Source organism: Nothoprocta perdicaria, unplaced genomic scaffold, assembly GCF_003342845.1.
Source record: "Nothoprocta perdicaria isolate Ctin4 unplaced genomic scaffold, notPer1 scaffold_34, whole genome shotgun sequence".
In the NCBI taxonomy this organism is placed as follows: Eukaryota; Metazoa; Chordata; class Aves; order Tinamiformes; family Tinamidae; genus Nothoprocta; species Nothoprocta perdicaria.
The window spans coordinates 1,048,545-1,110,428 of record NW_020455577.1 but is presented as its reverse complement, the minus strand read 5'-3'; the positions used below and the strand labels follow the sequence as shown (position 1 = coordinate 1,110,428).

At 51.6% G+C, this 61,884-nt stretch overlaps 1 protein-coding gene across 1 annotated transcript; it reads right to left on the bottom strand.

Annotated features, from left to right (window-relative positions):
- Positions 1-6,411: 6,411 nt before the first annotated feature.
- Positions 6,412-45,051, bottom strand: PACS2 (phosphofurin acidic cluster sorting protein 2). The gene is made up of 23 exons (XM_026043795.1): positions 44,997-45,051; positions 41,091-41,180; positions 39,175-39,300; positions 37,073-37,235; positions 35,852-35,925; positions 34,789-34,845; positions 32,439-32,498; positions 30,934-31,091; positions 29,102-29,192; positions 28,102-28,179; positions 27,687-27,808; positions 26,742-26,877; positions 25,950-26,054; positions 25,178-25,284; positions 24,510-24,664; positions 22,021-22,131; positions 20,581-20,689; positions 13,857-13,899; positions 12,484-12,526; positions 12,023-12,158; positions 8,766-8,992; positions 7,664-7,777; positions 6,412-7,001 (listed from the first exon to the last, which is right to left on the bottom strand). The coding sequence occupies exons 1-23, from the start codon at positions 45,000-45,002 to the stop codon at positions 6,883-6,885; spliced, it is 2,430 nt and encodes an 809-aa protein (XP_025899580.1). The 5' UTR covers positions 45,003-45,051; the 3' UTR covers positions 6,412-6,882.
- Positions 45,052-61,884: the final 16,833 nt, after the last annotated feature.

Genomic DNA, 61,884 nt, shown 5'->3' with positions numbered 1-61,884 from the left:
AGGCCTGCGCGCCCGCGCGGCGCTGCTGCCCGCGGGCTGGCGGCCGCCCGCCGCCTGTATGTGTACACACAGACACACACCGACACAGCGTGTCCTCACAGCCCTGTAGTCCCACGCAGAGCCTGTCCTCACAGCCCCTCACACACACACACACACAGTGTCCTGACAGCCCTCCTCACACACAGACCCAGAAACACAGCCCGTCCTCACAGCCCTCCGCACACACACACAGCCTCTCTGCGCAGCCCTACAGACTCCCCCCACACACAGTGTGTCCTCACAGCCCTCCTCTTAGACAGTGTCCTCACAGCCTGTCCCCACAGCCCTCTTCACACACAGCCTCTCCTCACAACCCTCCTCACAGACACGCACACACACAGAGCCTGTCCTCACAGCCCTCCTCACACACACACACAGCGTGTGCTCACAGCCCTCACACACACACAGCCTGTCCTCACAGTCCTCCTCATGCACAGTGTCCTCACAGCCCTCACACACACACACAACCTGTCCTCACAGCCCTCCTTACACAGAGCGTGGCCTCACAGCCCTCCTCACACACAAACAACATCCTCTCCTCACAGACACATACACACAGCCTGGCCTCACAACGCTCCTCACGCGCACACACACACACAGTTTGTCCTCACACCGGAGTGTGTCCTCACAGCTGTCCTCATACACACCACAGTGTCCTCACAGCCCTCCTCACACACAAACAGCCTGTCCTTACGCACACACACACACACACACAGCCTGTCCTCACACACACACAGCCTGTCCTCACACACACACACAGCCTGTCCTCACACACACACACAGCCTGTCCTCACAGCCCTCCTCACACACACATACATCGCCTGTGCTCACAGCCCTCCTCATACACATGCTACCTCTCCTCACAGCTCTCCTCTTTGTTGCCTATTGTATTACACATACTGCCTGTACTTACACACGCTATCTGTAATCACAGCCTACACACATACCACATGCTCATAACTCCACTCACACACAGAGCACCTGTACTCACACACATAGCCCTACTTGGCCCACACAGCACCTGTACTTGCACACCCCACCTGTACCCACAACCATATTCCCTCCCACCCCACCCGAACCCATACATGGACACCAGGATAGTCATGGCTGTCCTCACACACCCACTCCCTCTGCTTGCACACACCCTACCTGTACTCACAACCCTAATGTCTCACACACAGCCCACCTGTACTCACATCCATACACTCACCTTGCCTTTACTCCAGCCCTCCTCTCCCACACCACCTGTAGTCACATACATGTTGCCTCTCTTCACACACACACACACACACACACACACACACACATCACCTGTCCTCATGGGCCTCCTCACACACACATACCACCTGAGAGGCCCCATCTGTCCCCACACCCCTCTTCCCAGCCTGCTGTACTCACACACACAGAGCCCTCCTTACACACAGAGCTATTCCCATGGGAGCTGAACGGGAGCAACTTGGCCTTTGGGGACACCACGGTACCTCGCACCAGCAGCCGCCCCAGCACCTGGTGTGAGGCCTGGTCCTCCCCGGGCTGCTCCTGCCACCACGCTGCAGAGTAGGAAACAACTTAGTAGGACAGAGAAAAATAACAAAATTATCCAGAATAAATTTTTACAAGTCACATCATGGGGCGCTTGGTAGCTGCACACAAAGAAGTGGCCGCTCACGTCGCATTGACTGCTCTTTGTAGGCGCTCAGCTGTTTTGTGAATGGCAGTGACAGGAACACGTCAGACCATCCCTGCTGTTCCACTTGCGTTGAGCAAGAGCCAGGGCACCACGGGGCGCCTTGCGCTAGAGGGAAGGAGCGGGGCTGGCTCCGGCCCCCGCGGCCTGCAGAGCCTGCTCCTGCCATGTGCCGCATCTCCCGCCACCAACAGCCCAAAGCCCTGGGTGCTGAGCACCTCCCGGAGCAAAGCCGGTGCCTCAAGAAGGGTTTTTGAGCAGGAAAAATCCACGGGAAGTGCCCCACCACTGCCTCTCCCCTTCCCTTAGCCACTACCCAGAGCCCAGTTGTGCTGACACCAGCACAGGCCACTTCCAGAACCACCCTGCTCCACAGCGAGGATGAACCAGGAGATAAAACCCAAGGGCAGAGGGAAGGGGAAAGATCTGTCAGTTTGAGCTGTGGGGGTGCAGCCAGCACCTGCCTGTGCCGCCCAGGCGGCCGGTGCTCCAGGCCCTGTGGGACAGGGACGGTGCCGCACGCGAGTCAGGACGAGCTTCCTGGGTGCAGCTGGGCCCTGGCTCCAGGGTTACACCAGGTCTGGGCAGGAAAAAAAAACACACACAAAACCCCACACACATTATCAAAATACAGCCTGGATTCACTCACCTCTCCCCTAGCTGCCCCAGTGCTCCTGGCTCTCCTGCTGCTCACGTCGCTGTCGCTATAGCAGGGAGCCCCTTCTCCTGCTACGCACTCTGCTCCTGCCTGGAGCCCCCCTATCCCTGCCCTGGGAGTCAAGCTGGGACCCAGGGGTGCCAGAGATGGCAGCAGTGCCCCTCATGCTCCCTCTTCGTGCCAGAACGGCCCCTGCAGAGAGACGACTCAAAGGTCAGGTATGTGCTTTCATGTCCAGTTTTATTAGTGTTGCATTAGTACCATAAAATAGTTGACGAGGTCGAGCACGTTGCAGTTTGTTCAAAAAAAAAAAAAAAAAGGCTATTTACATTTAATCTGTCTTCATAAAAAAAGAAAAAAAATAGAACCCAAACAATACAACAATGAAACAGATGGACAACTCAGGAATCTACAAAGTGGTAACATCCCTTCAAATGCCACGGTGCGGACAAGGCGCTTCCCCGCGCCTGGGCCACGCAGGCCACCGGCCCGCAGTGCCCTGCAGCCCCAGCAGCTGCCTCTGTGCCACCCGCCTTGCCCAAGGGGACTGGAAAAGGAATCCTTGCGAGCGCAGCGCGTCCCCTGCTCCTTCAGCTCGTCCCAAAGCACTCGAGCGGCCCCGTGAAAGCTGGCCCTGCCAGGAGCATCTCCCACAGCTTCTGGGGGAGCGCAGGGGAAGAGGCTCCACGAGACCTCCAGGAGATGCTGCTGTGTTTCTGGCCAAACGAGTGCAGTGCAATCACCATCTGAAATGGTCACCTCGCAGCTCTCTGCTGAGGCCAAGGCCTGCTGAGCTGAGCGGACAGAGGCAGCACATCCAGCCCAGTTTCTGGAATAAAACAGGACCCCCGTGCCACTGCCCTAACCCAAGCCTCACGCTCAAACACCTTTAATACATCCAAGGACAGTGGAGACCATGGGCTCTGCTTCACCCAGCCTGGGTTTTCCGCCTGAGCATCCGAGCCCCGATGCAGCACCCTGGCCCCTGGCTAGCAAGCACTCCCTGGGAGACGCGCGGGCGACGAGGGACCGGCAGAGCTGTCCTGGGCAAGCTGGGACTGAAACCGCGAGGAAGCGCCACACGGCCTTCCCCGCGTCCCAGGGTCAGCGCTGCTCGGCCAAGCACCACGACTACAGGCAAACGGGCCCGTCCCGGCGAACCTGCCGCCCGCTCCCGCCCTCGGAGCCGCGCGGGGTGAAGCCACAAGCACGTGCTGAGCAGCATGGCACAACGCAGCCCGGGAGGCCACGGACCTCCCCGGACGCGCTGGTAATCGAGAGAGCGGCCACGGGTATCGCTGAGATATAAATGGTGATGGCGTCACTGGATGGCAACTGCAGTGCCGGGCTAAAAAAAGCTGCCTGAGCTCCCGGTGCAGGCACCAGCGCGTGCGAGACTGACAGCCTCGGTGCCGCTCCAACGCCTGGGAAATCACACAAGGAGCAGGATGCGTCCGAGGCGCTGGGAAAGCCAGCGCTGCCCCTCCTGCTCTGTGCGCGAGGCGGGCGCCGCAGCATACCGGGGCACAGCCCCGTGCCCACGCTGCCAGAACCCCGCGCTCGCTTACACATTCACTGCTTCGGACGCCTGGTTCTCCTCCAGCCAGGGAGAGAAACAGCTGCAGGAAACAGCTCCGCACGGGACAGAGGAAGGAGAGCAGCACAACACACCCTGGGAGGGCAGCACCCCCAGACTCAGGGCAGTGCCGTGGGCCGGGCCCAGCCGACCCCGCAGGCAAGCAGGCAGCTCCAGAGCCGAGGGAGCTTCCCGCAGGAGGGAAACCCTTGGAGCTGCTGCTGCCAAGAGCTGCCCATCGAGTTCACATGTACCAAGTTAGAGCAAAAACGTAACCCAACATGAAACGCAACAAGAGGGAGTGTTTCTCTCGCACATACACACGTGTACACACATACAGAGCAGAGCAGGGCAACACATCTCAAGGGGCAGGACTCTGGCAATCCTGTACTAGCTACCGTTTTGTTTCTCTACAGTAGGTTGAAATACAAAGAGGAGCACAGTGACGGTTCCCCCCCTACCCTCCCACCCTTCCCCGTAAACAAAGTTATTGCAGGTTCAATAACAACATTCCAAGTTCAGCCCCACCGTGCAGCAAAGCCACACGCTGACATCCAGGGCCGCGGCGCTGCCCGCGGCTCCCGCTGCTGAAACCGAGCCCAAACGCTCCCCTGGAGTCAAAAAATATCACCACACACTGACTAATTTCCTTTAAAAAGCTTTTGGATGCCTCAGTGTAAAAACAAGGAGTGATGTGCTTGTACGTGGCCTCCCGCACTCCTGCTGCTAGGCGAGGCTACACCATCCCAGAGCATCAGTTGGGGTCAGCTTGAAACGCTCGGACCAGCGGCCGCGACCAGCTCCAGTGCAGAGGGAGCCTGTGCCCAGCCTCCCAAACACCTCCTCAGAAAGGGCTTCCTGGGAGCAGGCTGCAAAGCAACCGCTGCATCAGCTGCAATGACCCGAGCTGCAAAGGGGCAGCAGGAACCATCTCCTGCCTAACGCCCCTGTCCTCTGTGGCAGGGAAGCCACATGGAGCAGCTCCTTGTCCAAGGGAGCCGGGCCCCTCTGCCGAGCAGGACCCGCCACGCACGGCAAAGCGATTCTCCATCGCTGAGAGCCCACAGGTAACAACGAGGCAAGCAGGCGCTGGAACAGGCTCGGAAGCATCGCTGCCTCTTTGAGAGGGCCTTCCAGAAACTCTTGGGGAGCCCAGGCTGCCCATAAGGGGCCCACCTAGACCCTGAGTTCCTGGCCCTGCAAGGCTGGAGATCTGTTTTTCCTCATGGGAAACACACTCTGCACCCAAAACCCCTTCTGCCACCCCAACCACCAGCACCTCCCAGCAACGCCCTGGGAAGCCTGAAAAGGCAAAAGCCACCTCTGCAGCACACGGAGGCTGCCTGGAGCTGCGGGCTCCCACAACGACCCTTTCCGAGCGCCATTGCCTGGAGCTGGCAGCCCAAGTGTCACGTCCCAGGCAGCAGCGAGGTGCACAGGGTGACCACAAGCACAGCTGGACCCATGCCACTCTGAGCCTGGGAGAGACACCCAGATGTCTCACCTGGGATGTCCTGGTGCCCGATGCGGCCAGAGAACCCGTTCAGCTTCATCTCACGCCCAAGCTCCACCTCTCCCCTGCAGCTCGGGACCGAAACCACAGCAAAGCCTCAACCCACAGGCACTGCTCTCTCTGCCACGGCAAACACGCACATGCTGGGGGAAGGAGGCGACCAACCACGAAATGCCCATGGGAAGGAATATTCAGGAATGAGGAGGCAAGGACAGATTCCACGTGCAGACCAGACCTGCAGAGGCGGCGCGTTCCTGGTACCCCCTGCTTTCCTTACAGGTGCTCGTCCCCGGGTGACTGCAGAGGTCCTGGTGAAGCTACACGGGGACACGGCGGCAGGAGGCCACACAGCACTTACAGAAGGACGGTGGTGGCCCTGGAGCACGGACAGCCCTGTGGATGGACGGGCATGTGGCTGGACACACAGGGCACTGCGCTGCCTCTCAGCGCAGCCGCTATCCCAACAGTCTCACACACAACGGCTCCTCCTCCCGGGCTGCGCCTGCTTTTTTTGGCAACTATTTTCTTTTATGAAAGTGTTAAAAAAAAATCTGTAGCTATTAAAAAAATCCTCTCCCTTTAGAGGCTGGATGAGGTTTTATTGACAGGTAAATAACCGGTGCGAGTATGTAAATAGCAGCGACCCCACTGACGTGGCGCCCCTCCACAGCACGGGCGGCTGCGGGGACAGGGTGACTGGCTCCGTTTGGTCACTGTCACAGACCTGGGGCACTGGCGCTTCCTTACACCCAGGGTTTCTGAATTTCTCTTCCTGCCCAGCCTCCTCAGCACAAACACCTGCGTGGCTCCGTGGCAGCCTCGGGGACCCCCCAAAGGAGGATCTGCTCTCCTCACCTCCCAGCTGCACCACTGGGTGTGTTTCTCAAACCACACAGCTCATCTGCCCCCAGGCTCACGGATTCTTCCTGCTTTGGCAGCAGCAAGACAGACTGGCCATCTTTTCCCCCGGAACACGGAGATGGGGGGGCTAGACACCCTAACACACATGACCTTCCACAAAACCCATCCAAGCGGCTCCGTGGCTCCCCAGCCCACACACACCGATGAGGTCTCAGGTTAATAAGCAGTGCAGTTATTCAGCTATCTGCTCGCAAGTGGTAGGTGCTCTCGGGCAGGTTGCCTGCTCCTGCCCACTCCCCCACGACTTTATGTTGTCAGCACATCTATGTTTAAGACTTGTTTTTTTTGCCTTTGTTTAAAGGGGTTTCCTTCCCTTGTAGTAAACTGAAGAGTTAATAGAAAAAAGTAATTCAAAAGTAATCCAAGCACATCTGTAAGTAATTCTGCAGGAGAGAGGGCAGAGCGCCGCAGGTCGGAGTTGGCACGCAATTCCTGGCTCCTGGTGTGCAGTCTCCGGGACACACAGAGGGTCCTGCCGCCGAGCACGGCTAGAAGTTAGATTTGGAGTGTCCAAATATGCAGATGGGAAAGTGCTTGACATGAGAGGACCACTGTGCTGCCAGCTGGAAGAACTTGACGTCGTTCCACTCCACGCCATCGATCAGGACTGCAGGAAGGGAAAACAAAGAGGTGAGTCGGGAAGCGCCAAGCGGAGCCACTGGCTCGAAACCTGTTTGTGGGAAACCTCCCCGCAGCAGGGAGAGGGAGGCCAGGCCATACACTGTGCTCACCCCCCGGGCAGCTCTGCCTTACTGTCACTGCAACGAGCTGCGTGCACTGGGCTGCACGAGGGCTCGAGCGCCAGCCAAGATGAGGGAGAACAGCCCAGATTGTTATTCTAGCACCAGCCCTGCATCATGTCTGTTCCCTGACACTGGAGCTCCTCGCACTGCTGACTTCAGCTTCACCTGATCTGACCTCTCCAGTTTCCTAAAGACACTTCACCTTCTCCCCTGGGCAGCCTTACAGAGACAGGCTCGAGTCTCTCTTCGCTGGCACTTTTAGCTGAGATGCAGGGCGCTGATTCAGAGGAGTTCCCAGGACAAGCAGCACTCCCCAGCACCCAGACCCACGAAGCAATGCCCACACTACCTGCCAGAAGGACTATTCCAGCCCCTGCTAAGGATGTGAGGATGTACATGTCTATCCTTGCCCCAACTTCAGGAATACTCCCCTTATTTTGGCTCCAGGACACCGAGTCAGCCTGGGTGACAGCGTGAGCAGCTGAGCCTCACGCTGAAGCCCTGGGGACGCGAGCGCAGCACTCACCCCGCAACATGTTCTGCTGATGTTTGGCTGTGCAAATCAACCTGCTGATGCCTTCAATACACTGGCTCTTTGACTCGATCTCTTTGTCTTTAGTTTTCTTGGGCAGGAACATCACTGTAAGAAACCACATCAGCACACAATGAACGTGTCACCCACAGGAGCTGTAATGAGGCTCACTTGCATTTTTCCATTTAAATGCTGGTTTAAGTCAGATTTAAATTCTGATGCCTCAGAACTCATTCTAATCATTTCAACCTCTACAATTACTCCCATTCAATGGGAGCTTGATCACACAAGCTCTTCATGGCATCACCCATCCCCTGAACACCTGGGGCCTTGGTGCCGCTGCCCGAGGCATTCCCAGCTCACAGCCCAGCTCCCAAAGGGCACGTTTGGAGTAACTTCCTCGGGAAGAGAGTCGCCCGCGGAGCAGTGGCGGGTGCTGTGCTGCGCGGGGCAGCCGCACCACCTAGGGGGACTCCCACACACTGCACGGTGCATCCTGGCGCCTCCGGCTCGCTGTGCTGACAGGGACCGCTCCCGAGCTCAGGCTCTCAGCTTTACCCTAGGCAGGACCAGCACAGGGCTTTGTCTGGCTCCCACAGCGGCCCTCCAAGGCAAGGGCACCGTGTCGCACCCAGTGAAACGTCTCTGCCAGGGCTGCTGCCATGTGCTGCGACAGGACGGTGTGCGCACACGTCCTGCCTCCAGCTGCATCCCAGTGACCTCCACAGGAGAGAGCATGGAGCCCACAGGCTTCGGGGGCCGCCCTGAGCCTGTGCACGGGGGCTAGGCTCTCTCTTGATCTAAGCCCCAAAAAGCAGGGGCAGAGGGTTCACACAGAGCACAGGATGGCTGTCCAGAGCAGCGTACCTCCGGGGTGCTGTTTGGGGCAGGGCTGCCCACAAAGGACCTGGCACCACTCCCACGTCTGTTCTTTGGGGCCAGACCATTTCAGCTCTTTAAAAAGTGTGAAAACATCCCCTTTTCACAGCAGGGAGAGAGACCATCTTCTCAGGGCAGCCCTGGGGCAGCAGCACAGGGAGGGCAGCATTGCAGTCCTGGCTTCTGGCAAGAGCAGCAGTGCAACACCCCACCCTACCTTTCTTGTTCTTCTCTTTTGTCACGACTGTCATGGACATGGTTGGAGTGGTAGCGATCTCGCCACTGGCAGGTAACCTGCTGACCTGCAGGGACCGGAAAGTGCATTTCAGTGTGTTTTTGGTGGTGGAGGGGTCCTTCTTCTCCGGGTCTTTTTTTCTGTCCACAGGTGCAGCTGCGATCCAGTAATCCACTTGCAGGCCCATCAGCTCAGCACCAAGGCTCTGGCTAGAAAACAGAAGAGGGTCATTTCTGCTCGGCGCTCAGCAGCATTCCCAGGGGAGCAGCATTCCCAGCCGGTGGCACCTTTTCGGTGTCCCAGGTGGCCAGGGGACATGCACCTGAGGGGGCAGTCAGGCAGCAACATTTCCTGGTGCAAGCAGAGTCTCCAGGGCACAAGAAGCCAGTGCTCCGATGCAGCCTGGCTCCCGCCCCAGGTGGCACTGCCTGGGCTGCACAGTGCTGCAGCGAGCAGAGACGGGCTGACCTGCTGCTCAGCTTCAGGGACACGCAGCGGGGAAGGGACAGACCACTTCCTAAGGTGCTGCTGAGCTCAGTGACCCAGCAGGTGAAGGCTGCTAGCCTCCTGTGGCTCAGGTCACCTCCAGGCTTTGGGCAGGGAAGAGGCACATGGCAAACATTTGGCTTCAGCCTCCTGGGTACCGACGAGCCCAGTGACTCTGGCTGGGCACAGTGCTGCCCAGCCAGTGCCACGGGGGCCCTCAACATCAGGCACTTGCACCCAGTCTGACCATGTCCGTGTCCCATGTCCATCAGCTCCTCCTGCCCCCTTCCTGCCCAGGTGCTCTGCCACAGCGGACAGGACATCTCTTCTCCCCAGTTCCCTATAACTGGGGGAACTCCTGCATTGGGAACGTGCTCTGCGAGTCCTGTGGTGTTTGCCAAGTCACAGCGGATTTCGGGATGTGAGTTTCTACTGAAAACTCCCACTTGTCATGCAGCAATGGGCAGGCATCACAGAAACCACATGCCAGGGTCTTTCTCGAGCCAGAAAGGGGAAGAGGAGCAACTTGGGGAATTCCACCCGCTCCCCTTGCTTGCTCACTGCCTCTTACATCACTCGCCTACCAGTCTGTTGGCTGATCACTTTTAACTGTGTCCCTTGCCAGGGAAATGGCAATGGTTAACAGGTCTGAATCTGCGATCCTGAATGAAATACTCACCTGCCTCCCTGGTCTGGGCAATAAGTAACCCCTCAGCTCAGACTAGGGCAGTGTTTTGGTCCTCTCAGCAAATCTTTTCCTTTCTGCCGTTTATCAACTGCAGTCACACTGCAGAGCACAGCTGATCCTGGATTATCAAAGTTACATTTTTGTTTCCCAGGGCAATTTTAGAGGTGAGATCTTATAAAGGCATTATTTTGGAGAGGCAGCTTTGCATTTTAATGCTTCACTGCATCATGTTCCTCATTTCAGCTGTAAAGATGAAGCATCTTAATGTTCACCAGGACTAAGCAGGATTTTCTGTTCCCTTCCTGGCTGAATAATTGGCTTAATCTTCTAGTCTGGGTCCCTCCCTGGCCCCTGTGCTGTTATGCACAGATCCATGGAGATGGAATAGTGCCGAGCCTAAACGTCCTTGCTTCCTGATCATTTTATCACATAGCCTTAAGCTGAAAGGTAGGAAATTCCTACCTTTCTCTGAAAGGTAGGAAATTCCTACCTTTCTAGGGTGGAACTAGGGTGCCAACCCCAGAAGCACCACCTCCAAGGTTCACTTTGGATGGTTTACTCTTCTAGGGATGAACTCCAGGTCACCGCAGAGCCAGGCCTGGGCCCAGGCTCTCCTGCTGTCAAACCACAGCGAGACCAACACAGGGAATTGGGCCAGCCTAAGGGCCACGCAGTCCTGCCAGCAGCCGGGTACACGCTGACCTGGGACTTCCACATTTCCACTTCCTCTCTTCAGTGAGAACTTCCAAGCCATTTTCAGAAGTCAGGGGTTAAAGGGCCCCTTGGGGCTTTCTGGACTGGGCAGGAAAGGTCTCATGGAGGGAGACCAGCAGCCCCTCCAGACCTGCAGTCCCCAACAGGGACAGCAGCACTTCAGGAGAGCATTCAGAGTCACTGGATTAGGCATGTTAGAGGGACCATCCTGCCTCATCTTTTAGCATCCATTTGCAGACCTGTTGTCCATGAATTTGCCAGAAGCCTCCTTGACCCACTGATCCTGCTGCCACACAAGGTAGCAAGGGCAGACAAGCTCCTGACAAGCCTTCCTTGCTGGGTACCCTAGTCCCTTCCTTTCTCTCTCTCTCTCTCTCGCAATTACAGCCTGTTAGTTTCACTGGGCCCTGCTACCTCTTGCATTGCAAGTTTGGTAACAGCAGTTCAGCTTTCAGCAGACCCACCATCATTGTGTGTTTGCAAGCCTTGATAACCTTCCCTGTCTCCACCTCCCCTAACTGGGGTCGTCTCAGTCTTTTTAGTGACTCCTCTCAAGGTTGCTGCCTGTCCCTTTGACTGCCTTTGGCTGCCATCCTCTGCACCTTCTCTAACTTTACCTCATCCTTCTGGAGATGGAGACCAGAGCTACAGACAAGCTGCAGGGCAGCCGTGCAGATGTTTTATATAGCAACCAAGTGAGTCCTGGTCAGGACAACTCTTCACTGGCAGTTTTCTGGTAGTTGCTTCTATTTATCCCCATAGATTTCAGTTAAACTAGCTCAGCTTTCCCTACAGGTGCTGTCTTCTTGCTGTTCAGGTAACCTCTCAGGCATGTGCATGAAAGGAGACTGCCCCATTGCACAGTACCACCCTACAGCTATCAGCTCCTTATCACAGCAGCTCAGCCTGCCTCTTTCATGGCATTGCTCTATCTTTACACTCACTTGGACACATCTGTTCAGCCCTTAAAACCTTTATTATGATTAATTATGAGGGGCTAGATTAGCTGGGAAATGGGTGTTTAAGTGTCACCCAGGTACCCCAAATCAGTCAATACTTTCTCTGGCTACATGTATCTCCAGAGAAACCCAGTATCTAATGGGAGATACTGGAAGATGAACAACATAAACCTTCAAAACGGGTGGTCACAGTGGCTAATTAGACTATGTGAAACAAGGCTGGGGCCAGCACGCAGCTCCAGAGGCAATAAGTGGAAAGCAGAGGTGACAACTTCAAGCATTCACCATGAGGAAGGACGTAGATCTATGGGTTTTCTTGCAGAAAAGGTTTCCTCTCACCTGTGTATCAGACAAGACAGCCGAGGGGCTGAAGGAGACGCAGAGTGCTTTACCTTGAGGACGAGAAGCTGCCCGTGACAGATGGTGAGGAAGGTGGCGTGGGGGAGGCTTCTTTCACAGCAGGCGACACAGACGGCGGGGTAGAGGAGAGGACAGTGGAGCTAGAGGGAGCGGCGTCATCAGAGTCACCTTGAAAAGAAGGAGCCAAACTGTGGGTTTGTCACTGTCCAGCACGAGCCTCCGTGCCCACTTGCTGCTGTGCTCTGCACAGGCCTCTGCTGGCTGTGCTCACACTCACTGCCCAGGTGCCCTGGATGAGGGTGGGGAGCACTCAAAGAAGAAGACCAGCTGCTGGGAGTTACAACAGCAGAACTGTTCTAACTGTTCGCAGCACTGGGGGCTAACACAGGCCAACTCCACCTTAAGAAAACCCCCAAATCATCAGCAATGGGTAAATCTGTTGAGCCCAAGTAGCCAGGCTTGCACAAGCTGGGTGACAAAGCACATACAATACCTGATGTTGCGGAAGATTGTTCCACTATTCCAACCTTCACCACCTGGAAAGAGGGGAAAAACAGAACAGCTCTAGGAAAGAGCAGACCCACGAAGCTGAGGAACACCCACACCAAACCAAGCCAGCCCCACAACTACTGTCCTTGCAGTCAAAGAATAACACAAATGCATATTAAGAAGCGGAACCTTCCAAGAGCCACGCAGGCCTCGGCAGGGTCTGCCGGAGCCGCAGCAGCTCACAGCCCTTCCCTGACCTAAGCCAAGGCAGCGCAGACCCTAGAGCCCTGTCACAGACCTGCACTGCCCTGAGGAGCCCACAGCCAGCCCTGAGCTGCACCAGCTGCTCAGCCTGGCCCTGAAACCCAAAGCAACAGGGCAGGGAGGAGCAGCGAGAACATCTCTAACACTGCTTTGATGCACCTGCCAGTGACACAGATACTGCTTCCAACACACAAGTGCAGCCATTTGCAGGGGGCAGAATAGCTGGGCTTTGTCAGGAAGCCACAAAAGCAGCAAAACACAGGCTTGGACTGCAGTTTTCTAGTCTCCAGACACAGAAAGCATCCAGCAAAGAAGAAAAAGCTCCTGGCAAAGCCTGCGGGCATACACACGGATAAACCAGCACATGGATGTGTCACAATGATTCAGTCACATCACGACACATGTGAAAACACATTCTGGTGACCTACCACCAGCTGGCACATCCAGGATAACCATAAATATTACACCTGGAGAGCTAACACTAATTTGTGGAGCAGAGTATGCTATGCAGCACTTGACTAGCCAGTGAACACAAGCTTCCAGGAATAAACTACATCTAGAAAGATGTAGTGATCCTTAGGGACAGATAAAGCATGGCTCTTCTGTAAGAATAATCTGCTGGGGTACGTGGGAATCATTAGATTTCTACACTGCAGATGAAAAACCCCTCTTGGAGGTCCTTAAGAAATTTGTTTTATTATGTAGATATTAACCCTAGGTACATAATAAGAATAATAATAAAAACAAATTAACAAAAAGAGAGAAAGAGCTTCATAGTGACTTAATACATATTAGAACATATTAAGCAGTTACCATCTCAGACTCAAACATAACAGCAATATCAAAGATCTGCCTGGGGGGATGTACTATTCCTTCTCCACTAGTGGATGGGACAGTAAGAGGACTGGAGACTGTGATAAGCACAGAAGACTGACACTAACTCCTCCACATTTGCTACTGCAGTCAGGTAGGACAAGCTTTGGGAGCACACCACCCACCTGTGCATGGGGCCCAGCAGCAGCTACCCCTACCTTAGAGCTGCTAGTGCTCCCGCAAACCCAGGCAAGGGTGTTTGAACACTGGTTATTATAGCGTAGCCAGGATAACACTCACCCCAACAAAGGGAATGAACTTCTGCGACGACTCTTCATCAGGGCTGAAGGCAAAGAAAAGAGAGCCGTTAGCAGCTCGCTCCCACGCTGGCGCAATACTCGCTGTGCACGTTGCATTCAGGCATGCAGCAGGGAGGGACGGGATGCAAGCGCCAGTGCAAGGCCCCCGTGGCAGCAGGCGAGAGCCTGCACGGGCGGGCAGCAGCGCCCAGCTTCCTGCCCTCCCTCCCGCGGGACACACAGGAATGACCAGTCACCACGGACACGCACCCTCCTGCTGCGGGGAAAGGGATCCGGGCCAGCTCGACAAGGAGCTCCGGGCGCTGCTTACAGGAGCTCGCAGCGCTCTGCCCTCGCAGCCGCGCCGCCCTCGGAGCCGCGTGCCAGGCTGCACGGCCGGGCACTGCCCGGGACACGGGGCTCCTTGCCCAGCGCCGGCACGAGCACACACACACACACACACACACACACGGATACCCAGTGTGCCCAGCTGCTCACTCGGACACACCACACAGGTCAGGCACCCGAGTGGGAGCAAACTGGGAGATGAGGACAGCGGCTACAGAAGGACCAACAGCTAAACCCAACCGACCAAAACGCACGTCGTGTCCCTGAAACACCTGCAGGCAACACGATGCATGTTCGGAAAACAGGAAGGCAGCAGCCCTCCCAGCCCAGGGCTTGCCTGGGGAAGAGAGTGGACCAGCAACTGGGACCAGAGCAAAACCATGGAGCAGCTGGAAAGAGAATCAAGACAGACAAGATCCAAGGAAGGTGGCTCGGGAGACCTGCAGAACGGCTGCTCCCTCTGAGCGCTGCAGGGAAGACAACGGAGTGGCCGGTGCGAGAGTGCGGGCGCATCCTGGCGGAATTTCCTGCGCTTGGACAGGGAGAGCAGCTGCGCGGCCCAGGCCCGGAGCGCTTCTCAGGAGTCCAGGGCAGGAAACAGGTCGGGCGAAGACAAATTTTCATGCTTCTCTTTTTGTGCATCCCTCTGAGTACTGCAGAAGTCAGGAACAAAAGCCAGTGTTGCCCTCACGGGGAATTTTTCTGGCTGCAACACATGTGCCTCAGGAAAGCAGGTATTTCTGCACTGTCCCTGTCGCCCATCTGAAAGGCACCAGATGCACAAAGGTTGCCAACCACTGCGTGTCTACCATGGGCTGCAGTTTCCTCTCTTTCTGAGGAAAGAATGGCATAAAACTGCAGGAAATATGACTCAGCCAGAGCTCGCTCTTGGTTCAAAGCAGAGTTTTCTTTCACAAAATAGCCTCTCTGCTTGGTTGAGCTCTGCACCAGAGCCAGAGGCTTTGCGCTCCACATCCTATAGCCCTGTGTATTCATTCTCCCCTCACAAGGAAATGATCCAACAAGACCCCCAGTTCTGGGCTGGGAGCTAGGAAGTTCACATCCTTCCAGACACAGCTGCAGGCCCCTTGGCAAATAAGTTTCTCAAGAGCATGAGATTTCCAGCTTCTCTTTTGCAAAAGGAAAGGAGGAACCTACAGAGCTGTGGAGAGAAGCAGAGAGTAGATGTTCAGCTTGTCCTCTCCTCAGCCCCACTGGTTGTGGAGACGCAAGGACCAAGTCTTGCTGACCAAGGGAAGCACACTAGTAGCACACTTCATCCTCTGGGAGCTACTGGATGGTTTTGCTTCAAGTCCTCAAAAAACAGCCCATTTCGGTTCCCCTGGGTTGCCCAGGCTGTTGCTGAGGAGAGACAAGAGCTAATTGTGAAAGAAATCCTTAAGTCACAGCTTATCACAGCTTGCAGTGACACATGGGCTGTGTCTAAAGCAATCCTGGATTTCAGCTGTCTTGGCACACATTCTCTTGGGACCTTCCACACATACCTCGGACAAGGCAGCTTATCAGAAAAGCTCTTCTTTACGTAGACTGGAAGGAAAGATGAGATGCTGCCCGTGCTTGTTCTTCACCTCCTCTTTCATATTCTTCATCTTCAGGATTCCCAAGACATTCATACAGAATCCTCTCACCATGGTCAAGGCCACTTCTAGCCCTCCTACCACCACCCTACATGAAGAGGTCCCCTGTCCTGGCAAAGACAGGTCCCCAAGCCTCATCCCTCCAAGGCCAAGCAGGTTCCCAGGTGCATTGACACAGCAGGGTCTAACCCCCACAGTGACATCCAGCGAACTGGTTTTACTCACGGTGCTTCTGAAGGCCCTCATCATTCAACTGCAGTTTAAAGACCTGACCCTCACTTGTGGTTGTCAACGAGGTTATTGATACTTCCAGGGAAGATTCCAGACCTATGGATAAAGGCCTGAAAGAAAGTGTTCCTTTCTTGGTATGGAGTGTTTTCTGATCATTATTTCTGCCTAGGCAAAACCCAGCCACCTGGGATGAGTCCTCTGAGATGCCTCTTCCAAAGGCAGGAAGAAAAACTGAAAATGGCCCAAGATAAATACCCCAAATCAGAAATTAATTCAGGCTGAACAGAGACAGATTTAAACGCCTCAAGACTCCTAGAAATGAGAAGCAGCCACAACACCATGAATCACCTGCTAAATAAGGGGAAGGATCAGCACCTCTCCCTGCTAGGGAGAAGGACAAATTAGGGTGCAGAGCCCAAAAAGTATAATGGTAGTGGAGACTGGATAACAGCTACAGAGCAGTAATATCCATTATTAGTCTTTAAATAAAATACTTGGGTTCCATGTACAGTTTCAGCAACCCAAACCAGACTGAATATCCAAACGCTTGTGAACTCTGAGCAGGAGGGTCCCAGGTGCTCCACGCAGGTCTCCCGGAAGGGTTACAGGAAAGAGGTGACTGTTGTCATGGAAGGTAAGCAAGCCTCCGAGCCAAGGTAGGCATCTCCAGCAACCTTCTAGGGTCCATCTCCGGTAGGAAGCTTCCCACTGAGCGGCTGCGGGTCCTTGCCGGCTACCACGGGCCCCGCAGTGCCAGCCCAGGTCTGGCCCAGGGCATGAAACAGCTCCAAGTCCCCACAATGCCCACGAGGAGCCACCTCGTTGCTGCCCAAGGACCTCCGTGTCCCCACAGCAAGGCAGCCCTGTGCAGCAGGTCAGCACTGCCTCCCTCATTGCTCTGGCACGTGGATCCAGGTGCCGAGGGGCCAAGTTCAGCCCAGCATGGTCCCCACAGGAGAGCTCCACGTGGAGAGGAGAGGAGCCAGGCGGCGCAGGCGCTGCCCAGCTCACCCCGGCCAGCTCCATCTGCTGCTGCTGCAGGAGGAAGCCCTTGGAGAAAGGGATCAGAGGCTGTCCTGCAGAGGCAGGGACGAGTGACAGGCATCATCCCTGCTTCCTGGGACCCGCAGGGCCTCACCCTCCAGCTCCAGGGAGCAAGAGCTGGGAGAGGTCTCTTTAGAGCATGGGAGCACGGAGGGCTTGGGGTGAAGGTGCAACGAGGTAGGAGGTGGCCCGGCCCGCGCCATGCCCAGCAAGCAGTGCTTTCATTTCCGACAGCCAAGCTGCTCCCCACATCCATGCAGGGGCTATCCCAGGAGCCACACGGCAGGAGCTGCACTGAGCATCCCAGCGGGGGACAGCAGCCCAGGCCCGCAGCAATCCAGCTACGTGGGAGGCGAGTGTCCACAGGCAGCCACCCATCCAAAACACTGTTTGATCCACCCGAAACACTGTGGCTGAAATGGCAATTCATCCCCCTCCTGCCCCCTTCCCCTTCCCCAGGCCCCTCCAGTTCAGGTGAGGCCAGCAGACGCCCCAGGAGGCGAGAAAGCTCCCACCCCGTGTGCAGCCCGTCACAGGCAGGACATGCGCCAGCCTTTCGCCATCGCACGCGCAGCAAGGGCAGAGGGAGGAGAGCACAGGGCAGTGGGAACGCGGAGAGTCACAAAGCAGCTCCTCACACACAGCTACGCCCTAAGAACTAGGCTGTCTCGGCTTTCCTTGGACCAGGGGGCTTGTTTAACAGAGCAAATGCTAGGATTCTGGGAGAGTCGTCTTGCCATGAATTTGTAGCTAGTGCTGCTGCTTCTACACGGATCACTGCCCTGGAAGCTGGCCTGGGGAAGCCCTTCACTGCTGGCTTGGAGGGATATCAAGCTCCATTTTGTCCTCAGCTCAGAAAGTTACTGAACAGAGGCCTATAATCAGCTAGTCTGGGACCAGGAGGTTCTTCAGAGCTCCGAAGCAGCTCAGAGCCCAACTGCCCCATTTGCAAACACCATCTCCCCTTTCCTAGCCTCAGAAAACTCCCATAGACAGGAGATGGCCCGCCAATAAAAGACAAGACCTCCGTTTTCCTATTACTGGGAGAATATTCCCTGGCCTGCATGCCTGAACCTTATGGGCCCAAGTCCAAAAGCAGGGGCCAGAGGCACGTCCTGAGCACAGCCCAGGGCACTTCAGTTCCAAAAGACAGGGAACGAAAGCCCTGCTCGTGCTCAGCCTTTGGAGGCTCCACTCCCATGGCTGTGGCCACACAGTAAGGATTATTTGTGGAGCAGGGAAGGAAAAACCTACCTTCACAAGGTTTTACTGCTCAAGGCTACCTCCTCGAGAGGCCCTTCGTCCCCGTTCAGTCTATAACCCGCACGTGTGGTGCAAAGGCAGAGCGGTCAGTTTAACAGCACGTTCTGCCAGCAGATGCCAAGCTCTGCAAGCAGCGAGCAGGATCAACCTGAAGCATAAACTGAGCATCCCAGACCTGCAGGACTGTTAAACAAGACACAAAAGACCAGCCCGTAGGGGAGAGAGAGAGGAGATGGGAGAGGAAACCTAAAGAAACCAATACCTTAGGGTAAAATCAAAATGAAAGCTCTTTTTCCTTTTCAGAAAGCAACCAAAGGAAAAGATAAATATGTTATTATACTTACAATAAAGTGATGCATTCATTTAGATAGTGCTAATGGAAACCCAGTTTCAGCTTGTTTTTTTTTCCCCCCCCCACAATACTATCCCTGTCATTTCTGATGCAAAAAGCTGCATTTCCAAAGGAAGCCACATCGGGAGATAACTGCCTGTTACTCCATGGGCAAGTTTGTTCCTCTAACCCAAAAATGTGGCCTAGCTGGAGAGCAAGTGTATGCAACAGATACCCTGAGATTATAGACTACAACTACTGATGTGACTAAAAGCTTCAGTGATTTCTCTTCCTAGTGACCTTCTGAGGGCCTGAGCCTGCAGCAGAATAGGATTTTTGGGGTTTCAGGCATAGCACCAGAAGGGCCAAAGCCACCACACTGACCCGAGCAATTCACTAATGAGACAGTGCACACTGCTGTCAGGGGCAAGTGTGCATCACTTGGGTAATTTCCAGGTGTTTTTCCTCAAACCTAACAGATGTTTCTGGGCACAGCAGCAACTCCAACTGATTAAATGTGCTTTAGTTCCAAACCTCCAGCTGGCACTTGAGGAATGGTGCAGAACCCAGAAACTGCAGGCTGCACGGAACAGGTAAGGCAGCCATCAGAGGGGGCTACCTGCACTTCTGCACACTTGCCACATCTGCACACTGTCATGTTTCTGACTAATGGCAAGGCTTCAGGCCAAAAGCAAGATGAAAACTGAAGTTTCCAGTACCCTGGTTTTGCGGACTTCATCTTTAGCACATTAACATTACTGAAGCTCAGATACTCAAAAATACAGCTCTGACAAAAAAAAGAAAAAAGTATGGGAAGAGAGTGCACCCTTTTTCTAATGGACTAGTCAGTCTGGAAATATTTTCCTTAAGGGAATATCAAGATTGGGCTAAATTTTACTGAATTAGTTCTGCAAAGAATCAGACAGGCATAGGAATAAAAAAGTAATATAGGGTAACCATTTGTTAAAAAAAAGTTAAAAAGAGGCTGCATGTTCTGCAGCACCTCTAATTCCTCCCAGTTTTTATGCAAACTAGGCACAGAAGAGGGATGTTAAAGGACTATCAATAGCAGAACAGATGTAGCAAGGGATAATTAAAGTCATCCATATTCTGCATGAGATTGTTAGTCCCTAACGGAAAAAAAATAATCCCATTAGATGGATGTTTGTCCTGCTCTGAGAACCAGTCTCACTGGAACACATGTGATTTAGAGTCTATTTGTCTCTGCTCTGTTTCAGAAATAATCTCTCCAGCGATTATAGGGCCATGGCTCTTCATACTTCTCTATCTTGTTTTTAGACTCAAATCCTCCCCTTCAACCGGCTTCTTAAGCCTTAGAAGAGGCTAAATCACACCTGGCCAGCCCTCCTCAGCAGGGATTTGGGTAGCCCACAGTGCCCCGTGACCAGCATTTTGTCTCCCCTGCACTAGGCTCTGCTATTCGCACTCTACAAACAGCTCCGAAAAAGAAAAGCTTTGGTTCCCTCCAAGCTGGTGCAGGAAGGCCAGGTCTCATGGGAGACCCCATGAGGAACACTGAAGTCTTACACCTGAGGTCTCTCACCTACAAAGCAGCCGAAAGGCTGGTGTAAAGCTCGGAGAACTCTCTGTGCAAGAGAGATCTGGAGCTAAAGCAGCTACGGTCACACCCCCTGCTCCCCAGTTCCACTTCCCCTAATCTCTCAGATCTTCAAAGTTTACAGAGCTTCCAGTCTTGAAAACAGAATGAGGTCCCAGTTCTAGATCCACTGCTGTGTGAGTGGGGTGCATCACTGGGTGCAGGCTATGACAACGCTCCCTGGTTTGGAGACTGGAGCGAATTTAAGACCACTAGCTCACAAGACGAGGAGAGCACTTCCCCTGCAGCCCGGTGGTCATTCTGGCAAGTGGCTGTCCTATTAGTAACGTACCTTTTCTGCTTGTAGGTCAGCATTGCTTCAGCAATGGGCAACTGATGCGCGCAGTTTGCCCCTGCGATGTACTGCGTTATTCTGGAGACGACATCCGGCGCTTCTGCCACTGCAACAGAGCAAGAAGAGAACTAAGTCGTTCAGACCCTCACTAGTGCTGTGCTCCCCTTGCTCAGCCACGCAGCTGAGGGTACCTGGCAGTGCGGCTTCTGAGGGACGCTCTGCAACATACCCCAAATGGCTGCAAACCACGTCTAAAGAGAAGCCAACATCCTTCAGGAGCTCCAGTGAAAAAAGACCAGGAGAGCGCATGAGTTGGCACAGCTCTGTACACAGCATTACTTATTCTAAGCCAGACTCAAAGGCCAAGTCTATATTTACATTTGTCTCCATTTTCAAGTATGGCAAGAAATTAAAAGAAACCCATCCCAGACATCTGTCCTTCCATGAACTTGAAAAATGTAGGTTCGGGGAGACCATTAGTCCACCTCCCAACTCTAAGCAAGACTAACTCGCAGCTAGAAGAGGCTGCCTAAGGACTTGTTCAGCAGACAAGCTCCCATCTGCTAGAGAAGGCTCCAAAGCATGCCTGGGAGAGACACCTCTCTCCTCCTCTCACCAGTACAAGACTTCCACAAGCATCCTATTCCGTAGGGAGCCCCAGGCTCCCTCCACAGCTCCAACAGGAGGAGCATGTTGCTGTCTCCCACTCTTGCACTGCTCTCAAAACGCTGATCCTTTTCCCTGCTCGGGGAATTCCTGCTGGGGAGAGGCCACCATGGGAATGTCACTCCTCAGGCAAGTTGCAAGTCTTGAGGGAGGCCTAAACGTTAGATGCAAATCCTTCTTTCTCCTGTTCCACTCTATTTTTGCAGGAACAGATGGAAAAACTGCAAGCATTAATATTTTAAGTCAGCGGCTACTTTAAAAGTCAGTAAGATTTTACTCTGGTTTAAAAAGAGATTTACAACAGGACAGGAAACTTGCTGACCTGACCGAGGGCAGCTTTCACATGTTACGATACTGGCAAGGAACGAAATTCTTTTTTAATGAGAAAGATCCTGCCAGCAGATTTCAGACATGCCAAGGTCACTCTCACACGCAACCCTTACAAGCTGATCTTCCCAGAATTTGCAGTTTCCCAGAGCCAGCTCTCCAGATCAAAGAAGGTGACGCAGTGATCTTGGTAGCGAGACCTCCACACCAAAGCACAAAGCTGAGAGCTGGGTAGAACAGAGCAACTGAGAGGCAGCCAGTTCTGCTCACAGAGTGTTAAGCAGAGGACACACAAAGGTCAGTCTCAAACAGCAACGTGGTGGAGGATGGAGAAAAGAGGAACAAAAACATTTGTCTGCTTCCTCTCGCACTTACTCGACCTCTGCTAAAATTGCTCATTCAAACCTTTCATCCCATGCAAGACGGACAGACATGTGGTCTTACCAGTGGTTTGTGCTTCAAGTTTGTTGAACAGATCCCTCCACGCCAGATCTTGGAAGAAGTTGTTGTACCTATAATCTACAGACCCCAGATACTTGGCCACAGGATGAGAGCCTACGAAGGAAAAGAAATCATGACAGTTGCTCTCCCCAGCACTGATCACAGCTGTGGCTTCTGGTTGCAAAGAATTAAATTTCAAAGTGAAAACTACACTGGATACCTCAGAAATAAATTATAAAAAGAGTCCATTTTATCTGTACAAGAGCATGCAAATAGATTTTCCAATAGAGCCATTGATTCAACACCACTGACTTTTCAGAGACACCCTCCCGCCTCACACCAGCCAATTAAAATATTAAAAGGTAGAAGAGGACTGAGAAACTGCTGAGGAGCTAAAGGACCTGGAAGAGCCCTAGGCCCTGTGGCAGAGGGCTGTGAGGCTGCTCCTCCAACACCGCTCATGGCTGCTTGGGGACACAGAGCAGGAACAGTCAGCTCCACCCAGGAGATGCAGCCCGGGGAGGTTTAATTCCAGGGCAGGGTAAGGGAAGGGGCACATGAGGCTGTGTCAAGCTCACCAAGCAGGCTGTAACTAACAGAGCATGGTCCTCATGAGCGCCACCACACGCCTCAGGCCCCTGCCCACCCTAACTGCTCTTTCATGAGCCCACATGGACCCACTGTTCCCACTCAGCCTACACACCCCAGCTCCGGGCCGCAGGCACGGATGGAGATCTGCCTTCCTACTCCTGCTGAGCAGGACAGGGACACTGCCCATGGTGGCTACTCTAAGACTGTTTCTTTTATAATGGAGTTTTAAGTAGCACACACAGAACAATGCTGGAGCACTGGAGAAGTGACAGCTTTCCCCCTTGTCAGGAAAACCCATCACACAGGGCTGACAGTCAGAACCAAGTCCTAACCACGAGATCTGCTGAAAAGTTGTAGCCACAGGGGCTAAATAAAATACTGAAAGACAAACAAAAAAACACAGCAACAACATAACAAACCCCTTTATTCTATTTGCCCCTTTGAAACACTGCCTCACTGATCTGGCCATCAAGAGCGTCTTTCAGGCATCGAATCAGAAGCTGGTAGCAGGGTTGAACCTTCCCCACACAGATGCTCACAGACAGCAGACCATCATTAACTCTTTTCCTTCTGCTTAGTTGACTAAAAAAAGGCAAAATCATCTTGGAGAAAAAGCTACCACTCCCTATTTAGGGGCCACTGTTTGCAACAGAAACCTTTAAGATGTTTATGACACCATGCTGTTTTTGGTGCTTCTTTAATTGTCCAGGGAGAGGCTGTTGCTCAATCACACTGATGAAGTGCCAGAGAGCTGGCCAGAAAGGAATGCTTGATCCAGTCAAGAAACAATGCAGGCTTCCACTGGAAAGCCCCATTAGAGACGTTTCTACATTTAAAATACATCTTAAAAGTATTCACGGCTCTGAAGCAGTTCCACTATCAAAGTGTTTTGTTCCCTTTTTTATAAGGCCAGGAAAAGTTTTGAGATTAAAAACAATCCAGAAACATTAGCTAAATTTTGCAGTTCACTTTCAAAGAGAGAAGAACCCAAGACTGTGGGATGGAAAACCACAGCCTCTGCTCCGACCAGGAGAGGGGCCATTGTGTAAGGACCAAAGCCCTCAGCCATGCGGACTCTCGTTCAAATCACACTTACTCCTGCAAAAAATCCTTTTTGTGTGTGTGTTTCCACCTCTCTCACCCTTTAACTACTTTATATGAAGGGCTTTGGTTGCAGGATAGCCAAAGCCCTCTTCTTTGGCTATCCTGCACCTCACTTGCCCTCTGCAGATCTCATCCCTGAGCTGAGGCTGCCTGACACCCTTGTCCATCGTGCAGCCAACACCTGCCCACCTACAGTTGGGAGAGACCAATGGCATTAGCCTGTCCCAGAGCTCCAAGACTGGGATCTATCAAGGAAAGGCAGCTCTCAAGCTCCACCCGTGTCACTCGAGTGTCCCCTCACACCCACCAAAGCAGCTCATCATTTTAATAATTTTCTCTCTCAGCAGTTTCAGAGCCTTTACAAATTTTCATCTTCCTCTTTTTTCCACAAAGATTTTGTGCATCAGCCTCAAGGAAGCCAGAACTTTTACTGCTTCAGGAAACACTGCACCCCATAAATTTAAGAATTCAGCCAGAGAAAGAATTTCTAGAACATTAGTCTACACATTTGTGGTAGAGTGATAGAGATAGAAAAGAGTCTCCCCATCTGGGGAGAGAGGGCTCAGCCCCCTGCTCCAAACAAGAGGTTTACAAGCAGACTTTGGCATTAGGAACATAAAGCTGAAGTTCACTCACGCAACAAGCAATGCAAACATCAAACACCGCTAGGATAGCATGACATTTGCCTCACTGAGCAGCCAGTTACCTGGCCAAAGCTTCCAGGAGGGCTGATCCTGGGGGAAAACACCACAGTTAACCCATTATCTCTCTACGAAGAAAAATCGTTCCTTATTTACCTAGAGGGATGATCAAAAATCTCATGTAGCCGAGCCAGTCTGGGGTTTTGTGAGACAGTTGCTCTACAAAGAGCCTCAAAACAGCACTGAGGTAATTCTGGGCTCCGGCCACTGCAATTTTAATTGGGTTTGGAGGCTGGGAATTGCAGTTACAGCTAGACAGAAAAAAAAGGGAACATATTCATCATTGTGCTTCTAAATCAGCTATTTCAGAACAAGTCAAACATTTTGTTTAACAACTGTCAAGGTAAAAAAAGAGCTTGTTCAATACACAAGGCAATATCACAATGACTAGTATCAGCTTAAAACATCATTAATAAAATACAGTATTGTTCAGTACTTCAACTGGTTCCCCTTGCTCTTTCTTTGTCACATTTTGACAGTTTAAAGGGTTTGCTCTAACAATCCAGGTTGGGATGAACCTATCACAGCTGACTGGGCTGGGTCAGAGAACACTCAGGTATCCACAGTCCTCAGTAAGGATCACTTTAAGGAAAACAAAAAATAAAGAAAAAAAATCCCTGTTTTATAACCTACCTGTATTTCAACTACTGCACGGAAAACTCCCTGAGCATTGGGGGCACAAGAGCTGAGAGGCTTTTGGAGCTTAGGACTGCAAGCCCTCCTTTCTACAGGAGACACAGCAAACAAAATAAGGCAGAACTTACTATCGCTGTATCCTGGAGACGATAGTGCTAAAAGCTGCCTGAATATCCGCCGAGGAGCACGTGCAGACCACGGGCAGGGTGTGTTTTTGCAAGACATCTGAAAGGTACTGAGGAGAGAGCAGATGACACTAATGTCTTTTGTGGCACCGTTTGTCACCAAGATCCCACCTCCCTCAGTCTCTTCGGGCTTTTCACACCCAATTGTAAGCCCAGTTTGTAGGTAGCTACTTCCCAAACACCTCTTTCCTTGGGCATCAGCCAAAAGCTTTTCCTCCAGAAGACAGGAACCACTGTACCTTCTTGACCAACACCAGTCAAAAACATGGCATTTATGCCAACAGGAATTCTAGAATGGCAGTTTGTTAAGGCTTCAGAGAGCAGGGCAGCTGCTTGCCCAGCAGACAGCACTGGGTAAAAGCAGAACCTCCTATTCACCTGCATCATACACATGAACTTAACATTAGACTCATTGATTACCTCGTACTTCCATCAAATTCTGCACACTCTCAGGTCAACAGTGTCTTCAACTTCACTGAAGCACAGCCTGTTGCTAATGGAGGAAGACATAAGGCCTTCTTTTCACCTCTGCCACTCTGTGGTCAAATAGAAGGCATCTCCATCTCAAGTGGAAAGCAACTGGAACCAGTAACTCCACTGGGCTTTTTGGTCTTTCACATGCCAAGGTCCCAGTTCTTCCAGACGGATAAAGCCAAGCAAGCCAACGTTAACTCTATGAGCCTAGCACAAGTCCCAGCACAACCCCTGCCTTTACCTGGCCTTGCCAGTCTGATGTATTGACAAGAATAATGTTTTCTGGCAGCTGGTCATCAGAAACCAAGATGTGATTTAGCTGGTCGTATACTGTTTTCCTGGGGATCTGGAAATACAAGGACACAAAGAGAACGTAACTGTAGGAGATGTCAGCTCTAATCCTCAAGCCAGCAGCTCTGGCCCTGGGAAATGGGGAGAAGTGGCCGTGGATGGATGGGTTGGGCCAGTAACTGATCGCCCTGTCAGCAAGGCAGACTAGGATTCACACTGCTTGCTAGGTCTGGCACTTGCCAGCTTAGCCAGCACCACAATATTTTGCTTGCCTCTCTGTTGGTCACCTTGCTTTTGTCAACCATTACTCCTTCTACCAGGCACTCTTCTCAGGCCCAAAAAATTCAGGATTCATAGAAGCCTGCAACTCTTTGTCAAGGAGAGAGTTAAGAGTCCTGCACCTATGAGATATTGCACAGATGCATTACATAGATCAACTCCCTTTGCCTTTCCTAGCACTTTCTCTTGTTTCAAAACAGCCATTCCCCAACCCAGCCCTGTTTGTTCCTCATCACAGCAATCTGTCCCAGTGCCTTCAATTTATGGCTGGCTGACAAAACAACAAGCTGGCAAAACCCATCTGGAAAATAATATCAGATGGGAATTTATATCTCTGTTTTCTGGAGCTGCAGGGCCCAATTCCCCTCCAGCAGGGACAAAACTTGAGCCAGAAAAAAAGAGAAACAGGAAAGAGTTTTGAGAAAAACTGCAAGTGACTGGAGAGACATCAGTCGGTCCCCACCTGTAAGTGGTGACGGGTGTCTGGAGACCGCTCGTTGTCCAGACTGTTTGCTCTCTCGTTCTGTGGTCTCACTGGCTGCCTCTCCTTCAGAGATGTGCTTCTTCCCCGACGTCCAGTCTGCTTTCCTTCAGACCTGCTAGGGAGGAGTGCTCGCGTTCCAGAGCTGCCTTGTTTGAGCGAGAATAACCCCCCAAATCCCCAACCATCCACATGGGGCAGTCTCAGCATTGAGCAGACCATTGCCAAATTGTGCACGCCCACCTGAGCTAGCTTGAGACCTGTTAAGTATGCTTCTGATAACAGAGAAGTCATTTAAATACACACACACACACACATATATATATATAAATATATAAAACAGATAAGCTAGGAAACATGTTCTCAGGAGCCCCAGGCAGATTTCCACAGCCAATGCTAAGACCCATAAAACACTACCCTGCTGCTGCACAAGTAAAATAGGATTCAAACACATGAACTGTAGTTGCAGTTGTAAAAGCAGCACAGAAAGCTGAAGAAAATCTGCTTGCAAATAACTAGATAAATTACATGGTTGGAGTTACAAAGCTCACATTCACTCCTCTATTTCGTAAAGTTTAGCAGGATTTAGACTCAGCAATTATTTTTTAAGGACAAAAACATCTACATCACATATCAATTTAGCAACAGCATCTTTGAGTCAGTAGGTTTCAGTGCTACAAAAACCTTCCTTGGCCACAGAGTGGATGTGACAGAGGAGACTGATCAAGGAATCATCCCTGAGCAACACTGCAGCAGTGCTGCCCATCAGGGCTTCCAGGATCCGTACCTCAAGCCCAGAGGGCCTCACTTGCGTACCTGAACACAAGGAGGGTCTCAGCTAAGGGCCAGCCCTCCAAAACACTGGCAGGCTGCCCGTGCCCTCCGGGGCAGCCCTGGGGCAGGCACAGTGCTGTGCCACTGCTCTACCTGGTGGATGGGATAATGAGGGACTCCGTCTTGGTGATCTTCCCACTCGGTGGGAGCTTCTCAACAAACACATCTGGCGTGGGCAGTTCAGCTTCCTGCACCTCAGCTTGCTGGTTAGACTCCTGCAAAGACACATGGCACCAAATCAGGAACCCGGCTTCCCAACCACACAGCTCAGGTTGGTTCTGTCCAGGGCACAAACCAAGAGATAATCTGTTTAAACAGAAGCCCACATAAAACAGGCCCATTTCAAAAGGCTGAAAGACAAACATCTAACAGCTGGTGTTGGAAAGAAATCTCAGCATCATCTATATTGCAGCTAACATTCTCTACATGCATTGTTGCATATGCAACTACAGGGACATATAGACCCACAGCACAGAATGCAGTTCACGGTCATTAACTCTCAACTTACATAAGAGACAGTGTCAGAAATACTGTCTCCTGCATGTTTGGTTCCAAGGCTCTTTGTCTTTTCAGGCACTTCTACCTGCTTGAGAAGAGAAAGGCATTAGGAGGTGTAGCACCAGCAGTTTTCAGCCTCACTCTGCATGAGACTGTTACAAAGACACTTCTCTGTTTAAGCTCTGTGCAGTTTGGCAGCATATGCCTGCATGGAAATGCATCCTGCTCACATCAGAACTGAGTGCATTGGACCAGGATACTGCATGGCAGCAACTGATTCCTCTCAAACAGAACTGTAATGCAACATTCACATTTGAAACCTGGGTTATGGTGCCCCGAGAGAAGATCTGGCACCCATCCACAAGGCGCAGGTCCTGCCATTGTAGCACTGGAGAGGCAGTCAAGCACTAAGCCCTGCAGCTGCGACACGGAAAGCGCCTGGGTGCTGTGCAAACCCCCTTGTCCTGCAGCACTGGGTGGCTCCTAGCAGCCAGGAGCCTCACCAGAGCAGGGTTGCTCCAGGCAGCGATCACAGACAAGCAACACGAGTGACATATGGACATAGCAGCTTGGGAGACCACGGACAGTTGCTCAAGGCAAGATTTCTCCTGGTTCCAGAGCTTCTGAGCACAGGAAAGCTCAGACTAGAGTTTGTTCCCTCCCAGCAGGATCCTGTTGCTCATTAGTGCTGCTCCCAGGAGCTGCAATCCTGAGGGAACAAACTTACCCCCTTCACTCAGTATTAAAGCCTAACAAAAACAAGCCTTTAACACTGACTATGCCAAATGATGTGCTACAAACACAGGAGAGGCAAGAAAGCACCCTGAAACTAAGCTGTATTTTCTGGGATCTAATATACCTGTAGACAGTGCAGAGGGCAGGGCTGAACATAGCAGGTAACCCCATAGGGCCAGAGCCCTTCCCTTTCAAAGGAAAGGGAGACAGGTAGGAGGAACCTTGAGGTTGCTACATTAGCTGCAGATAAATAACCTTCTTGCAGTGTAACTTACAGGACTTGATGGCTCTTTCTGGCTCCTGATGCTGTGGATGCTACCGATTTCTGTCTGAGAGCTGGAGTGTGACAATCCTTCAAAGTAAGGTCTGCATAAGGAAAAAACATTCTTGGTATTAAATACAGTAACAACAAAAGTCCAACACATTCTCAGAGAAGTAATAATGACCGTTCACAGAGTATCTTACCACTCCTGGGGGTTCAGATAATATTGTGTTTTCTGCAAGCACAAGGATGTGCAGCAAGAGAGGCCAGCAAGCCCAGGGACTGTGGTTTAGCCCTGACTTTGACTATAAAGGCAGCTTTTTACTCCTTAAAATGTGGGTGGCTGGAGGTGCAGCATTCCCTGCAGCTGAACCGATGCACGTCCATCCCACATGAGGAGATTTGTCCATGCAACCCCAGCACCAGGTGCAGAGTTTCACAGTGCAATTCTAGCCCCGTGTTTGCACAGCTGGACCAGGGTGCCATCCCAGACAGGGCCTCAACTCGTGATTGAAAGACAGCAAACCAAGTGGAATTACTGGCCCCCACTGACACTGTGCTCCTGCTGATAAGTGACTTTCGGTGCTAATATGGATTTTATTTCCAGCTTGCATCTGGATTTGGCTGCCAGCCCTAGGATCCAATTACACACTGCTCAATAAGATAAGGCAGTGCATACAATCAGATCGTGCTCCCACAAAGACGGGCAGCTCATCACAGCAGGCCACAGGACTCAATTACAGTTTAAGGAACTGAAGGCTCTAGCTGCAGGAGAAGCCTTGCTTCATGTTAATGTTGAGTGCTATCATCCTTTTGACTATGTGATGGCAAGAACTGCACACAGTTAATCCAGAAACCATCTCCCCGGGATCAAATGCAGAGGCAATGGATTTTTATTCCAGCATTCACCCACCCCAGAACAGCTAGCTCCTCATCTGTGGTACTGGGGGAGAAGACACGAGCTCTCAGTGTGTGCACTACAAGCCTCACCTTGCTTCCAGGCAGCTGCTTACCCCAACATATCTACCTCCAAATCCTTTCAAGGTAGGACCTACTTGGTGGCAACACATCGAGCAAAGGGCCAAATGCCTTTTAAGCACTTACCACTCCTGTCCCCATCTATCTCTGCTGTCTTCTAGCTCATTGATAGGAAACAAGTGGCTGCAGACTAAAGATTGATTCCTGGCCCAACTAGGTCACTCTACGCTAATTAGGACACTGTGACTTCTGGTAATTAGCTGACATTTAGCAGATACTGTACTGACCTACTGCAGTGCTGGGTTCTGATTGTTCCAGAGCTGTGGTAACCTCCTGGGCCCAAGCATGCAGCCCCACAGCAGTTACAACCTGACTGCAGCTCCCACAGGCTTGGCCTCTAAGTCTCATTTGGGCAGAAATGTGACACAGCTGCTAGTCCAGGTGCTGCATCTGCTTGAGACCCTGAGCCACTCTGCCCATCCATTCCTCCCCTCTACCCCTGCAGTGTCCAGCCACATCTCATGCCTCAGCACCAGATTTCCTGCCTGCTCCTACCATCCCTCCAAAACACTGGCAACAGTTTCTGCTCCTGCTGAAACAGGGCAGAACATTCATGGGGTTGAACAAAGAAACCTGCCTGCAGTCTGATGGATTCCCCCCACACACCATCAGTTCATGAGCAGTCATTGGGGTTAAGGTAACACACAAAGGCTCTGACACTGGGTCAAAGAGGATAAAAGCAAGGGAGGGAAGCAAACTAGTCTACACTGATACTGTTGGGGTCTCCCTAGGGATTCAGCTCTCAGTAAAGAGACAGCGCCAAGGGCACTTGGTCAAGCTGCACAGCACCAGTCACCCTCTACTTACTTTAACTTTGGCTTTGGAGTGCTCAAGACACTGTCATCGTCCTCCATTTCTGGCCCGCTGTCACTGGGGTTTTCTATATCCAGAGTGTCATATAGAAGGTCCAAGTCCTCCTCCACCTCTGGAACGTGCTCTGCTGGGTCCTGTTCTGAATCCAGAACCTATATGCAGGATAAAAACAGATATTGCTGGCTCAGCCCCGAGCTAAATGAATCCCACATCACCTGAGCTCCCTCAGGACTGCAGCAGAGCCTGGCAGGGCTGCCGGTCCCAGAGCACACCCAGCAGGGAGGAGAGGACACACTGGGGAGCGAGATCCAGCTGCCAGTGCAAGGCTACCATGCCCAACAGAAACATTAAGTACATGAGAAGAGTGTGCTACAGGGTCACACATTTCTCAAGCTTGTCAGCATCGGGTTAAGCTGAACTTATCTATTAGATGACACACCTATGAACAAGCCAGGAACAGGAGATTGCATCACCACACAGCCCCCTCTCTAAACAAAGCCTTATAGAGACCCAGTTGCCTTAGCACAAGCACAGAGACACCACACTCCCACCAGCATAGCCTGTCGCGGCATTTACTGAGAAAGCTGCCGTGGCACCTCATCATTTCAGTATCCGATTTCCAAGGAAATAGAGAAGTGACAAAAGTGTCCATAGGAGGCGTTGGAAACCTGGACAAGGATCAGTTGCCACCCACAGACAAAACTGAAAACCAGACGTCTCCCATCCCAACTTCCATGGGCTTCTTCTCACCCACCACAGAGCAGAGAGGCACCTACTGCGCAGCTGTGCACAGCTCAGCTCCTGTTTTTTGGATGCTGGCTCTAGAACAGCAACAACTGAGCTGGCTGGGACCTCTGCTACGAGTGCTGACTCTGCAGGGCTTGCTTGGGAAGAGCAGCAAAGTTAACAGCACTGCTTGGAAGGGTGAGGAAGCACGAGGAGTTACTCACTCTTTCCAACAAGCCACAAAAGCAGCATGTGGACTGGCAGCCAAATGACTTGTTGACTGTTTTTATATTAGATACTTAAGGCTACACAGGTTTCTTGAGCTCTGTGTCTGTCTCATTCTCAGCTCTAAACAGACAGTGGAACTTGTTGTGGATCTGTGTTCTCTATCATGTCTTGTCTGGCTGTTCTAGTAACACGATCAAACAAGCTGAGATTTAACTCAACAACAGCATATATTGTGGACTCCCTGTCTTTGAAAGGGTCAAGTATCATTTCAAAGCAGTCTGCAAAACTAACAGGCACACAGGTTTTGCAAATCTGGTTTTGATCCAGCCAGATCTAAGAAACGTTGATGACATTTTACAATTGGCTCTTGCGCCTCCATGCAGGGCCAGGGTTGCAGAAAAGGTCAGATCTGCTGCAGACTTGAAACTAAATTGAAAGAAATTGGGTGGAAACAGTTTCTTTCAGTTCCTGAAGACTGAAGCAAGATGCACTAAGCAGTCAGAGGACAGCACACAGACAGCAGCACATTCAAACACATCACTTACCTCGTCAGACACTTTAAATCGCTTCAGCAATGCCACAACCTTCTGCTTGAAGTTTTGTTGCTGCAAGTTAAAGACACTTTTGCATAAATAAAGTGCAAGTGAACTGTTTTCGGCCAGTACATAAACCCAGACACATCTGACATTGATGCTTTAGTTGCTGCTTCAAACCAGATTATCAATGGGACAAAACACCTGGCTCTGATGCTCTTATATTGAAATCAGCTTTCAGACCCTACGCCTTTCCCTCCTGCATTACATCAAATTAGGTCTCACACTACCAAACATTATAAACCTGCTGGCCTGACAGATGGCTCTGTTGGGCTTGAGGTGAATATTAAAAAAGAATTAGCTGCCAAATAGTCTCCTGTAGCTGTCTGATAAGATTTTGGCAAGCATTTGAGAATCAAGTTTTCTGCCTCTTGAAAGCTAACAAAGACATCTTTCCAGTCACTGGCCTAAAACACAGATACGTCTAAAAAAAACAAAAAAAACCCAACCCCCCCAAAAAACCCCAGCAAGACACTGATTTTCCAGGAGCTTGCAGTTCATCCTGGCAGGCTCTTATTTCTTATTTGATAAAGGGCACTTAATCCAATTGTGGAACTCATCATTTGCCTATTAAAATAAACATGTTTTCAGAGTGCGATACCCCAGATCTGGGAGACAGAAGACACCAAGTCAAAAGCAACACAAGCCAAAGGGCTACATTTGCTTTTCATCTGCTTGCCCCAAGGACAAACCAGCTCCAATTCGCCACGAGCTGCCCAGTCCTCTCACTAACCAAAATATGCACGGTCTCCAGACAAGGAGGACAGGAAGGACTCAGAGGTGCCAGGTCATGGGCATTTGAAGTAGCACCCCTGAATGAGGAGAAAACGGCTGGCACAAGGATTCTCCTTTATCATAGAAGTTGTTTATTTTGCCTAGTGCTTTTTCCCCCCTTACATGAACTCTTCCTGCAAGCCCAACTGTCCTTAAGATTCGGACTCAGACACCTTGTGCTCCTCCTCCTAAACTGGCCCTTTTCCCCTGAATTAAAACCCTTGTGAGTTGCAACCACCTTCTAGACAGCTAAAGTTTAGGTGAAACAAATCCACCAGGCCTTGAACTGACTCACAAAAGAGCTCTTATTTTTTTATCCTCAGTGTACTCCGAAAGCGATGCCCTCATGATAGGGAGGGAGGATCATTGACATCCCTCAGGATGTCAAGCAAAACTGTCTGAACACCTCGGATGAACACAAGTCCGTGGAAGGAGCAAACCCAAGATGTGGCAGCAAAGGACACGTGGCAAGAGCTATTTGCTGGCCTGAATGGTTCAACAGCAATATCAGAGAGAAAGCCTGTTGGGCTTGGAGCTGGGCAGAGCTTAAATGACCTGGCACGACCAGGTACCTGATTTTGAACCAATTCTGCACACTGGAAATCCAGCATCACTTTGGTGGTCAGGGCTAGAAAGATACTACTCTTATTAAACCTTCAGTTTATAATTATCAGAGGATATATTTTGCCGTGGCCAGTTGTTGATACCTCTAAACAATACCAAGGACACAAGCAATAGGAGCCACAACATCCCTTAACTCATACACAGGATTTTAGTGGCAGATTGAGGACAAATGAGAGTTTATTTTAGACACATAGATTTTAGAAACAGCTTTGCAGGAGTTGTACTAATCTCCAAACTTAGGAGTAAGCCCAAAATATGTGGCCCATCTTGGTGGTTCTAAATTACTATCATTATGCACATGCATAAAACCTTGTGTAAGCAGAAAGCTACATCAGAGCAGGGTCAAGCACAAGTCAGTGCTCTGCACAGATGTGCAACTTGGCAGGCACATGCATAACTGCTGAAGAAGGGTGGGCAGCTGCATGCTGCTTGTCAAAGCCTCAAAATCCATGTACTTCTATTGCCCCAGCACCATGTGCCCCATCTCAGGTTCATCTGCCAAGCTCCAGCCCTCTGCTTGATTTCATTCTGAAGCCTTCACGTGGCCCTCACCCAGGCACAGCACAGGCAGCAGGGCTCCCTTCCACACAAGGCTACTCCCATGACCATGGATCCTGAACAGGCTTGAATTCCACACACTTGCATGGTATTTGGAGCACCCTCATTTTGCAGCCAGAGGACACTTGATACGTCATGAACACACAACCCTGGACTCCCTGATCTGGCTGCTTTTGCAAGGTCCTCGTGGCACATGCTGTGACATGCCCCCCAGGCTCCCCACTGGGCCAGTTCACGTCTACTGGAGTCACTCCCATGACCCTCATGCACTGGGCATCCTGGCCAAACCCCCTCAGTGTTAGTAGAACTAATTTCCACCGACCCTGGTTATGGACGTCGTTCTTACTATCGATCTCCGCTGCTTCTTGGGCTTCCCCAGCTCGTACTCATCATCATCCAAATCCTGAACAGAAAGAGGATTCCTGGGTTACCTCTGTGATCGGGACACATGAGCATTTAGGTTACAAAAATCTTCCTTCCATGCAATATTAGGAACTGTCAAGTCAGGCAAACAGTTCCCTGGCAGACTTCCCCTTACAGCATTTGCTTCAATGTCACCTGGAAGTGGTGCAGAGGCAAAGCACGTGGTGGGAGGCTGAAATACCTTCATTTGGGACCAAGAGGCACATTTGGGACCAAGAGGCTAAACCTGCAGGGGCCAATATGCCATCCTGCAGCCAGGCACAAGGCAGCTGGGTCATGCCACTACACTTTGCCCACACTCTATTGAACCTGTTGCACTGTCTTCCAGGCTTCCAGCATTTGCCTTACTCATTTGCTATTATGATGGCAGAAGGAAAAGAAAAGTGAACTAGAACTGCAGAGAGCCAGGAAAAACAGCTTGGAGAAGTGGAGCAGCCCCAGTTCTACATCCAAGGAACAATGAGAGTCACGGCCCCACATTTCAGTTCTCTCTCACCTCCAGGTGATAAAAGGCAGGTGATGCCAGAACCTAGAGGCGAATAAGACAACTCAGACCTACCCTGTGGGGTTCTCAGCAAGGAGCCACTTTGCAGAAGGGGTTAACAACTACAAGTCTGAGTCAGACCCCAATGGCCCTTTAATTACAGCCAGGGATCTAGTTGGGTCTTCGAATCCAATCAGCATTACAGAGGTGACCAACAAATGCTTACAGGGGTGAGTAACAAATGCCTCAAGCATGAAGCACAGGAATTGCACAGGGATGCTGATGTTTTAGTGTTAAAGCAGCTCGTGCCCAAACACATGATCAAGTAAATCACAACAGGGTGATGTGGGTTGCTGTGCATCCCTGTTCTCCTCCTGCTGCTGCAGCCAAACATCTGGTGACAGTCTCAAACTGAGAGCAACCAGCCTTAGTTTCAGACACAAGCAGAGTGCAGGTTCTCTGCTGAAGCCCTCGCAGGAAGGAGCCATGCCCTAAACAGTACCTGGCCCTGTACGGCATCATCACTGGCCTCCTGCTCAGAAGAGAAGCTCTCGTACTCCTCCTCGGAATAGTTGTCTGAAAGGGAAGGAAAGAGGAGAGAGATCTTGTGAAACTCCTTTAAGGTGAGGAGACAGCCTCCTCTCAGAAGGACAGAAGTCCAACTCACAGTCACAAACTAAGAAAAGGAACACAGCTTTCTAGTTCATCTTCTAACTATGCTAGAACCAGTGGGATGGGAAGCTCCTGGAGATGAGAAACAAGGAAGAAAATATCTAATAGGAATAAAAGGCCAGTAGACAGATAAGACTCCTCAGAAAAGCAGCTCCTTTTACCTTGAAAAGAACCACCTGACAGCAGGAAGTACAGAGGTTTCTTCATCAGGGAAGGAACTCTTTTTCCCCTAGCTTACAAGGACACAATTGGCTCAAAGCAGCAAAACAGGACAGGAGAGTCTAAACTCTTTACTGAAATGATACATCAGGGGAGCTGCCTGGCTTCAGAGCTCTTCCCCTAACTCCTGCAGCAATCCACAGGCATTGCCCTCAACACATCGTTCTTCTGGCAGAACAGCCACACAGAAGGTGGAAGATCATTGTGGGTGGAAACGCAGTGACTTCCCTACGTAGGGCACAACACTGGACTTACGCTGCTAAAACAGATCATCCTCCACAGCTAAACATGGCAGGTAGGTAGGTCATACACAAGTTAACAACATTTAGCATAGAACACCCAAATGAAAAAAAGTTGGAAGAACAATTTAAATGCAAATTTCCTGAATACAGTAGTTTCAGCCAGATGAGAATCTACAGGCTCTCAACCTGCCAGTGAAGCTGGAAGATCATCAGTCATCTGAAACCATTTACCTCAGGGACGGTATTATCCTTCTTGACCTGCACCTTTGCCTCCCAAATACCTTTGACTTCCTTGGGGCTTTCACATGAGCTGACCTGTTCACTCGAACATAGGTGACTCTTGCTGCATGGCTGCTCAGACCTGGTGCAATATGCAGAAGAAGCTTTGACAACTCTAGCTCCAACCCCGTCACACTCCCTGTTTCCATAGCAGCAAGCTTGCAAAAATGATTTTCTTTGTATTAATCAGTTACAGGTACAGAACCTGTGCAAACTGATCCTCATTTGTCCCAGAAAAAAAGTGGTGTGGATGGGATTTAACTCCAGCAGCCACAAACACTAGTCCTCAGAGCATGTGGTTGTACCCTCACCTGTAGACTTGATTTTCTGGCTGGCCTGCATAGTGCTGTCTTCGTGGTCAATTGGCTGACTTGACAAAGAGAAGATCCAGATCTCTGCTACCTTCACTGCAGCTTCTTTGATGTTGCTGAAGAGGCTCAGGACTTGGCCACCTTCTGTTGGGTGCTGCATGACCTGCGACAAACAAAGCAGTGAAAGCAATGCCTGCATTTAAATAGGTTTAAGCTTACATCATTTGCATATTACAAGAACTATTTATGTTAATTGCTTACTCCAGATTTCTAAGTATGGAAGAAAGCCAACACTCTGCAACTACAGGGAGCACTTGCAGGCAATATGTTATGTTAGTCGAGATTTTATTTGACTATTAAGTGATAGAAGGAAAGGAAAAACCTTGAGCTCTTCACATGAATAGCTCATCCTTCAAGCACAGCATCTGACTACCTCATTACTATGTATTTGCTTACCAAGCACCTATTTGAATGCTCACAGCAGGACTTTCCCCCAGAACTGACTGCCCAGGTTTTCCTCCTGCCCCAGCCCAGGGCCAGAAGCCCCTTCCCGCTCAGCTTGCCCACCCCTCAGCTTGCTACCACACACTGCTTTGTGAGCTCCTCACAGGGCTTTAAAAGGACCTTGCCTGATGAAGAACATATGTCCTGCTGCTCTTAAACTCTGCACATACTCACATCTCCAATAGCCTTCCAGGGTTTTGCTTCAACCACAACGTTATTGTTTTATTTTGTCTTTTTTTTCTTTTTAAAATGTGTCAGTACAGTTTAGGGGTCATCATACTGTAAGCTGCAAAGGGGTGAAGGGGTTTAGGAAAGGACACAAGATTTGTTTACCCCAAGTTCTCAATTTCAAAAGTATTCCAGATGAGCTGGAAAAGAAAAACGAACCTTCGAAATTCTATAACTATCAAGCTTCAGATGGCTGACATTACAAAAAAGACATGAGGAAAACCACATGCTACCCTCCAGCAGCAAATGCCCAATACTTGGAAGTTCCCTGATGGCTCTAATTAACAAGACCACACACTTTCTGCCTTACTGCAGTATTTAATTTCTAGCTCTTAGACAAACCAAATATAGTACAGCAAAAATATCAGCTGCAACACCATAAATCAGTATTTAGCCAATTCAAAAGGAGAATTCCCCATTTAACCCAAGTTTAAGGGAAGCTTAACTCACAAATGAGCGCTCTTTATAATTAATACAGTAATAGCTCAGCACAACATAGCATGAACTTATTCTGGATGGAACCAATTTGTTGACAGAATAAAGCCTGATGAAAAAGGTTGGTGTTAAACCAAGCTTGCTACTGCTAAGCCCTTGCTAAATGTTTAAAAGGACCCAGAGCACAGATTAAACAAGGCGTGAAATAACAAAGCACAGAGCTAAGCTCTCCAGAAGGCTTTAGTGCATAATTCACCCACACTCAATTCCACCATTAATTCTAACTGCAAATCTGCAGATTTTATCATTTACCTCTCATGAGCAGCACCCCACTACATTGCCACGAATAGCCATGAAATGAGAACAGCAAAAGGGGTTTCAAGCAAAATGGCAGAGGGTATTTGATAAAAAACCCTAACGCAGCTGCTTTAACCCTAGTATTTCCTTAGCATTTGAACATTTGCCCTAGTGACCCTAATGATCTTGCTTTAGGCTTCTGAAATAAGATACTCTACATTTAAGACTAACCTGAGATGAGTGCACGTGTTAGCTGAACTGAACCAAACACTACACATTGCGGTGTCTTTTCCCCAAAATATGGCACTCAAGAATATTTAGCATTTTTTAACATCATGCTTAAGTGTCCTGAATACCAATTCCCCTAATCTTAAAAGAAAACCTCACAACATAATAAGTCAACCTTGTGATTTTTTTTTTTGTTCTCCAGATACTATCCAGAAAATTCACAATATTATTACTTGGTGCTAAAACCTGTTTAAAATCTTACTCTGTGAGCCCTGTCTACAATTTCTTAGACAGATAAATGCAATCCATGCAGGTGCTTCTTAATGAGGAAAATGGCAGTGTTGGGTTTAATGCAAAGAGAACGGAGAAGTGTCCACCCTTGAGAAGAGAGACGCAGCAAGGCTGCTCACCTCAGCCATGTTGATGGAGCCCACAGCCAGGGTCTTGTAGCCCAGGATCGTCCGGTTCTTGTAGCGCTTCCGCCGCTGCAGCATGATCTGAAGCTTGTTGCCTTCTCTCTTCAGGAAGTGAGGGTACTGAGGAGGCAAACACAACGGGGAGGTTTGTGTCCCTTGAGGTTACCTGTCAGCTGCCCAGTTTGCATGTAAACCACGTCCCTAGAGGTTCCTGCACAGGACTTTTAGAGGCACCTAGAGCCAAATCAGCATTTGGGCCCGAGCAGGTTGCTGCAGCACAGGCCACAAACCACAGCTCCAGTCACACTTGGTCCCAGGCCAGCTCAGTTGCAACAGCTAGAGTTTTCAGGGATTAAACTTGCAGGCTCAGGCCATACATGTGCACACTTGCACCAGAGGTGTGTTTCCTGGCCACCTCTGATGAACATTCACAGAGATGATAAAAAAATCCCCAGGGTCACAGAGACAACCAGACCACACAGCTGCCCCCGGAAGCACAAGGGCCTCTGGAGAAAAAGCAGAGTTGTTCCCACTGCACAGACAAGCTATTTTTAACTCCAGCCCCAGGTTATCAGCTCTGCAGCACAGTTTCAACCCCAAACTTCTCAGTAATTGCCAGCCCAGGGCACAGATGGGAGAGGAAAACAGTCCAGCTCAAAACATTTGAAGTCAAAACTTTCAGAGAAAGCAGCAGGCTTCGAGTTGAGCAAACACGGGGCCAGCACACACACACCAGAGCAGCTAGAGAAGTTCTTTCTGAAGCCTCAGTGACATAATCCCTTCCATCTGGAAAGGTTTATTAGAACAAGCACGTGAACTAACACACCACAGAGACACAATGCTGTGCTTGGAATGTCTGGAGAATTTCACTTTATGCAGGAAGGGCTATGGAAAAGCACAGCTGTGCTAGGAGCCAGGATGATGCCAGCTCACCTGCAAGCAAGGCTTAGCCCAAGCTAGCAAGGTGAGACAGGATCACACCCATCACTACCCTGGTTGTGTAACAGAGCCACAAGAAAGCGTCCCTTCTGCTGGAGCCAAGGCCTGCCAGACACAGAGGCTGCACAATGCTGACAAGGAAAGGCTCTTGGCGAGGGACGAGAGTTTTGCAGAGGAGGAACAGCACAGAAGGAGGTGACTGAGGACACAGGAGGCTGCAAAGGCAGACCTGCAGCACCCTGCGTGCACGGCGAGGGCAGGGAGCAGTCTGAAATGTGCATGCACTCGGGCTCTGCCGCCTGCTGTACCCCGGGCCCTGCTCAGGCTGTATCTGGCTTCAGCCACCATTACTAGCTAGAACAGCTTCCAGACACCATCCAATTAGGAAACAATAAACACTGTCATAGAAGTCCTGCTGTGCCATTTCAGGAAGGCTTCCCAGGCCTCACTGCAATCCAAGAGCCCTAAATCCTTCCTGCAGCCAGAGACCAACAGCACCTCTCTGTGTTAACCCTGCTCGCTTCTCACGCTCCTCTTCTGGAGGCTTCCCTGCTCACGAGGTAGCACCGAGGGCAGCATGAACCAGAAAAGAAAGGAGCCAAGAAAATGGTTATCCCAGGAAAGAGAGGAGCCAATAAAACATAGTTGTTCCAGGCCCCAGCTTTTCCTATACCTCTGGAGTCAAGAGGAGACTCTGCTTCCCAGAATAGTGCCTTCCCAGGCAATTCCAGATCAGAGGTTCTCCTGTCTCATCTCCAAAACTACATTCCTATCAGCCTGATCTTCCATGCTATTCTCCACAGCCGCCTGTCTCCAGTGCTCACTCTTAAGAATGGCAACAGAAGTCAAAAAAAAGCCTTTGGGTCTGCCAAGGCCACAACGTGAGGAGGGGCAAAGAAGGATGTTCCCGTGGGACCCACAAAGCAGCTCTGCTCACGGAAAAGCAGCCGCCCCAACCACCAGTGCGTTACCTGCAGCGAGAAGGTCAGCGCAAGCTCCGTCTCCACGTGTCCGCTCGGGGGCAACACAATCTCGTGGGACCTCAGGATGCGCTTGGAGCCCTGCTCAGAGATCAAACACAGCGGGTGAATCTCCCGGCACCCACCCCGGGCACAGCCCAGCCCCACGGCAGCTCCTCCAGCAGCGGGACAGGGCAGCCCCCGCTACCGCGAGTCCTGCCCTCCCTGATACCATCGCACCACCTGAGCTGCCTCTGGGCTGCACAATCTACCTTGTCCCAGAAAAAGAGAGATAAAGGCAGCAGCTCTTGCAAATAGAAGGTTTTGAGAGCTGAAAGGAGTGGGCTTTGACCCGTGGGCATTGCCAGGGCCTCATCAGTGGAGTCCACCTTGCAGAGGTGCCCTGGATGGGGCACCGGGCAGGAACGCTAGGCTGAAACGGAGGTAGCCCTGGCCCAAGGTCTCACCCCAGCCCTGCTTATTCAAAGCTGGGAAGTGTTTTCAGGGACTAGCACAGAGAAAATGAAGAGACAGATCCAACCTTGCACTTGTGTGAAATATTAATGAGATGAAAGGGAGATATTTGACTAATGAAGATTTGGGCATATTTACTGTCCCTAACTGCAACAAAGCAGCTTTTGTTCTGCCAAACCCCAGCATTCAAAAGCTATGAGTCAGTCCCCATCCCCCAAGTTAAAGTCTTGTTTTAAAAGTCATTTTATGATTGTAGCCAGTACCTACCAAGCTCTTCACCTGCGGGGCTGAGAGGCTGCAGTGTCACATTTACATCCCTGGGGTTAACTATGAAGGACTTTTTTTTTTTTTTTCTTTGTTTTAATGGGCTCCCCCAGCTCAGGAAAAGGTGGAAATTTTAAACATCCTAATAACTCCAAATAATTGGGATGGTAAAAAAAAAAAAAAAAAAAAGGGTGGTGGAGATGGTGAAAGAAAACAGTAGGCATTGCAGCAGTCTGGAAAGCTGATGGGATTGCAGGACAGCTCCAAATCAATACTGTGTTTGCACTGCTATATACTAACCAAGTTACTGGACTATTTGCTGTATAAGCATTTGATTTCACATAATGGAGAATTTTTCAGGGAAAGCTAGCAGGCAAGCACGAGACCAAGTGCTGCCTAGCAAGCACTTGTGGGCTGTTCAAACACAGTGGCAAGTTTCAGAGGTCTCTGGCTCAATATTCTGCTGAGACTGCAGATCTGCTATATCTACATAGGCCATTCTCCCAGAAGAACTGTCGCTTCCCCCAAAAAAGGAGCATGTGGAAAACTGGAGATCGGAACACAGCCGAGCAGAGCAGGGAGAGCACACAAAGGCCTCTCCACGTCCCAAAAAGCACGTGGAAGAGCAAGCCTTGCCAGGGGCAGCAGCATCTCCGTTGCCTTGGTGCAGAGCTCCTAGCAGTGGCAATGTTGCTTTTCTTGTTATGCAACACAAAATCCACTGGAAGACCAAATATAGCTGCTTTTTAAAAAGTTATTGCAAATAAATAGAGCACTGGCTCATGAAATGCAGTTGACAACTCTTTGAAGATCGCTGTTCAGGAGGCTGCAAGGAGACATGGGAACGCAGGTAACATGAGCTCATTAGATCTGAATCCAGTCAGCCCCTCTGGAAAGGCTCCAGTGACAGACACCTCTCTCTTGCAATTCCCCATTAAAAAAGAAAAAAAGAGAGTCAGTCATTCAACAGGGATCATCTATTTGACAATCCAGTATCACCAGTGTCAAAGCAGCCATGTCAGAAACGTGAGCACTGGCGAATTTGGTGATCCTGAAAGAGCCTGTCAGCACTGCAGCAATAACTGCAAGCACAGAAGTTCTGCATTCAAACCTTTTAATCAGGGGGAGTTTCATATCACCCTGTGTCTCTTCCCAGAGTTGCTACTGACCCATTTTTAAAGAGCATCATCCCAAGGAAATAGGGGTGAGGATGGGATCACAGCCACGGTGGGCATCCTGTAATCAGCTGTAGGAGCATCAAGGGCAAAGGAAGAAGGGTGCAGGCACCCGAGCTGTGGCCGAGCACCCCAAACTTCCCAAACAATGCAGGGTGAGCCCTTTTGCTCCCACTTGCTCAGGAATAACAGCACTGCCCTGCAGCAGGGGGGACTGCGGTGACCTGCTCCAGTGCCGGAGTCACTGCAGCGAGGCAGATCAGGACAGCATCCAAAATAGACCTAACTGTGAAATAGGCCTAACCCTCCCAACTGCTAAACCTCTCTTTGAGCGTGCAGATCTGAGGCAGCATTTCTGACCTTTTCACACAGAGAAGGTGTAAACAGCCAGCAGTAACCTTGACCGGGGCAGAATATTTTGCTCTAGCAGAAGTACTAGGCTCTCCAACCCAGGTCTGACCCACTCCATCAGTGACAAGCCTCAGGCTTTTACAGTCGGGAGTACAAACATATGGAAGGCTTTCAGCTTTGATAAGCAATATTCTGACAACCTGAAAGCCCACAGCTGTGCATCTTCAGAGACCCCACAGAATGCAGTTCTGCGAGCGTATTCCCTACCTTTCTGCTCCCTGCTGTACACATGTGAGCCTTCTGCATTCCTTGTGCTGCCCACTTCCCTCAGCCCCCACACCCTGCCTCTCAAGCTCACCAAAGGGGAAGCAATCCCTTATTCCTCCTCACAGAGCAAGGGCAGCCACAAGCAAAGGCAGGAGCTGCAGTCCCCATTGCCTGTGCTCTGATGATGCTCAGGGAGCAAGAGCAAGGCCAGGCATCGCTCCACTTTTGCTTTCCCTTGCAAAGAAAGCATCTCCTGACATTCCAGACCATAGTCTTGGGGACAAAGTCATCCCGCTCCAGGAAAGTCCCAGACCCACAATCACTGGCCTCATGCTACCAAAACCCTCAGGGGACTGCAAATTTCACAGGGGAAGAAGAGGAGGGAACTGCAGCACAGACATTTGAAACTAAGTGGTATTCTCCAAACTACAGCTACTGGGTAGGTTGGTTCATTGGTCTTAAACACAGAGCTACACACTTTTATACTGGCCGGGCTGCTCGGAGATGAGAGATGTTGTTTGAAACCCCAGCTGCTTGGTTTTGCATTATACACCCGTGACCATTTCAGCTTCCATGCTAGATTCTGTGTGCTTTAACACAACCAGATCTCTGCAGGGGTTTGTCTGGCTTTTTATTGAAAAGCAGCAGCCTTTCAGCATGATTAATTGTGCTTTTCTACCTAGAGGTCTGTGAGGTTTTCAGTCGGTGCTGTGGCATTTCCAGTGGTGGGAGCACTTGAGCCAGACCGACACTGAGGCACAGCAGGACTGAGCCCCCTCCTCCCCAACGTGCCTCCAGACAGTGTGACCTATACGTAGACACAGAATTAAATGGCACAAATCTGTGCTATGTTATTTACCTAGGACAATAATATGTTAGGGAAACAAAGCAGTATGTGCAGGTGCCCTACAAACTCCCTACAAGCGCCTAGCTACAAAGTGACTGTGATTCCTGACATTACAGCTGCCCCTGAAAAAACAGCCACAGAAGCCCATCAATGACAGGAAGCCCAAACCAGGCTCCTCCCAAACCAGGACCAAGTGACCAAAGATGTTATGTCCTAAAGCTGAAGCATGTTGGAGATTCAGCCTTAAGTTCGGCCTGGAAAGAACTGCTGACACCATACGATATATAACACATCTTTACATTCAGACAAGCTCACAATGAGCCCTCAGTGTGCAGAATGCTTTGCTTGCAACAGGGAAATTCAGGAGGAGCATGGGAGAAAGACAACAAAAGACTGTCTCCTTATCCTGAATACCCTGATGTATTTGGGAAACAGCCTGTGGTGGCAATGGACCCTCACAGGGAGAAGCTTAGCTCACATATCTGCCAGTATTTTCACCCAGGCAACACATTTAATTCTTAAAAACTAGGCAGTAATTACCTGCATTTTGACAGCAATGACCACAGAAATAAGCTCCTTATCCAATTCCTTTAAGACAACCAGTTTCTTCAGTGTCAAGCTGCACAACCTGCAAACAGGAACAGAAGAGAAACAGTTATATTCATGCCTGAAAAAGGAAATGCTCCAAACACCTTTCCCACAGAGCAGTATCTCAGATTGAGGGAGAAGTGACTCCAGCTGCAAGCCACACACAAATATAGAAATAAAGACAGCAGAAATATCTGGGGTTTCCCAGGCTTTCCAGAGTGAACTTTCCAACCCACAAGGACATGGACAGTGGGTAGACATTGCTGTTTGATATGGATCCCTGGCCACATGGGAGCAGCTCACAGCACGGGTTTCCAAAGGCCTGGGAATCCTTGCTTGGAATCAGAGCAAAAGCTTTACGGTCAGAGGAATTAAATTCCAGAAAAAAAAAATCCCAGGGTCAAGCCCAAGTCAGGCCAATTATAAATTCCTCTGCAGAGCTTCTCAAGCTTGCTAGCTTATTCAGTTTTGGATGCCAACTCCCAAAGATCCATCTTTGGGAGGATCTTTGTCAAGTCACACGCTCCCCTCCCTGCCCCTAAACACAAGCGTTAACAAGTGACTCCATCTCCTACAAAAAGTGGGAGAAAAAGGAGAGCCTGGCCTCTGCGGTGCCCTGTGGCCCCGGGTCTGCATGCCACACGTGTGTGTAAATCCCATTCTTCGCCCAGGCAAAGGCACTTTGTGCTGCTGGAGCTGTTTCCGTGTCACCTCTGCCTCACAACATAGCACCTTGGAAGGGGAGGATGACTGCAGTAGGTGCAGCTGGAGCTGAGACAACGACTGTCTTGCACAGAAGAGCTACCCCGGGCTGGTGCCGTTAGGAGGCCATGCTTAGAAAACGAACCGCAGGGAGGAGGAAGCCCGAGGCAGGGGTAGCTCAGCCAGGAGAAGTGGCTGGGTGGGCTCCCAAGAGCAGAGAGCACCCATGGCACTGGCCAGGGGCCTTGGCGCGGGCCCCACGACAGAGACACGCAGCCTTGGCCAGGCCGCTCCGGCGGCAGCCCGCCTGAGCTCTGGCTCCCACACACAGCGCGCGAGGGCTGCACAGAGCCAGGCGAGCGGGCCGCTTCGCTCCAGCGCCTCCTCCAGCCAGCCCGCTTGCGCTCTCCTCCACCTGCGCCACCCAAGGGCCCGCGGCCCCGTCGCCGCCGGGGCGAGCGGGCGGCCATGCCGCTTGTTGTGCCGGCTGTGGGGCAACGGCGCCGCGCTCGCCACAGCGCGGCCGCCGCGGGCAGGTGGCGGCGCGGAGGTGGAACAAGGCGCTCGCTTTGTCCTCGGCACCCGGCCGGGACAAAGCGCCTTGTCTGTGCGGCCCAGCCTGCCCGACAGGGAGGTGTCCCCAGGAACGGCCATGTCCTCCCGCTCCTTTCAGTGCGGGCCTGCACGGAGCCCTGCAGAGCGCGGGCTGCTTCGGAGAGGAAAAGACAAAAACTGAACAACATGAAAAGCCTCCTTCACTGCTTTTGTTTTTCTGATCACTTTTTTTAATAAAAGAAAAAGACATGGGATACAAGTGCTTTAAGCCCATGGCTGGCCTGCTGGTACTAAAAGGCACTTCACCCAACAATGAAATGTTTATATTCTCCAGCAAGAGAAACAAAAGAAAAGGAAAGAAAAAAAAAACAGACACTATGACTGTTTACAGCCCCCCAAATCAGTCTTACTCCCCAATATGCTCCCTATTCTTCCAGGCCTAACTCTGTAAGTTACAAATTCAAGCAAGCTCAAGATCGCACAGCTGAAAGGAGCTGTGCTTTGCTCCAGCAGCTTTAAAAATAGATAAATTGCAAGCATGTCACTGCATCCACAGCCAGCTGGGTACCTGCGCTGCCAGGCACGGGCATCCCAAACTGCCCACATCCATGGCAAGGATGCAGGTTTCAATCCCTGCCATCACCATCTCTGGCAAGAGCAGCACCTCCCTTCATACATCTTTAGCCTAGATTGTCCTGTATCTTTGTTAAGTGTTACGGAAAGGCAATTGGCCCCAAAACATTTCCAGGAACAAGTATGTCAAGATTTGTCACCGTTATGGAGCACTGGTAAGAAAAACAGGGCAGCAGTCGCACATGGACAGAGCCAGAACAAAGTTACACCTGGAAGCTTCACCCATGCACATTTCCAGCAGACACAGGGAAATAACCTAGCACACACACTAGCCTTGGGAACTGAGAAGCCCAAAGGCTGAAGCTGCAAGACGTCAGATTACGGAGGGCCTTGTAAAAAGCTCCAACGACGCTGCAGCAAGCATGGGTATGTGCTTTCTTGGTTGCTCTTGCTTGCTGTATATTGAGACAATTGACCAAGGGTTGCGCGTGGTGAGAGAAAACTAGCAAAAGCACCAAGTTTGTTGAAACGGTGTTGAAAAAAGGTAAGGAAACCTGAAAGCGGAGACTCCCACCCATGCCTGAAGGTACTTGCCACATCTCCCCCCAGCAGCACCTAACAGTGGATAACTGAGATCCAACACTGAGCATACCCAAACCAACCTAAGAAGGTGCCAAAATCTTTATGCACTGGATGCTTTGCTTTCTCACCCCTTGGAGTGGAAGGATCAGGACAACCAACCTCCTCTAAGCCAGCGTCTGCCTCACTGAACTAAATGTCTGCTTCTCTATGGGCAGCAACTGCACCAAGACCTCACTCGTGCAGAGACCATCAAACGATCTGTAAGGAAAAAAATAAAAATTAAATCTCTGTGTTATAGTTAAGCTGTATGGGAGGCAGGAAAAATAACGGAGGTTCCCTTGGCTACAGGGGACCCCAAGTGCAAGACGGGAGCTTGGTGAGTCTGGCTCACCAAGCAGGTACCTTTGGCCAAGCTGAAGGCCATGAAAAACTGCTCCTAGAGGCAATGTTTCTTTCCAGGAAAGCTCTTCTCGTTAAGGTCTATAAACTTCAACACGCTGATGGGTATAAACAAGGAGTTGGACTCCAGTTGGCTCCTGGACACACTCAAACGACCCAGATTACTTCAGCGTTCCAGGACAGCCCGTGGCCTCCTTCCCTGGTGCTTTCAACCCCAACTTGGAGTGTTTTGCTCCGAGCTGACACTTTACGCACCGGTCAGTCCCAAAATAACCCGTGAGCCACTTGAAGGAGCGGTGGAGGGAGACGCCCGCCTACACACACGGTTTTCCAGACAAGCACAACTGCTCCGCGCAGTAGGCGGGTGGGCTGGAGAGGCCTGGATGAGAAGCCCCACATGGCATTTTTCCGAGGCAGCCGCTTGAGCAAGGTACCAACACTTGCAGGGTGCAGCCAGCTGTTTTGCGTGCCCGTTTTATCCGTGTTGAGGAGGATAAATACGACATATGCAAGGGCTAGTTACTGTGCTCACCAGTCGCTGGCAGGGCTCTCTGTGCTGGTCTAAGAGAACTGGCTCAGGGAGGAAACGGAGGAGCCGAGAGAGCAAATTCACTCCTCTTGTGCTGCAGGATCCACCTCCCAGGGTCAATCCCGGGAATTAAGTGCTTAAGATTGTAGAGACTAAGACCCACAGAAGCCTTGTGGCCAGCAGGTCTTGTTTAAACAGGTAAGAGGATGGGAAAATTTATGCAACAGGCCTTCTGCCCAGGACCTAACAAGGACACGCACTTGCACAGTCAGCTGCTACCCTCTTACCATTCAAATCCTGTCCTGCTCAGTTCAGATATATTGCAGAGGTACCTGCTCCAAATGAGCAAGCAGAACAGGAGAGATGGGGCTGTCCACATTTTTCCCATGTGCATCATTTTGAAAAGCTCCCAGAGTTTTGCATGGGCACGTCTGCTGCTTGAGGAGCACCAGACAGTTAATATGTCCAAGGATTAAAGCCCATCAGAAGTTAGATACTCCAAGGGAACATATCACTTGGAAAACGCAGAGAGATCTCTTCCTTCAGGGGGCCAGGAATGCCTGGCTCTCGGGGCTTTGCCCAAGGCAAACCCTGGAGGTTTGACTGATGCTTGCGGGGGAATAGGAAGGTGTTTTATTAGCTTTGAAAACTGAAGTCAGCAAGTGCTGAAAAGCTGATTTGCAGTTAAGACTCCTTTGACAGCCCGTCAGGGCTGCGAGTTCTATTATGAAGGACACAAATAGAGCTGATGCACCAGTTGTATTGACTTAGTACCACTGTGGCAAGCAAATGTACCAGCGGGCAGCCAACAAGCAGGGACAGAGCAGGAACAGCCACGTCCAGCCTGGTCCCAGCAGCTCAGGACCAGAAAGCCTCCAGCTAGGAGAACAGCACAGATGGATTCTCTCCGTCTCTCTCCCACAAATCAGGGTTTCTTCTCGGGGTGGGAGAAAAGCTCCCTGTGCCCTGCTGATCTGAAGTGCCAGAGCCCGGGCAGGGCGGCCGGCCCAAGCAGCCCGTCATCCTGCCCACCCCCATTGAAACCAGCTGCATTCAGTAAACAGAGAACAAAGCGCTGTTTGCAAGGACTACAACGTGGCCTGGAAAACAAACAACAAAGCCACAAGACAGGAGGGCCATGTAGGTGTAATTTAGAGCCCAAGAATCTGCCTCTTCTTTTCCTGAGAGCCCAACACGCCCTATAAAGACAGGAGCAGTCAGGGCTAGCAAAAGGCATTTCTGAACTTCAAGGGTACGTTTGGTATTAGCCAGAACAGGAATCAAATATGCAAAGCATCCTGCTGATGGGCTCGCTTTCAGGCTAGGAAAAACGCTCCGCAGCTCCCAGTGCTGTTCTCATTAGGGCAAGGCCATCAAAGCTGCCGCTCTGGCCCTCACCCAGGTCAGGTCCGTGCTCCCAGCCACCCCAAGCACCCCTGCAGAGCTGCAGTTCCTTAAACTTACCCTATGTTTAACACCTCCCCGGGCTCAGGGAGGAATGGGGTGGCACTCGGATTCATCGCTATGTTTGGTACAATGCTAACCGGCCCTTGAGCACTAGAAAATTCAGCACTAGAAGGTATGAGGTTTCTTCATTCCCCCCAGCACACACAGGTTCCAAAAATACATGGCTAGTAACCCGAGCTGCCTGGGGCCGGGGGACACCAAAGGGGCAGTCACAGCTCCCAAGGCCAGTGTATCCTGGACAGGCTGGAACGAGAGCTCCAGGATGCAGCAGCTCCACATGGAGCACAACCCACCAGGCACCCATTGCACCAGCCCTGCTCCCCACTGAGCCCCACTGCGGCCTCGGGCACACGGGGGCAATTCCAACAACCTGCTCCCTTTCTGCCCGCAGCCTGGAGGAGCCTTCCCAGCAAACATATTAAAATAATTATAAAAGCGTGGCTTTTTTTTTTCCTCCCCCTTGCAGCCCTGTATTTAGATGTGAACAATGCCAGTTCTTGTGAGGCAGCAACACACAGCTGGCAAACTAGGCTCCATCAGAGCTAAATATAATTCACAAAAAGCTCCGGATCCTGCCACCAGAAGAGCCGAGCTCCCCTCAGTACTAATCACGCTGGAAATGCTGGTTAGCATTCCCTCAAGCAGAAACCATCCCAGCCAGGGAAAAGCAGCTCAAACTTACCCTCCCTTGCAGCTCTCTCCTGTGCAAAGGGGTGACAAACCAAGTGCAGCTTTACAATAATAAATGTGATGCAGAAAAGCTCAAATGGCAAAACCATTCTGCTCAGCTTGGGAGAAAAACTCACACTCTGCCTGGAGTTGCATCCCTCTCCCTTGCATTTCCTCCATCAAATATAACGTTCTGGGCAGCGTTTGCTCGTTTGCAGACTGCCTGCTGCAGCGCGCAGCAAGCCGGGAGGGAGGCCACGAAACAGGGCTGGGGAGCTGGCGAGATTTTGGGAAGGCAGAGAGTTAGCTGCAGGGATGCAAGTATTAAAACCAGCAGCATTGCCAGGGATTTGGACAGGATGGGATGGGCACCACCGCGCTAGCTGCCCAGGAGACGCAGATCCCAACTGCTGCAGCAGCTCTGCTTTTCACAGCGCTTCCCATCCACTCACTCTCTGATCTCCCTTCCTGCGAGGCAGCAGCCAGGCCCCAGATGATCTCAAAACGTCCCTCAACAATACTTAAAACACGTCTTTTCTTCTTCTCCAGTCTCTCTCTTCACATCTAAATATACTCTGTATGCTCTACTTTAAGAGCAGCTATGGAAAAAAAAAAATACTTGAAAACAACAGTTTTCTTCAAAAAACAAGAACTCATGATTGGGGTGGCATTGCATTCCTCAAGGGAAAAGGAGGGGACCTGGCCACTCTCATGAGCCGTCTCTCTCCAAAGCTCACACGTCTCAGTGTTTTGGGGATAGGAGAAGAGGAAGAGATTGTAGTTTGGACTACAGGAGCTGGGTGAAAGCGACAGCCAAACATTCGCAGCAGTGGCAGAACACAGTGAGTTGCTCTGAAGAAACATTTGCATTTGCTTAATATTCTAATCCCCTTCTGCAGCTGTCGAAAGCCGAGCGGGCAAGCAGAGATTCGATATTATTTAGATATTACAGTTCTTAAGCATCGTTGCTGGTGATATTTCATTCCGGAAAACAACAAGGGACCAGCAGAGCAACCCAAATGCCTGGACCTCTTGGTCCAATTTGTCAAGAATATTTGAATAAATGTCTGTCTCACCTGTGTAAACGAGCCAACGAGTAACCCCTGATGGACATAAGGTGCTCTGAGAGCCTGGTCCTCCCTGCCCAGAATTCCTTCCAGAACCCTGCACCATTTTTGAAGCTGAGGGTAAAAGCTTGGTCCCCACAACCTTTTGTCAGGCCTAGGAGTTCCCACTAAGCTGGGATTTATCAAGATAAACTACAGGGGTTGCACAGAATCATCTCAGGCCCATCAGATGGAGGTCAACGAGGCACAAACCGAGGCTGGATGCGAGCTGGCTGTTTCTCAGCAGTAAATTAAGGCTCACTGCTGGGAGGGGGCACCTAGAAGCCCACCAAGGATTAAGTTATTTCATTTGGGAACAAGACCACCCTGCGAGCTCATGCAGGGAGACCGAGCTCTAGAGCCAGGCCAGCCTCAACATCCTGAGCATCTTCTTACTTCCTTTGCATGATGCAAGGGGCTAATGCCAATGTGCCAAGGAGCGAGGAACAGGATGAGCATCACCCTGCAGTCGGTGCTCGGCTCTACAGATGGGAGCACCCGGAAAACGGGCACACAAACCAGGGCTGCTACTGGAATGTGGCAGGATCATCAGCAGGGATGAAACAGGGCTGAGCATCCGGGGCCACAGCATCTCCTCAGCCTTCAGCATGGGATGCAGCCTTCGTTTGGTACCTCCGTGACTCCAAGGATGTCCACCACGCTGGCTGCAGGTGTTAGTATTCAGAGATGTAACATGTACACAGAGATGAAACACATTTAGTCTACATGTTTATGACCAGGAGCACCAAGCTCAGATTGCCACGCACATCTCCAAATACACGAATAAGCAAATGATCTATGATTTTAAATCTTATTTTTGAGGCACTGAAATGTTCCATGTCTGGCATATTCAGCTGAGATTTAAAGAGATGATACAAGAGATTTTCAGTTTCAGGCACCTGTAAAAACTAAACCTGCTCCTCTGTGCCCATCCGTTACAGCACGATCCAAATCCATGTTCCTTCCTGCTGCTCTTTTCCTCTTCCTTTAAGTGCCTAGGCACTTAAACCAAAACCACGCTGAGAGCACCTGGCCACATCTTGTGAATGGCAGAGCAATAGCCCCCATTTGAGGATTTTCCCCTGCAATTTTCACGAGCTCTCCCAGGCCATTGTTTGGCATCATTTTCAACACCAGGCCAGCCACGTCCATAGTCAGAAAGCCACAAAGATTTCATTCTTTGACCCTGCCACCAGGTTTTTAATACTGTTTCGACAGCTGTAAATGAGCACAAATATACAAGTGACCTTAAAAATGTATTGACATATACACATATGACTTATGAATACAAATATATGTTCATACAACACTAAGTTGTCTCTGCTTCCCACCTCAAGCTGCAGACATAGACAGGGAGCTGGGGAAGAGGACAAATTTACTCACGGGAGGAAACCTCTTGCCACAGTCTGGAAAATAGGGTAACATTTTGGAACGAGGGTGGCCCAGGAGACCCCCAGCAGGAACACAGCACATCTGATCCCCCACTATGGAACTACCTTGTCCCAGATATTTCCCATCTACATCAAACTTAGAAGTCACAAGCTATTAAAAAGCTTTCAGAGCTTGGTAGAGATCAAAGGCAAAGGTCTTCAACATCTCCTTTGCTACCACATTCTGATCCCCTGGCCACTGGGGCTGCAAATCTCTTTGGAGACGCTTTAGCAGTAAGGATGGTTTTAAAAATGTATTTGCAGCTGTGCATTTTTCTCCTCAGACATGTGAGTGTGAACGACACCTCAGCACGTCCTCTAGAAAAGAGGTGGGCTGTCAGGGGGTGAGAAAACAACAACAGAAAGGAATTTCCTTGAACAAAGAGCTCCAAGAAGCTGACTTAGCTGGGCGCTGCTCCCAGCCCACTCGGCATTTTTGGTTGCGTACAGACATACCAGAAGCCCAACAAGGGCCATTCTTTTCCAGCTAAAATGTGAGCCATCAGCAAATCCAACCACCACCAGAACCAGTGAAAGCCAGGAAGGGCAAAGCGGAATCATCTTAGGGCTGCCCCAGACCAAGGGCTTCTTCCCAGAGCTCTGCACAGCAGCTGCTTTGGCTGCTCCACACTGCAAAGCAAGGCCAAGCACCCAAACACCAGCACAAATGGCCTTCAAAACCAGGCACCGCCAGCATCCACACAGGTCACCGAGGAGAGCATGCACCTGGCTCCATCTTCTCACCCTCAAGAAGGCCACCTCACCATCCCCAAGGCCAAGGGTAGAAGCACCACCATACTTTTATCTCAATGAGCAGTTTCACACACTAAATAAAAGGAACAAATCCTCAGACCTTCTTCGGCATCCGCCCCATAACTCAGACCCCTATTAAGGCTGAGCGCAAGCAGGCAGCGCTCACCACGGGCGGCAGGACAGCCCACGTCCATGCACGAAGCAAGGGCAGCTCCCAACGAAGGACAAGGGCTCGGTGGCCCTTCAACGAGCCGGGTAAAGCAGAACCCTGGCAGAAAGGCGACACACGTCCCGCCGGCCAGCGAGGAGATCTGAGCACCTCACACGCTGGCACGCGCCCAGGCACAGCGCAGCGAGGAGGGAGAAGAGCACTAAAGGAAGCTCAGCTCCCGGAAAGCCACGAGCGACATGAAATATGGATGAGCCGCTTCTTGCAGGGCTCGGCTTTCCTCCCAAATCCTTATTTTAAGGCAGCGGCTGCAACGCGATAGGCCAAGCAGCAGATCAGCTTTCCAGCAGTTAGAAAGCCCGCAGATACATTTTCACAAAAAACGGGGGTTTAATATAGTCTTTTGGACGTGGCAAATCCTGTCCGAGAGGAAGAGCCCGCAGAGGAAGGCCAAGGGCCAGCCCCAAGGAAGCGGGGCCAGCCCCGCCAAGTGTAAATCAGCAGGCAGACGGGAGGGCGATTGCAGGAGCACAGAGAGAAGAGGAGGGCAGAACTGCTCGAGATTTATGAACGATGCTACAAGAATAGCTCTCTTTTAGAGAGGAAGCTCTTCCTGTAGCACAGCCACTTAGTCTGAACACAGGCACCGGGGAAGGAGCACGAACAGGAGAGGCAACAGCTCTGCCAACCAAAACCAACAGCTCTCAGCCTCAGCAAGGCGGGCACAGGAGCACTCAGCACTGAACTCCAGTTCAGTGGAGCTGGTCCAACCTGCACGGACTAGCTGACCCAGTAAAGTCTTTTTCAGCCATATTTTCTATTCCCATAATTTTTCCCCTCCCATCCCAAAAGGTCACACAGAAGAAAACGTCAACCTAACTAACGCCAGATGGGAGGCAAGTTAAGCCACATGCATCTTTGCTTATTATATAATTACTCTCATTTCTTGTGGAACCATGGGAATGCTTGCAGTCTCCGGCTAGATATTTTGTGCTTCGCCAGCAAGCATTGCTAGGTTGTTTATATTCTCAAGAAATTAAGCACACGTGCTTTTGACCACGTGGTATGTTTAGGAAAACAACAAGCCTAATTTTGAAGCTGTGACAGGAGATTGCAGACACCAAACTCCCACGGGAGCTCAAAATAATTCTCCTTAAATGTGCTTGTCAACACACAGTTATAGGTCTACTAGACAGATGCTATCTATATCTACTAGGAGCTTAAAATTATTCCCATTCGGGGTTAAACACACCCAGCACCTCACTTCTTGCAGAACTCAAGCTCATCTAATTTACCCTCACCTCAGCAATGCAAGTTTGGGATTAAAGTGTCCAAAGTGGCTGTGGACCCGGCCTGCTGGGGCAAAGGGAAGCTCCAGCACCGCACACACCAAAGCAGCCGGCAGAACCTGCACAAGGAAACGCCACCTGCCCCGGTGGGAATCGCAGGAGACACCGTTGGTTGCGGATTCAGCTCCAAGTCACACTGTGCTATTAAGCCATTAACACTTAAAGCTGCAGCTCTGAGGCGCCAAGATCCGAACTGAATTGCTTGCATTCGTGTTTGCCCCATTAGAAACCGGGAGCACGGCTCTGCATCTGTGTAAGAATCGGGGTGGAAGATTCAGTTACACCCCAAACCACCTCCAGTGCCTTGGGTTACGCTGCTCATTATTCCTGGAATAAAGGAGCTGGCTGGTGAGCCCCTCGCCAAGGGACTGGGGCACACATCCCAGTTCCCAAAACCTTCCTCCTACCCGGCGCCCCGCATCCTTGGAGCTAGGTGGAAGAGGCAGAGCCCAGGGAAAGACAAGCTCTAAGAGACTTTACTTCCTTCCACTTGATGTCCTTCCCACAGCAGCAGCACATTAAATGGGTTCCCCTACATCTATCCCTGTCCTCATCCTCATGCCCTGCAATAACCACCCGGGTCAGACCTGGCGCAGAACCCAGCAGAGATCTGACCCAGGCCAAAGCAGCTCCCCAGGCCCCCAGGAAAAGCCTCCTGCTGCTTTTTGCCACGGGAACTCTCAAATGTTTGCAGGGGTGCGAGGCAGAAGGTGCTGACGAGGATCAGCCTAAGCAGGTAGCTCACAGCCAGCCCCCAGATACGTACCAGCCTCCGAGCAGCTAATAAAATCCAGCTCTAATGTCACCCGGAGCGTGCGGGGACACTGCGCAGCTCCGGGCACATCTTAGAGCTTTCAGGGCTTTACTGCAGGAGGCACAGGGCTGGTAAGTGCCGAAATCACTGAAATCCTGTGTAGTATCCATACGCTGCCAGCATGGATCAGGAAAAGGGTAGGGAGTCCCATTCCCACAGGCTCCCCGCAACACGACCACGGATACGGCAACTACGGGGCCGCGCCACTGTTCCCATTACAAACCACTGACCTCACCTAGTTGAGGCAGCAGGGAAACCAGGACACAGGCCGAAGGGAAGCAAAGACTGTGAGCATGCAGCTGATGAGCTGGAGAGGCTGCAGGACCCCCGTGGGATGAGAGCCCGTGCCGCAGATGCCCGTTTTGAGCGCGGCCTCTCCAGAGGCCCCTCCAAACTAGCTCCGGCGCTGCCTCCAGGCGAGGCGAGCTCTCCCTGAAGAAACCCAAGACGTGGCGACCTCAAGTGATCCTGCTCTATTTGTAAAACCGCGTGTGAGGAGACGTCCTCCAGCAGCCCTGCGACTCTAAGGCACCCAGGAAAGGCAGCGCTCGTCTCGCCAGGCTTCCCAGCAGAACAGGCTAAGACTTAAAGCACCAGACAAGGTCCCTACAGGACAGGAGAGAGAAACCGGCCTCTCCAGGGTAAAAAGTGGGGCTTTTCTCGAAACGAAGGAGCTGAGGCTGCTGAAAGTGCACGAGGTGAGCGCAGACAGGTGCCCATTGCCACGGGACACATGGGGAGCCCTCACATGCGCCCACGGTGCCGCGGACACCGTGTGCGTGAGCCCAGGGCTGGCTCCCCGAGGCTGGGCTGCAGCTGCACTAACCATATTCCACAGGCAGCGGATTTTCCTCCCCGCAGAAAGGGGATGCAGGCTTACATGGACTATATATAGACAAGGCTTCCTAAGAATCTCCTTACGGGGGTTCTTCTCTGCTCCGTGTCTAGGCCTGGCTCGCTGCCCACTGGGGAGCTCATACCAGGGAAGGCTCCGTGCAGGCTGACACGCCATGGAGTGGGACCCTGCACAGCAGCCCGGGAGCTCGCTGGATTCCCTGCACTCATGGTATCAATTGAGCTTTAATATAGGGTGCATGAGACACAGCTGGAAGCAGGTAGGTTATGGAAAGGCACCGGTGCCGTTTGCTCTGCCCAAGCACGTCCTCTGGGGCACCCTGAGGTGCTCAGGGGCCTCATGGAGAGGCAGCTAAGCCCCCAAAGCAGAGCGGGGACGGCGGGCGAGCAGCACGGCGCGCAGCACATCAAAGGGGACAGTTCATGCTAAATCTTCCTGCTCACAGGACAACAAATGCCACTTTCCCTGACAACCCCTCTGAAGTCAGATCTGAGCAATAACGCAGATTTCCAGCTCCTTTGAAACAGTGCTAAGCCGCTCTGCTTCCAGCACAGGCACTTCCAAGGAGGCAGCGCAGCCTCCGAGAGCTGAGCTCCCGCACAGCTGCCTCTTTAGGTGCCACGGCTGCGCCTCACCTTAGAGCTTATATTGGTGGGGCCCCCAACACTCGAGCTGCTGCTCAGGAACAAGCAATGGCACTTGACCAGAGTGGCCTACGGGCTCACAGGCACTGCGGGAGAGGAACAGGAACCAGCAGCCGCTTTGCTAGGCGGGTGCACTTGTGACAAGCGACCCAGCCACCCACCACATGCTGGGAAAGGCCAAAGTGGCTCCAGGGGAGCAAACACGTCCCAGGCTCCGGTGTGCACCAAGACATCCGTTTTTCCAGACATATGGAGCAGGTGCCCTCCATTCACATGGGATTTGCAGAACCTCTAGACCCGCTCGTCCTCAAGCAGGGTCTCTAGGTGCAACCCCCATAAAACGGGCACAGATTTTGAGGAATCCCTTTCGAGCAGCCCTGGCGCACCGGCTGTGCTGCCCATTGGAGAGAGCTCTGGGCAATTTGTCTTCTAAACAAATGAGTGATTAGCAAGGATCCCCTCTCCTTGCGCGGCTGGCTGCCTGCCCTGCAGCCTCCGCATGGCTGTGCGCCTCTGTAATCCAATTAAAGCTCACCAGGAGAAGAGCTTCACGCTATCGCATTCAATTAGGCACTTAAGTCTCTTATCATCCGCGCCGCGGCATCCGCTCGGGCGTGCGAGGTGCCGCTTGTCAGCTGAGCACGGGCACACACCGATGTCTTGTTTGGGGCCGCACGATCACGTGGGGTAGGAAATTACAGCCTCACAGGTCGCTAAAAAACACAGGAAAAAGAAGATCAAGTGACCAGTTCCTGTCTGCTCAGTGCAACGTGCTGAGCTGCTCCCACTCTTCCTTCTGCTCCCTGACTTCCCATGGAAAGGGAGCAGGTTTGGAGGAACACGGGAGGCCAGAGGAACTTCCCTCTCTTCAGCAAGGCAACAGAAAGACGAGGCCTCACGAAGGGCCTGGCAATTAAGAGCCACCTGGCAGCTGGCCACCAATTCCATAGGAAATACCCTCCCTAGAAGGTCACCACAACGGTGGCAAAATTTGGCCCCAAAGAATGAGAAGGAGCTGCCAAGCCGTGACGCACACGAAGCTCGCGAGCAGGCCAGCTTCCTGCGCACGGCCAGGGCACCGAGCGCCCTCGGAAAAGGAAAGATTAAGAGTTGCAGGGGAACATAAGGGCCTCTTGTAAGGGCCGCGTTGCCGCTTTGCTTCTTTTGGCAGAGAAGAGGGATGTTTTGTTGCCGTTTGATTAATCCGTTATGCAAATCATTTCATAAGCTAATTGGCTACAGCCGCAGGCTTGACACAGAAATCACGGGCGCACGCAGAGCCCGTGAGGGATGGAGAGTGTCAACAGCTCCACTCCAGAGAGCTCTCCTTTCCTGGAGAGCAGCAGGGCCACTCAGGAGCGCAGGGACAGTGTCCCCATGGCCCAGGAATGGGGCTGCCAAGACCCCCCCTCAGCCCTCCAAGCCCTGCGCCCCACACCCACAGGAGCTGTTCTGGCCGCTGCCCTTCACCCTCTCTCATCTCCAACGCTCAGTCCTGGATATTTTCCTCATTCACCCAAAAGGTTTAAGCTAGTTTTACGCAGTAATTTTTAAAGCCTACGCTCTGTGCTTCGTTTGTATTCCCGTTCCCATCAGTGGCAAAACACTCGGCATTACACACTCCTCCAAGTCAAAACAAAGCCTTCGAGCAAGCGCGTGCGGGACGCACGTAGTCATCTGAGTAATTAGACATTTCCCTCGTTCCAAATGTACCAAAAAACTACAGCCCGTTCCAGATGAACACGTCAGCAGTTATCCCAGCAAACAAGAGTTCTGCCTGCTAAATGTCAGCATACCAGTGAATCAGAAGATTAAGATGCACTGAAATCAACATCCCTTCCTACCTGAATTAATCAGTGATTTTAATTACTCGTTCAGGTAGCATCACCTGATCGTATTTATTCCTGCAGCCATCTGCACACCTTCCTGTGATGCCACAGCCCACTCTCACCCTGCTTGAGCCAGGCCAGGGTGCTGCCGAGCTCGAATGCAGCTCCACACGATGCAGGAGGTCAGTGCTGTTGATGGAGGAGTTTGGTGCTTCAGTGAGAGCAGCCCAAGACAGCAGGCACAGGGAGAGGAGCAGGTCGCCAGGGGCTCTAGCAGCCACTAGGACCAGCTCAGCCTCTGCCCATGTGTCCCCAGGGCCCTGGGGACATTGGCAGCAGGGCTGGTGCATGTGCCTCGTCAGGGGGAGCCACCCCAAGCCTGCAGAGCAGGCGCATCCCTGTGGGAAGAACCTCCTGCCCAAGGCCAGGGATGCACTGGGATTCTCTTATCCAGGAAACAGCCTCCGTTTTCCAGTTGGTATTGCCCGGCCACGGTTCTGCCCCACTACATACAGCTTCACAGTTCAAGGTTTAAGAGGGCTGATTTCAACTACAGGACAAGTAAGGCTGCAAGCAGAGCAAAATCCATCCCAAATGGGAGCACCTGTTTCAGCAGGCCCCCTTTGAACAACATTTTATTCCTAGACCCTTCTTACCAGGAGGAGTCTCTCTGCAGTTCCCACTGCTACCTTCATGTGGGGCTCCCTGCAAGATAGGACAGGAGCGTGTCCTGACATCGCCTCTACAACAGGGCTGGGAGGAGAGAGGGAAAAAACACCGCACTGGAATAACTCCTGTTCTGCACTGTGAAGAAACCGAGGAGAAAGGTTTAATCCCCTTACAATCAGCCTACAAGGACACGAGTGTTGGTTTTCAGAGGTGTGTGTCCTTGCACAGAGGAAGGCATTTCAGTGCATGAAAGCAAGAAAACGGCAAGAAAGAGGCAGGCATCTCTCCCCTGCGGCATGTGGCAGCTACACCCAGATAGTAAGAGTTTGACTCACATTTCTGGGATGACTAAAGGACCTGCATTTCAGAAGCAGCGAGGGAGCCATGCCCGTGGCTCCCAGGCACCGGGAAAGCCACCGGCCCCGCTGAGGGCCGTCACCACGAGGGTGACACTGCCCGAAACCCCAGCACGTGGTTGCTGGATCCAGGTGGGTCACTGCCACCCTGCAAAACCTCCCACGGCAGCTGCTTGGCAGGTCATGCTTTTGTTTTTAGGCTGCCACCAGCAAACACGTGTGGAAGATGCACGAGATGGTTTCTTCAATGGGTAGAAGAGACTCTGAGAGCGGCACCAGGGCAAAACACCCGCTACGCTTGTAGCTCATCACGCCACAGCTCTTCCCTGTTATTCCTCCTGCAGGTACAGGCAGCCTCGTCCCCAAGGCAGCGCGACAGGGGCGTCCCGAGAGCTTCTATTGAAGACCTCCAGGCAGAACCAGCTTGCAAAATAGACTCCTAAGGAAGAGCCTGATGAAAAGCAGGGCTTTAGGGAACAGCCTATTTCTCAGCCATCCCATCTCCACAAGGACCAAAGCAACACAGTGCTTCCTAACCTACAAGCCCTTTGCCTGTAATTCCCTGAATTCCCTTTACCGGCAAGCTCTGTCCACACGAACATCCCATTGCCCATGACACGTGTGGTAAAGAGAAATACCCCCAGAAAGGCAGCCCCAGGACGGCAGGGGATCAGCACGGACTCGGGCACTGCTCAGCTCACTGCACAAGAAAGGATTGAGAAACGGAGCAAGATTTATTGCGCCAAAACAAGGATAGGAGGAAGCAGCACTTCCTCCCAAAGAGGGGAGCGTGTCCTGCACATCCTCCGGCCGCCCACCAAGCGCAGGCTGCCCCTCAGCCGCAGAGCGCTGTTTGTCAGCAGGGACTGGGGGAACTTGCGAGGGCTGGAAGTCTCGGGAGGCACCGAGGCAGCTCCCCAGCGCCCGGGCACGGCCCTCCGTCCGTGCCCAAGAGCCGTGTGCCTGAACGCTACGTTCATTTGGAATACTGCTTCTCCCGCAGAGCGGTCCGCTTCCCAGCCTCCCTCGCTGTAACATCCTCAGCACCCTGGTGTCGCAGGCCGAATCGGCGCAACGTGGACTCAACGCACCGAGGCAGGGGTGCAACGTGGGGGCTGCCGACCTCTCCCCGAGGCGCCGCACCCAGGGGCGGCCCGGAGCTCGCTCAAAGCCCGTGACGAGCGGCGGAGCAGCAGCTGCTGCAGCACCTCGGCGTCACCGGGAGGACAGGGCAGAGCTCGGCGCCGCTGCACGACGGCCCCCCCGGCCCCGCCGCGCGCGCGGGCCCCCGCACGGAGGCGCCTGCGGGGCGGCGGCTCCCTCACCCCGCCGCGAGCGGCACCGCGGCGAGCCGCGCGGCGCGGCGGTACCTGGGCACGCAGCTGGGGC

Excerpts from the sequence above, each read along its gene's own strand:
- PACS2 (XM_026043795.1), bottom strand. Across the intron at positions 26,878-27,686 it reads CTCATTATCCCATCCACCAG|CAGGTCTGAAGGAAAGCAGA; the intron begins GTAGAGCAGTGG and ends ACTCCTCCCTAG. Across the intron at positions 12,527-13,856 it reads AGTTCATTCCCTTTGTTGGG|GTGGTGAAGGTTGGAATAGT; the intron begins GTGAGTGTTATC and ends CCCTCTTTCCAG.